At 49.8% G+C, this 71,515-nt stretch overlaps 1 protein-coding gene across 4 annotated transcripts; it reads right to left on the bottom strand.

Moving 5' to 3' along the window:
• Positions 1 to 18,293: 18,293 nt before the first annotated feature.
• LOC147103313 (uncharacterized) lies at positions 18,294 to 53,992 on the bottom strand. 4 transcript variants are annotated; one of them, XM_085962796.1, is made up of 6 exons: positions 53,920 to 53,992; positions 28,773 to 28,923; positions 26,118 to 26,181; positions 25,165 to 25,243; positions 23,808 to 24,251; positions 18,294 to 19,439 (listed from the first exon to the last, which is right to left on the bottom strand). In XM_085962796.1, exons 2-5 carry the CDS (start codon positions 28,901 to 28,903, stop codon positions 23,836 to 23,838), a joined length of 690 nt encoding a protein of 229 aa, XP_085818922.1. In that variant the 5' UTR covers positions 28,904 to 28,923; positions 53,920 to 53,992; the 3' UTR covers positions 18,294 to 19,439; positions 23,808 to 23,835. The 4 variants fall into 4 exon arrangements, with proteins under 4 accessions (XP_085818922.1, XP_085818923.1, XP_085818924.1 ...); XM_085962797.1 differs by lacking the exon at positions 53,920 to 53,992 and adding an exon at positions 53,732 to 53,912; XM_085962798.1 differs by lacking the exon at positions 53,920 to 53,992 and adding an exon at positions 30,388 to 31,140 and having other exon boundaries at positions 23,824 to 24,251.
• Between the last annotated feature and the right edge of the window lie 17,523 nt (positions 53,993 to 71,515).

Raw genomic sequence — 71,515 nt, 5'->3', positions numbered from 1 at the left:
AGTGCGCTGACCCTTCCGGACTGCGGCGGGCTCAAGCTTGATCGAGCGGCTCTACAAAACGGGCCGCGCAGCGTCGCCGGGAAAAGAAAACAAGAGAGAGAGGGTGGAGCGCACAGGGCACGGTCAGTGCTCAAGAACTGGGCAGCGGATAGAAAATAAACGGGGGGAAGGAAAGCGAGACGCGCCGAAGCCGCGGGTCGCCGCCATTACCCTGTAGAACGCTAGGAGCAGCGTGGCAGCAAGGGGAAGAAGGCAAAGCGCGGGAGGCGCCATTTTATCCCATTGGGGAAGAAGGAAAAGCGCGGGAGGCGCAATTTTATTCCATTGGGGAAGAAGAAAAAGCGCGGGAGGCGCCATTTTAAATCACCCAAGATGCCGAAAAGTGGCAGTATCACTGCTTTCGACAACGAGGTAGAAGACTGGACCACGTATGTGGAAAGAATTGAAGTGTACTGCGAGGCAAATGAGGTGGCCGATGGAAAGAGGGCATCGGTATTATTGAATTTGATGGGCGCGAGTACGTACGGCCTATTGCGGAATTTAATTACCCCAGCTAAACCAATGGAGAAAAGTTTTGAGGAGATTGTTAATATCTTACAGGAACACCTAAACCCTACACCACTGCTGATAGCAGAAAGATTCAAGTTCCATAAAAGAAACCAGCACAAAGATGAGAGCAATGCTGACTATCTTACGGAACTACGCAAGTTATCGAAGCACTGCCAGTTCAGAGCAGGACTGGCAGACACCTTATGGGATAAGTTTGTCTGCGGGCTCCCGAATGAAGGAACCCAGAAACGACTACTTTCGAAAAAGGACCTGACGCTAGAACAGGCTTTCAGCGTGGCAGTATCCTACGAAGCAGCAGCATGGGGAGCTGCGGAAATACAACAGAAACCACAAGAATACAGCACTAACGAAATGGCGTATGGAGCAGAAAAGTGCTATCGCTGCGGCAGAACAACCCATGAGCAGAAGGACTGCTGGTTTAAGGACAAAGTATGCAGGCAATGCGGAAAAATGGGACATATAGTAAGAGCCTGCAGGTCGGGGAAGAAAACCAACACGACAAGAACTACTAAGGAACAGTACAGGAAAGTAAAGAAACTGACAGACAGTACTTTGGAAGATCAGGAGAGTGATAAGGACTCCGGGAGCAAGAGACTAAGTTGTCTAAAGTTACACAACGTGATCGCAAAGGAGGATCACCGAACCATTTGGGTCACCCTCATGATAGCAGGGTCCCCAGTAAAGATGGAATTGGACACAGGATCAGCCCTAACTGTCATGAATCGACGAGACTATGAGCAGCTATTCTCACACATACCCTTAAAGGACACGTCCATTGTATTGAAGACATACACGGGGCAAAAGGTCTACCCCAGAGGAAAAATAAGGGTGCCAGTTGAATATAACGGCAAGGAAACACAGAAACTATATATGTATATACTACGAGATGGAGGACCACCATTATTGGGACGTGAATGGATCCGAAAAATACAATTGGATTGGCATTCCATTCAGGGGCTAACTGTGACTGACGAAAAGGATGATGACGTCGCACCTGGACGTCTGTCACAAATTCTATCTGACGCGGAAGAGGTGTTCCAACAAGGACTTGGGACTCTAAAAGGAGTAAAGGTAACCATAAAGATTGAAGATAACGCAAACCCAAAAATTTTTAAGGCCAGACCGGTGCCATACGCGATCCGCCCAGCCGTTGAAGCTGAACTGGAGAGTCTAGAGCGTTCGGGTGTGCTGTCCAAAGTGGACTGGAGTGAGTGGGCCACACCCATCGTTCCTGTAATGAAGAAAGCATTGAGCAGCTCGCCTGGGGAGCCGAAGAAGGTTCGCATCTGTGGGGACTTCAAGGTGACTGTGAACCCAGTCCTGCACACAGTACAGTATCCACTTCCGCGGATAGAAGATATTTTCGCCTCACTATCTGGAGGGAAACGTTTTACAAAGATTGATCTGGCTCAAGCGTATCTACAAATGGAGGTGGAAGAAGCATCTAGAAAATACCTCACGATAAATACTCACAAAGGCCTTTACCAGTACAATCGACTGGTATTCGGGGTAGCATCAGCCCCGGCTATTTGGCAGAGGGCGATGGAACAAGTCCTGCAAGGGATCCCGGGGACCCAGTGTTATTTGGACGACATCCTGGTTATGGCGAAAATGACAGTGAACACCTTGCCAACCTGGAGCAGGTGCTCACGAGATTACAGGAATATGGGCTATGAGCCAACCACCCCAAATGCGAGTTCTTCAGGAGACAAATCTCGTATTGTGGCCACATGATTGATGAAGAAGGGCTGCATAAGTCGCCGGACAAGATTGAGGCTGTAGTCAAGGCTCCAGCACCAGAAAATGTGTCGCAACTGAGGTCGTTCCTCGGGTTGGTGAACTACTACCATAAGTTCTTGCCGAATTTATCTACAATTCTGCACCCACTGAATGCCCTGCTGCAAACTGGAGTAACATGGAAATGGAGTGATGAGTGTAAGCGTGCCTTTCAGGAATGTAAATGCCTAATCACTTCAAAAGAAGTATTGGCCCACTACAACCCAACACTACCGATTCAGTTGGCATGTGATGCGTCACCCTACGGCATCGGAGCGGTGCTGTCACACAAATTCCTTGACGGTTCAGAGAGGCCAATAGCCTTTGCGTCGCGCTCGCTAACTTCAGCCGAGCGTAACGACGCCCAGATTGACAGGGAGGCCCTCAGCCTGGTGTGGGGGGTGAAGAAGTTCAATCACTATCTGCACGGGCAGAAATTCACCCTACTGACTGATCATCAGCCCCTGGTCTCCATTTTTAACCCAAAGAAGGGCGTTCCGGTGATGACGGCGCAACGGCTGCAAAGGTGGTCACTTTTTCTAGGGGCACATCAGTACGACATAGAGTACAAGGGTACGAAACAGCATGGAAATGCTGATGGGCTGTCGCGCCTACCGTTGCCTACGGTAGAAGAAGCACCTGCAGTGGACCCTGTTGAGATATTCCATGCGACCATTGTCGAATGTTTGCCTGTTACAAACTCAAGTATAGAGAAGGAAACCCGAAATGACCCGACACTCTCTCGGGTCTATGATTTGACGGTGAAGGGATGGCCAGCATATGGCGACTCACTGTTGCCAGCATTCTCGCCAAGGAGAGAACAGCTGTCAGTGAGCCGGGGAACCTTGATGTGTGGATCCCGAGTGGTAATTCCACCTAAGTTGAGAGATAGAGTGCTCAATGAGCTTCATGAGGGTCATCTGGGAGGGGTAAAAATGAAGAGCCTAGCCAGGGCGTTTGTGTGGTGGTCGGGAATAGATAAAGAAATCGAGGATATGACCAAGAGATGCACAGGATGCCAGAAGGTCCAAAACGCTCCACCACAGGCCCCGCTACATCCATGGGAGTGGCCCTCATCTCCCAATAGTGGTTAGCACTGTTGCCTCACAACGCCAGAGACCCGGGTTCGAATCCGGCCTCGGGCGACTGTCTGTGTGGAGTTTGTACATTCTCCCCGTGTTTGCGTGGGTTTTCTCCGGGTGCTCCGGTTTCCTCCCACAGTCCAAAGATGTGCGGGTTAGGTTGATTGGCTATGATAAATTGACCCTTAGTGTTAGGGGGATTAAATACATGGGGTTACAGGGATAGGGTGGGATATGTGTTGGTGTAGGGGTTACGGGGATTGGGTGGGATATGTGTCGGTGCAGGCTCGATGGGCCGAAATGGCCTCTATCTGCACTGTGGGGTTTCTGTGATTTCTGTGATCTGTGATCTCCATGGCAACGGGTACACATTGATTTTGCTGGTCCATTTATGGACTCAATGGCCTAGAAATTCACTATGGCCCCGCCAGCTGGCTAGCGCCCAAAAGTTAGCGCTGGGCACGGAGCCAGTTGCGACCGTCAGATATTCAGTTTTTGCGCCCCAAGTCGGAACCAGGCACTATTCCAGGGTGTGCCCGCCCCCGCTTGGGGCGCTGAAACTGAATTTCAGCGCTCTAGGCGCCGCTGCGCCACCCGCTGCGGAGCGGCAGGCTGCGGTACTGCAGGCCTCCTCCTTCTCTTAAGGGGGAGGTGCCTGCCACGGGGAGATCGCCGCTGGATTGTGCCGGCAAATGAGCCCGGCACCACAGAGAAGCGCCGGGTTTGCGGAAAGCAGCCGGCAATGCCGCGGCGGGGGGGGGGGTGGAGGAGGCCGGGGAAGGAGGTGCGGGCAGGCGGCCGCCGAAAAAGCGGCCAGCCACACCTCCACCTTAAAGCGCCCCACTAAGGCTACAGTGCGGCCCCGTTTTCTGGTCACTGTTTGCGGCCGCTGCAGAAGAGGCGGCCGCAACTAAATATGGGGATCGGGCCAGTATCAGGGCGGAACCGGGGCACTGCGCACACCGATGACGTCATCGGTGCCGGCGCAGTGCTAACGGCTACCGCCGCCATTGCCGCTGCGCTGAATATCAGCGCAAACTCCTGTATTGGTGCAGAAGCCCTCTTTAGGCGGTAACTGGCCGCAAAGCTGCCGGCGCCTTCATGAATTTCTAGGCCAATGTTTCTAATCGCTGTGGACGCCCATTCGAAATGACCAGAGGTCATCAAAATGTCCTCCACCACCACGGAGAAAACTATTGCAGTCCTAAGGACCATCTTCACCAGGAATGGGTTGCCAGAACAGATTTGCTCCGACAATGGGCCACAGTTTGTGTCTGAGGATTTCCGGAGGTTTCTGAGGAATAATGGGGTGAAACATTACACATCTGCCCCATATCATCCAGCCACAAATGGATTGGCTGAGAGGTTTGTTCAGACCTTTAAAAAGGCCATAAAGGCAATGTATAATGACGACATACCACTACAACACAAGGTGGATAATTTCTTGTTTGCTTACCGGAATGCAACACATGCAGTCACCAACCAAGCTCCAGCCGTACTGTTCTTCAACCGAAGGCTAAGATGTCGCCTGGATTTTCTCAAACCAAACATAAGACGAGATGTTGAGGATAAGCAATTCCAGCACATAAATGAGAAGCCAACCAGGAGCTTCAAGATAGGGCAACCAGTCTTGGCCCGCGACTACCAAACAGAAAAATGGCAGCCAGGAACGATATGCACACAGCAGGGACCACTAATGTACACAGTGGACGTTGGAGAGAGCATCGTGAGGCGCCATGCTGACCAGATTCTAGAGTCACAGGAACAAGCCAAATCCATACCACGAGAAGGTGCACCTGGTAATCAACCCGAAGTACAGATTGCGTCTACCTCAGAAGCAGTGGTATTGGAAGCTGACGACCAACCAATGACAATGAACCAGAATCAACTCAACCGCAAGAACAGGATACTCGAGAAAGGCGCTATCCAGTCAGGATCAGGAAGCCTCCTCAAAGACTGAACTTATAAATGATTATTTCAGTTGATGTATATAGTATCCAGAAAATTGTAATTAGTTATTATTTAGTTGTTAAATGAATGTTATGTACTGTTTATCTAAAAGGGGAGGAATTGTTGTGTATGTACCTTTAAGGGAAGAACTGGTTTTAGACTGCAGTACCGGCAGTGACCACCCCTGTATAAAAGGCCCTAGCAGGCTTCTGTATTTCAGTCTGACGTTGCCCTCCTGTTCGAGCTGCCTCAGTCAGCAGGAGGAGAAGGAGCAGCCAAACCAGGAGAGTGGAAAGTGGTGGTCTCCTGACCAGGGAGAGGAGGAGAAGGAGAAACCACAGACCACCACTACCACAACAACAACTACAACAACAACTACTGAGGTGCCTGGGGAGAGAGGACAGAGGAGAGGAGAGGGAAAAAGGAGGCCAACACTGACCAGAGGAGAGGCCTTTCCACCACTGCCTCCCCAAATTGGCCTCCATTCCAGGAGAGGGAGAGAGGGGAGAGAAGCAACAACCAACACCCACCATCAACTGCTTGGAAGGAGGGAAGGATAACATCTTCACTGAACATCCGCAGGTGGGTGTTATTTGGTACACTCTCCAAAAGACTTTGTACTGTAGGTGAGGGGAGGAAAGAAGACCGGAACACCAAGGGGTGTCTGTGTGTGTGTGTGGCTCTTATAGAACACTAGGCCACACACTCCACTATCAAACACCCACTTCTATTGCCTGGCCTGGGACAGCTGGAGCTGCCTAGGTGAAGTGGTTAATTTCCATTAAACATCGTTAAGACCTGGTGCAGGACTGAGTCTGGGCAGCTCCAGCTTTCCCAGGCGAAGACATCTTCTCCCCCTGCCAGAAGACTCTTATGTTCATTAATAAATAGACATTCTTATTATGAACACAGCTAGCTTTTGCTAGTTACTTTATTGAGCACATGTGGACTAGGTACCGTATCTGTAGAGGCTTCCATCTTGACTGCTGCCTTCTGGGTAGCCTAGTGCCTCATGGGTAATGTAGTCTTAATATATATACAGCTGGGTAGTGTAGTCTTATACATACAGCTATATACAGCTCTACGGCTCCACCTAGTGTCCACTATAGAATGACATGTTATTGATCATTACATCCCCCTTTCTTTGAGGTTTAACAAAATCAATATCAATCAACTTTCAAGAAAACAATAAAGATAATATCAGTAACACGTTTGTTAGTGCTCTATAAACATAAACATTTTCAAAGCAGTCAACACATTTTCAAAGCTTTACATTGTACTCAAAGATTAAGTCTATCAGGCTCTTTTACTTCATGTGTGGATCTTCTCAACACGGGTAAGTCTGATGTGTCTTCATGAGATTGTTCTGGCGGTGAATGATAAGATGCAGTTGCGGCATTGTCATCAATCTGGTCTTGAATAGTCTCTTGTGTTTTTAGGAGGGAACGGCGGTTCCTCCTGAGAATCTGTCCTTCCTCAGTTCTAACAGTGTATGACCTTGGTCCTACTTCCTCAAGAACTGTAGCTTTCCTGTTCCATGCATCTGGATCCTCAATCCTGACAACATCATCCCTTGTCAATGGTTTTAGAGTTTTGGATGACTTGTCATAGTATGATTTCTGTTTCAGCTTTAACAGTTGAAGTCTCTGTCTCAGTTCCTCACTTTGCTGTTCTTTTGCACAGCAGGGTAGCGTGGTGCACAACTTGCGACCCATTAGTAGTTCAGCAGGTGAAGAACCACAGTCTAAAGGTGAGGCTCGGTAGCTCAGCAGGGCGAGATAAGGATCAGACTTGCTTTCTGTCGCTTTCTTCAGTAGCTGCTTGAGAACTTGAACACCTTTCTCTGCCTTACCATTTGACTGAGCATACAAAGGACTGGATGTGATGTGCTGAAAGTCATAATGTGCTGCAAACTGTTGCCACTCCTTACAGTTGAAGCACGGGCCATTGTCGCTAACGGCAATCCTGGGAATTCCATGTCTGGTGAAGATGGATTTCACATGCATTATGACACTGCTTGCTGTGGTGCTTGAGAGCAGCGCCATCTCAGGATAGTTAGAATAGTAGTCAATCACTATTAGATAGCCTTTACCATTTAAATGAAAAAGGTCCATACCAACTTTTTGCCATGCTGCTGTTGGTATGTCAGCTACTATCATTGGTTCCTTTGCTTGTTTGTTTTGGTGTTTCTGACATGTCTCACATTTGCCTATCATGTTCTCAATGTCCTTATTTATGCCAGGCCAATAAACAGTGTCTCTTGCTCTCCTTTTGCATTTTTCAATCCCGAGGTGTCCCTCATGAATCCTTTTGAGCATGTCTTGACGTAGAGCCTGTGGAATGACTATTCTGTTCTGTTTTAGTAATAGTCCACTTGCGACACTCAATTCTGACCTTATGTGAAAATATTTTGGACAGGAACCTTTTGGCCAACCATGATGAATGTTCTCTATTACTGTTTGTAATACTGTATCTTTTACTGTTTCTTCTGCTATTTGCTTTGATTTTGTGTCTGACACGGGCAGCGCAGCAGTGACCATACTCACATGAACATCCACGTCTTCTTCAGTAGAGCTCACATGACTCATTGTGGGTGCTCGGGATAGTGCATCTGCTAACACTATGTATTTGCCTGGTGTGTAGATCAGTTCAAAGTCATATCTTTGCAGCTTCATCATGAGTCGTTGAATCCTTGGAGACATCTCATTCAGGTTTTTTTTTATGATGGCAACCAGAGGGCTGTGGTCTGTCTCAACTGTGAAGGTGGGAAGTCCATATATGTAGCCATGAAACTTTTCTAGTCCAACTACCAAGCCTAGACATTCCTTTTCAATCTGGGCGTATCGACACTCAGTATCAGTCATAGACCTGGAGGCATAGGCAACAGGCTTCCAATCTTCACCCTCTGCTTGTAGCAAGACCGCACCTAGGCCATCTTTTGATGCATCCGTTGACACTTTGATTCTTTTTGTTGGGTCAAAGAAGGTGAGTACAGGTGTGGTTGTCAGCACTGTTTTGAGGTTTATCCACTCTTGTTCATGTCTTTCTGTCCATGCGAACTCATTTGTTTTATGTAGCAGGTCTCGCAGACAGGCTGTCTTGGCTGACAAGTTAGGAAAGAACTTTCCAATGAAGTTTATTATCCCCATGATGCGTAGCACTCCTTTTTTGTCAGTGGGTCGGGGCATTTTGAGTATGGCGTTTACTTTTTCCATATCTGGCTCTATTCCTTTACCAGATAGATTATCTCCTAGGAAAGTGACTTCCTGGACGCCAAACTGACACTTGGCTTTGTTGAGCTTCAGTCCATTCCGGCGTATGCTCTGTAGCACTTTAGTCAGTCTCTCATTGTGTTCTTTCAGTGTGGAGCCCCAGATGATGATGTCATCAACATAGACCCGAACTCCTTCCAGACCTTCAATTATGTGTTCCATCGCTTTATGAAAGATTTCAGATGCAGATATTATCCCGAAAGGCATTCTGAGGAAACAATACCTGCCAAATGGTGTGTTGAAGGTACAGTATTTGGTGCTCTCTTCATCCAGTTTTAGTTGCCAAAATCCTTGTGAGGCATCGAGCTTTGTAAAGTATCTGGCACCTGACATTTCGCTGGTGATTTCTTCTCGCTTGGGAATCTGGTAGTGTTCACGTTTTATGTTTGCATTTAAGTCCTTTGGATCCATGCATATTCTTAGATCATTGTTCTTTTTCTTTACACATACCATGGAGTTAACCCAGTCTGTTGGCTCTTCAACTTTCCTGATGACTCCTAGTGTGGTCATTCTGTCCAGTTCATTCTTGAGCCGGTCATGCAGGGGTGCTGGAACTCTTCGTGGAGCATGTACCACTGGCTGAGCATCCTCCTTTAGCTGGATCTTGTAAGTGAATGGTAGAACTCCAAATCCTTTGAACACATCCTGGAAATTATTCACTACAGAATCCACCGAGTCACCTGGTCTGCTTATGGCACAGTTTATACGGTAGACTCTCTTGACCAGTTCTAAGTCCTCACAAGCTTTGTCACCCAGTAGTGAATCAAGCCTTTCAGCCACAACAGCAAACATGAGATGATGCACTTTGTCTTTGACTGTCACTTTAAGTCTGCATACACCTAAGCTATCTATTTTCTGTCCATTATAGTCCTTCAGTAGTACTGACTTTTTCTGTATTTTGGGCTTTTCTTTCATATTGTTAATGTCACTCATACTGATTAAGTTTGCTTTTGCCCCAGTGTCTAGTTTCAAGGTAACTAATGCTCCATTTACCTGCAGTGGGATCATCCATTTGTCCTCTTTTACTGCATTAACTTTATGTTCAGCACTGTCCATTTCTGAGGGCTGCACATTTTCTGTATCCTTTTTGATATTGTCACATGACACCATTCCTACAAAAAATGTCTCACTTAAATCAGTATCCTCAATTACATTAACTCGTTGCCCTTTCTTAGTTTGTACTTTTGAAAAGCATTGTTTGGCAAAGTGATTCTTTCCATTACACTTTGTGCACATTTTTCCAAACGCTGGGCATTGTCTTAACTGGTGTTTGTAACCACAGCGTTTACAATTAAAATTTTTATCCTCCGATTGCTTTTAATTTCTGTTCTGCCCATGTTTCTTCCCCTTATAGGACACAGTACCGACAGCAGCATTATCACTCATTACAATCGCATCATTATTGATCTCACTGAAAGTCTTCGCGTGCTTTCGAGCTAGCTCGCTGGCTTGGCATATTTTCACCGCATTTTCCAAATTTAGTTCGGTTTCTCTCAACAGACGTTCCCTGACTTTTTTATCATGAATACCAAACACAATCTGGTCACGAATCATGGGGTGTTATTTGGTGCACTCTCCAAAAGACTTTGTACTGTAGGTGGGGGGAGGAAAGAAGACCGGAACACCAAGGGGTGCCTGTGTGTGTGTGTGGCTCTTGTAGAACACTAGGCCACACACTCCACTATCAAACACCCCCTTCTATTGCCTGGCCTGGGACAGCTGGAGCTGCCTAGGTGAAGTGGTTAATTTCCATTAAACATCGTTAAGACCTGGTGCAGGACTGAGTCTGGGCATCTCCAGCTTTCCCAGGCGAAGACATCTCCTCCCCCTGCCAGAAGACCACCAACAGAGACTTCGTTTATTCCATCGGAGAGTGCACCCCTGCCGACACCCACCCACCCACCATCCTGAGTGGCAACCCTGCCCTTGCGGCCTCCCTCCTTCCCACCCCCCTCTCTCTCTCTCTTTGACTCTCTCTGCTCTCTCTCTCAAGAGGCACCTCTATTAATCTTTTTGTTGATTGCCACTTGAGCAGAGGGGAGAAGGCCCCTCTCCCAATTCCAATCAATAAGGGGGAGAGGTGTGCCTTCAATTTAACAGCTCCCTCTGCTCAAGGGAGGACTTTAAAATAACCCGAGGCCATTAACACCTTCAGGCCTGTGACTTGGGGTGAGTGTAGCTCTTTTTTAAAAAACCACCCCATAATGGCGTCTGCTTCATCGCTGGTGGCGGGGCCAGCTAGGTCTTATGCGGCGGTGGCAGCCACAGCCACGGCTGCTCCTGCTGCTTCTGCCGCCCTGTCACCTTTCTCACTAATAACCAAAAAGCTTGGGGTGAAGAGCTACACCCACCCCACAATGACAATTGAGGCATGTGTAAAGGCTATGGCTGGGGTTGTCGGCCCTTCAGCCATCCTCGTCACCTCAAAAATGTACGGGAAGGCTGTGTTCTTCCTGGGGTCGGAGCAGGCGGTGTCCCTGGCCATCGCCAAGGGGCTCACCGTGGGCGGGACCTTCCTGCCAGTGGACCCCCTTGAGGCCACCGCGCAGAGGGTGGTTATTTCTAACGTCCCGCCCTTTGTTCCTGGTGAGCTCCTCCTCCCCCACTTACGCCAACTCGGGGAGGTGAGGTCGGGGATCACACCCATCCCGCTCGGCTTCCGGGAAGCCAGCCTTTGCCACATCTTCTCCTTCCGGCGCCAGCTCTTTATTCAGCTGGCGCGGGAGGAGAACACTGACGGGGCTTTCATCGTCCTCCACGAGGGGACCGCCTATCGCGTCTTCTGGACGTCGGACGGTGTGCGGTGCCACGCCTGCAAGGAGGTGGGGCACATCAGAAAAAACTGCCCCGCCTCCAAGGCCGCCAGGTCATCTAGTGCAGCCGAGGCTGGCGCCGCCACCGCTCCTCCCCCCGGGTCTGTTGGCGCATCCCGAGCAACCGATGCGCGGTCGGAGGCCGATGCCACCAAGGCCTCCGGCGGGGGGGAGGGAGTGCGTCCGGGCGGAAGGAAGGCGCGGCGAAAATCGAAACACCTCAGGGCGGGTCCCCCCGTGGAGGGCTGGCCCTTAAACTTAGAGCCCCTGACACCCGCGCTCCTCGCGGAGTTGATCGGGGCAGACGTGAGTGGGAGGGGCCTCGTGCCCGAGCCTGTGGCCGCAACTGCCGTAGCAGTAACGCCAATACCTGCGGCCGGGCTCGGGCCCGAGGAACCCGACAAACCTGCTCCGCCGGAGGGAGCAGAGGAGGAGGCCTCTGCAGACATGGAGGTCTCCCTCCCTCCCTCTGTGCTAAAAAGAAGGCGCGACCCCCTGGAAGAGGAGGAGGACCAGGAGGAGGAAGGTCCCTCCGAGCAGGGGGAGTCATCGCCCGCCGCGGGTACTGCGCCCACCCACCCTCCCCCGGCTGTCATCATCACCAGCGATCGGCAGGGGTCGCCTGTCCCTCGGGAGGCTGAGGCAGATGTGTCTGTCCGGCACGTGACTCCCGGGGATGGGGATGAGACCCTGCCCGTGGGGGGGGTCGCGGATCAACCCGCGGAAATTGACATTTTATCTGTACCGTTACCCCTCGCCGGGTCGGGCGGCCTGGGGTCTGGGTCGGGCGAGTTTGAAGAAAATGAGCTCGCCCAATGCGACCCGGACATCTCCCAGGGGCTGCTCGACCTGGCCAAGGTTTTAATTCAAGACACCCCACCCGCTGGGTCGGAGGTTGGTGGCTGGGAGGAGGATGGCCCCCTGGCTGCGTCTCTGGTGCCGGACGTACTGGAGGAGCTGGGAATTGTTCTCTCCCCGGTTTCTCCGGTCATTCCGGCGTCTGGGGCAGAGGGGAGCTCTGAACCGTCGCCGTCTTCTGGCCCGGCGCCCCTCGAGGAGCCCAGGGAGGAATCCTCTGCTGCCGATCCTGGGGGTGGGATCCGGGCGGAGGCGGGGCCGGCTGGTGCGGCCGAGCCGTTTGCTGCGCACTGCGCGACGGACAGGTTGGCCGCTGGTGACGACCCCCTGGAGGAGGATGGGGACTCGGTGATGGGCACGGGGGACGATTTGGACTCCACCATCGACGAGGCGCTGGATGAACTCGTGCCCCTCGCCGAGTCTCTCCTCATTCCCGTAAGGGAATTCCGGGACTTTATGGCCACGTGCCAGGGTCGGCACAATAAGATCCGGCTGGCCCTCGACAGGTGGTCGGAGCTGGCGCTGCTCATTGTGCCCGTCCGCGCCGCCGTTAAAATCATGGGCGCGGATGAGGGCGTGGACCCGCTCGAGCTGCGTCGGCTCAGAACGTTTCTCACTGGGCTGCTGAGGAAGTGGCGGCTGACCAGCGGCTGCGCTCCCTCCCCCTGTTAGGTGTAGGTAAAGGTTGCACTATGCTTCTGACATGAAGATAACCATAGCCAGCCTCAACATCAACGGCAGCAGGGAGGCGCGCCGCAGATTCAATAACTTCTCGGTCCTTCGGGACGGGAAGTATGCGGTGTGCTTCCTGCAAGAAACCCACACCATTCCAGGAGACGAAGCCACGTGGCTCCTGGAGTGGCAAGGAGGGGTCAGCATGAGTCACCTCTCCAACAATTCCAGCGGGGTGGCTATCTTGCTGGCCCTGCATTTTCAGCTGGAGATCTTGGGGGTCAAGGAGCACGTGCCGGGCCGCTTGCTCCAGGTCACTGTTCGCCTGGGGGGCGTGCCGCTCCACCTAGTGAACGTGTACGCCCCTCAGACCGGTGCGCAGCAAGTGCGCTTCTTCGAAGAAGTGTCCGCTCTTTTGGGCTCCGTCGACGCGGGCGAGTGCGTCATCCTCAGGGGGGATTTTAACTGCACCTTTGAGGCGAGGGACCGTTCGGGTCCCCCGCGAAGCCCGGCGGCGATGGAGAAGTTGAGGGACCTGGTCGGGTCCTTCGACTTGGTGGACGTCTGGCGAAATCTCCACCCCGACTCCAGCGCCTTCACTAGCGTGAGGTCTGGGGGAGGAAGGACCAGAATCGACCGCCTCTACATTTCCCGGGCGTACGTCTCCTGCATTCCGCCGGCTTCCATGCGGCCGGTGCCGTGTATGGACCACCACCTGGTGTGGGTGGAGCTCCGCTGCGCGCACGGGGGGGGGTCCGCGTACTGGCATTTTAACAACCTGCTGCTGGAGGACGCGTGGTTCCGGGATTCGTTTCGTCGGTTCTGGGCCGACTGGAGAAGGAAGCGGGGGGGCTTCCCCTCCTTGACGCTATGGTGGGACGTGGACAAGGCTCACGTCCGTCTCTTCTGTCAGGAGTATGCGAAGGGGTCGACCAAGAGGCGGGAAGCCCGGGTCGGGCGGTTGGAGAAGGAGGTGCTCGACCTGGAGTCCCGTCTCGGTCAGGTCGTCGAGGACCCGGCCCTGCGGAACGTGTACGAAGAGAAGAAGGGCGCGCTGAAGGACCTGCAGCTCGTCGGGTCCCGAGGCGCGTACGTGAGGTCGCGGATCCAGCTCCTGCGGGACCTGGACCGCGGCTCCCCCTTCTTCTACTCGCTGGAAAAAAGATGGGGGGTCCGTAAGCAGCTCTTGGGGCTGCTGGCCGACGATGGATCTCTGGTCTCAGATCCGGAGGGAATCAGCGCGGAGACCCGTGCCTATTACGGGGCTCTGTTCTCTCCGGATCCGTCCAGCGAGGATGCGCGCAGAGTTTTGTGGGAGGACCTGCCGAAGGTCAGCCCGGAGGGCGCTGAAAAATTGGACGCTCCGCTAAGCCTGGCGGAGCTGACCGGCGCCCTCCGCCAGCTCTCTAGGGGAAAGTCCCCGGGGCTGGACGGGCTGACCGTGGAGTTCCACAGGGCGTTCTGGGATGTCTTGGGGGGCAACTACGCACGGGTCCTGGGGGAAAGTTTGGCGACCGGGGAGATGCCCCTCTCTTGGCGCAGGGCGGTCATTGTCCTGCTGCCTAAGAAGGGCGATCTCCGCCTCCTTAAGAACTGGCGCCCGGTCTCCCTCCTCAGCACGGACTATAAAATCTTTGCCAGGGCCATGTCTGCTCGCCTTGGCACCGTGCTGGCCCACATAATCCACCCCGACCAGTCCTACACGGTCCCGGGCCGGACCATCCACGATAACATCCATCTGGTCCGGGACCTGGTCCACCACTCCCAGAGGGCGGGTCTGTCGGTCGCCTTCCTTTCCCTGGATCAGGAGAAGGCGTTCGACAGGGTGGATCACGAGTATCTCTTCGGGACTCTGCGCGCATTCGGGTTCGGGACGCATTTCGTCGCCCGGATCCGACTTCTGTACGCCGCCGCGGAGTGTCTGATTAAAGTTAACGGGTCCTTGACGGCGCCCCTTCGCTTCAGGAGGGGGGTGCGTCAGGGATGCCTCATGTCCGGTCAGTTATACGCCGTTTGCGTGGAGCCTTTCCTGCGCCTCTTGCAGAAGAGGTTGACGGGACTGGCTCTGCAAGGGCCGGGCATGGAGGTTGTCCTCTCGGCTTACGCCGATGACGTGCTCCTCACGGTCACGGATCCCGCTGACTTGCGGAGGATGCGGGAATGCCAGCAGATTTACTCGGACGCATCCTCCGCCAAGATCAAATGGGAGAAATGTTCCGGACTCCTGGTGGGTCAGTGGCGGGTGGACTCCCTGCCGGAGGAGTTCAGGCCTTTCGCCTGGAGCACCACGCACCTCCTCTATTTGGGAGTCTACCTTAGCCCTGCCGAGGACGCCTGGCCGGCGAACTGGCAAGAGCTGGAGGCCAAAGTCACCGCTCGCCTAGGACGCTGGACAGGACTGCTCCGAGTGTTGTCCTACAGGGGTCGAGCGCTGGTCATAAACCAGCTGGTGGCCGCCATGTTGTGGTACCAGTTGGTCACTTTGATCCCTCCCCCTGCGTTTGTCGCCAAGATGCAGAAGAAGCTCATCGACTTCTTCTGGGACAAAAGGAAGCACTGGGTCTCTGCCGTGGTTCTGAGTCTCCCGCTTAGGGAGGGCGGTCAGGCGCTGGTGTGCCTTTGCACCCAGGCTGCGACTTTCCGTCTTCAGACGCTGCAGAGATACCTGTACGTCGAGAATCCTCCGAGATGGTGTGCGCTGGCGATGTATTTCTTCCGCCAGCTGCACGGCCTCAATTACGACACGCAGCTCCTGTTTGTGAAAGTGGGCTGCAGGCGTGCCGGCCTGCGGGAGCTGCCTGTCTTCTACCAGGAACTGCTATGGGTTTGGAACTACGTCGCTTCCAGGCAGAGCTCTCCCCCATCAGGAGCGGCGGCTCTCCTTCGGGAGCTGCTGCTCAGGAATCCCCACCTCCACGACCGCGGGTTCGGGCGGCTGGCGGAGGGCAGGGCTGTGCCTGGCAAGGTGACCAGAGTCGGGGACCTGCTCGATGGCGGAGGAGCGGGCTGGATGGCGCCAGAGGAGCTGGCGTGGCGCCTGTCCTGGGCTAACGTCCGGCTCGCGGTCGAAGCCATCGAGTCGGTGAAAGTGGCACTGGGCCCCGACTCCACTGGTGTATCGAGGCGGCTCAAGCACGTGGGGCGATCCCGTCCGAGCTTACCCCCGTTTGGACGGAATTCCTCATCGGCGCCCGGCCCCGAAACTCCCCTCGGGAACCGGCGCCTCACAACTTGAGCTGTCTCGAGGAAATACCCTCCGTGCCTTTTCATTCCGCGCGGAGGGGTTTCCTGTACGGGCTGCTCCTGCACACTCTCCACTTTGCCATCTTCGTCTGTCGTCCGGACACGCCTTGGCGTGGCGTCTTGCCGGCCGGCGGAGGTCCCCAATGGAGGGCTCTCTACGCGGGAGTCCTCCCTTGTTCCATCGGGGACTTGGCCTGGAGGGTGTTGCACGGAGCGGTCCCGTGCAATATGGTTTTAAGTAGGTTCATGGACTCCCAGGCCGCCTGCATTTTTTGCGGCCTGGAGGAATCCGTGTTTCACGTTTATGTCGAGTGTGAGAGGTTGCAGCCCCTCTTTCACTACTTGAAGGGGCTGCTCCTCGATTTTTGGTTGCACTTCAGTCCCACGCTCTTGATCTACGGTCACCCGGTGCGGAGGGGAGAGGGCAGGTTGGAGGACCTCCTTGTAGGCCTGCTCCTGGGCCTGGCTAAAAGAGCCATCAATTGGTCCAGGCAGCGGGCGGTCGAGGGGGTCGTCCGGCCGGATTGCCTGCCTCTCTTCCACGGCCATGTTCGCGCCCGGGTGGCCCTGGAGATGGAGCACGCGGTGTCCGCCGGCACGCTTGAGTATTTCTGCGACCGGTGGGCGCCGCGGGGACTGGAGTGCATCATCAACCTGGAAAACCAAATTTTAATTTGATTTGTTAAGTTTTAGTTGAACTTTTGTTTATTTACAGTCCAATTTGTTTTGGGTTTTTTTTTTGTTGGGTCCAAACAAAAGAGTGCCCTCCTGTTCAGTAAAGTACCTGGTAAACTGTTCTCCCGAAGTCCGTGTATTATTGAGGCGCGGACTTTACAGGCTGGATCACCCATTACATGCAGTGCTCCTGAGATCAATGGCAATTAAGCTCATGAACAAAGAACTCATCGCAGGTTCGCAAGATGTGTCCTCTGGCTGCTCATGCTAGCCCTATGCAAGACTAGGTAGAGGTCTAAAGGTGTGTGGTACTTTTATAAGGTTAATCATGCAAGGTAAGCATGAGATTAGTACATAACAGCAACGCACTTAAGTATGGTTAGTGTATATAAATATGTAGGAGTAATACACAAGCAAGTCATTAAGTCATGTAGAGCACCTCCATTTATCACAGAGGCTTACTATTGTAACTAGCTGTTTATTGTTCTCCGGACATTAATCACACATGAACAACTACAAATATCCTTCGATGTGGTCTCCTCTACATTGGGGAGACCAAACGCAGATTGGGTGACCGCTTTGCGGAACACCTCTGTTCAGTCCGTAAGGGGGACCCCGAGCTTCCGGGTGCCCGTCACTTTAATTCTCCGCTCCACTCCCACTCAGACCTCACCGTCCTCGGCCTCTTGCATTGTTCCACGGAAGCTCAGCGTAAGCTCGAGGAACAGCACCTCATCTTTCGATTAGGCACTTTACAGCCTTCCGGACTCAACATAGAGTTCAACAATTTCAGACCATAACCTCGGCCCCTAATATATAAATAATATATTTTTTTATCCACACTTTTTGTTTGTGCCTCCTGTTCTTCTCTCCCACTTGGCAGCTGTCTTTCATTCTGCCAGCGCAATTTACACTTCATCTAGAGCCATCCTTTGTTTCTTAACCTGTCCCATTACCATCTCCTTTTGCCTTGAATATCTCTTAATGTCTCTTAATCGCTCCCACCTTCCAGCCTATCACAGACCTTCCCTTTTGTTCTTTCATCCCCTCCCCCCTTTCCCAGCCCCTGCCCTTGCTTAAAAATCTGTTCCATTTCCTGCTTTTTTTCCAGTTCTGACAAAAGGTCATCGACCTGAAACATTAGCTCTGTTTCTCTCTTCACAGATGCTGCCTGACCTGCTGAGTATCTCCAGCATTTTCTGTTTTTATTACAAATATCCTTCACTTCTTCATCTCCTTTAGATATTTATTAGGGAGACTTATTCTCCTTTCACACTCTCCACCTATTCCCAATCACTTGTCCAGCAACTTTCACTGACCGTGAACGGAGTAAAATATATTACAAGAAGTTTGTATAGAAGCAGACACTGGAATATCTCCTCCAAATTTACAAAAGGCTTTATTAATATGTTGCATAATCCTGTTACAGTACAAGCTGAAACAGAGCATATAACAAGATTTATATACAGGACAATATTCACATGGGTTCAACCGCACCATCCAACAAAACACTCCCCGCTCCCCCCTGTCTCTCTTCTGGACGCTCTGACTCCGGCTGGGGTACATTTCCATGGGTATTACCCAAGTGGTCATGTTCCCAAGCCTCAGCCTGTGCAATGAGCGTCGGTAGGCAATTCAACTGTGAAGGGCATTACATCTGATCCTGTCCGCACCCAATGTCCACTCACTGATGATCAGGAGCAAGAGCTCTGTACACTCACACTCACACTCACACTCACACTCACACTCACACTCACACTCACACTCACACTCACACTCACACTCACACTCACACTCACACTCACACTCACACACACATATATATATATATACACATACACACTGCAAACAAAAATATAAAGTCTTCTCATTTATATAGCACATTATCACAAACATTTTATATACAAGAATTACATTGAAATGCACTCAGTGACTTGTTGTATGTAAGCAAATACAGCAACTATTTTGCATACAGCAAGATCCCATAAACAACATCAAGGTGAAAAACAAGTCACTGTGTTCTTGGTCGTATTAGTTGAGGGAGGGACGTTGACACCAGGAGAACTCCCAGTTCCTCTTTGAATCCGGACGCATGACCTTTAACATCCAGGCAGATGTGGCCTGAGATTTAGTGGTTCACAATCCAAAGGAAGGCACCTCTAACCATGCAGCTCTCCCTGGAGTGCCAGCCCGGGTTAGAACGTCAAGTCCTGGAGTGGGTCTTCTGACTCAGGGGCGAGTGCGCTACAAACTGAGCCAAGCTGCGACAAGGAGTATACAACAAGACTGAAGACTATTGGACAGGTTTAGACAACAGGACTACACAGGGACTCAATAGTACCAGCCTGCAAAACAGTACTCAACATAGTGTTTATAGTGAAATTTTTAGAACGGAGGTTACTGTGATTATCTCCAGTAGTTAAATATATTATTCAGTGCCATAGTATTTTCACCATGAAGGTGTAGTGTCCACAACTGAAAAGGTCACTACAAGCAGCTGGATCCATTCTTCAGTTGGGAGCACGACCCTGAAAGAACAGAAGACACACTTAGTTTCACAAGGCCTATATGGAAGGACGTGGTACCAACACCTCACGGGATCCCTCCCCCCCATCCCCAGCTTTGATACCAAGGGCGCATCGAGATTAGGCTTGCCAACTCTCCAGGGTTACTCTGGGGTCTCCAGGAATTGAAGATTAAACACCTGGACACTGCTGCAAGCAAGCCTAGAGAAACATCATTAGGGGCGGTAAAAGAAAGTGTTCCCCCATTTTCTTTGAACACTTTAGTTTAAGAGTTATAAAAATGGTGAGGAAGTGACAGCAGGACATTTAGAAAATCATAATATAGTCCCGCAGAGTCAGCATGGTTTTATGAAAGGGAAATCATGTTTGACAAATTTGCTGGAGTTCTTTGAGGATGTAACGAGCAGGGTGGATAAAGGGGAACCAGTAGATGTCATGTATTTGGATTTCCAGAAGGCATTCGATAAGGTGCCACATAAAAGGTTACTGCACAAGATAAGAGCTCACGGGGTTGGGGGTAAGATATTAGATTGGATAGAGAATTGGCTAAACAACAGAAAACAGAGAGTCAGGATAAACGGGTCATTTTCAGGTTGGCAAACTGTAACTAGTGGGGTGCCACAGGGATCAGTGGTGGGGCCTCAACTATTTACAATCTATATTAATGAATTGGATGAAGGGACTGAGTATAATGTAGCCAAATTTGCTGATGATACAAAGATAGGTGGGAAAGCAAATTGTGTGGAGGACGCAAAGAATCTCCAAAGGGATATAGATAGGCTAAGTGAGTGAGCAAAAATCTGGCAGAAGGAGTATAATGTGGGAAAATGCTAGGTTATCCACTTTGGTAGGAAAAATAAAAAAGCAAATTATTATTTAAATGGGGAGAGATTACAAAATGCTGAGGTACAGAGGGATCTGGGGTTCCTTGTATGCGAATCACAAAAAGTTAGCATGCAGGTACAGCAAGTAATTAGGAAAGCCAATGGAATGTTGGCCTTTATTGCAAAGGGAATGGAGTATAAAAGTAGGGAAGTCCTGTTACAACTGTACAGGGCGTTGGTGAGACCACACCTGGAGTACTGCGTACAGTTTTGGTCTCCTTATTTAAGGAAGGATATACTTGCATTGGAGTTCAGAGAAGGTTCACGAGGTTGATTCCAGAGATGAAGGGGTTGTCTTATCATAATCATAATCATAATCAACTTTATTGTCATTGTTAGTGCACAAGTGCAATACAACGAAATGTAAGCTTGCGGTTCCCGAGAGTGTACATTTAGATTAAGACATTTAAACATTCAACATACATTTGGCTTGTAATAAATTAACATAAACATAACCATAATAAAGTGTATTGGCAGATGTGCAGGCTTTAGAGTTTATTTGTGGAGTTCAGTAGGATGACAGCCCTGGGAAAGAAGCTGTTCCTAAATCTGGTCGTACGGGTGCGAATGCATCTGTAGCGTCTCCCAGATGGCAGGAGGGCGAACAGACTGTGGCTGGGGTGGGTAGGGTCTTTGATGATGGACCGTGACCTCCGTAAACAGCGTTTCTGGTATATGTGCTCTATGGTCGGTAGCCGGGTGCCGGTAATGCGTTGGGCAGCTTTGACTACCCGCTGCAGGGCTTTCCGGTCATAGTAGCTACAGCTTGAAAGGTTGAGCAGGTTGGGCTTATACTCATTGGAGTTTAGAAGAATGAGGGGATCTTATTGAAACATACAAGATTCTGAAGGGGTTTGACAAGGTAGATGCAGAAAGAATGTTTCCCCTCATGGGGGAATCTAGAACTAGGGGGCATACTTTCAGAATAAGGGGGCACCCATTTAAAACAGAAATGAGGAAGAATTTCTTCTCTCAGAGGGTCGTGAATCTTTGGAATTCTCTTCCCCAGAGAGCTGTGGAGGCTGGGTCATTAAATATATTTAAGGTGGAGCTAGACAGATTTTTGAATGGTAAGGGAGTCAAAGGTTATGGGGAGCGGGCAGGGAAGTGGAGTTGAGGCCAAGATCAGATCAGCCATGATCTTATTGAATGGCGGAGCAGGCTCGAGGGGCCAAATGACCGACTCCTGCTCCTACGTCTTATGTTCTTATGTTGGAGATGGGGTAAAAAAGCCGAGTCAAGTGTCATCCAATCAGTGTGGGAAGGCAAGACATCATGATGATGGATGCGTTGGGCGACCAATGGCGGGAGTGTGGGGGCAGGGCAGTTAGAGGCAGGAGATCATGTGATGAAATTTCCAGGACTACATCCAACCAGAGTTGGCATCCCTAAAGGACATGGTACCAACACATCATAGGATTCCTCCACCCGCCCCCCACCCCCATCCATCCATCTCCAGCTTCAATACCAAGGATGCATCGAGATCGCAGACTCGAGCCAAGGAGATGCTCAAAAATGACAAACTTTCTTAAACTGTTATGAAGTTAGTGCAAACTTCCAATGCAACACACAAGATCTCCTGCCTTAGACACTCCTCAACCCTCAGTCACGTATCATACCTTTCTTTACAAAGCTGCAGCAGCTAAAAGCAGAGAATATTCAACTGGTACTGCTACCTTTTCTCAAGTCCAAAAATCGGGCAGGTGGCAGAGGGCAGGGCAGGAAATCTACCGGGGCACAACTCAACCATGTGAATTTCTACACCCACCGCTTGTCGTGCTCCACTTATAAATTCCCGGAATGAAAGTTTCCGAGCAGATCATTACATACTGGACAAATGTAATGCATTGCAAAGTGGGGAAAAGAATTAGCTTAGTAGGTAACCAGTGAAAGGAACAGAAATTGCACAGGAAGCCTTGACCTGGTAGTGAGAGTCAACTTTATCAATTTCAATGTCAAGACAATGTGGAGAAGCAATTAAAGTAATTAGGATGTTGGATACAGTACCATAACTGTGAAGGACAAGTCTGCACACATTATGCTGCAGCTTTTTAATGCATTGGTCACACCTCACTTAGAATACTGCGTGCAATTCTGACCATCACATCTCAAGGTGGACATACATGCATTGGTGAGGATACAGCGAAGAACAATAAGAACACAGACTAGGGTTGTATTCCTTGGAATATAGAAGGTAAAGGGGTGATTTGATCAAAGTTTTCAAGATATTAAGGGGAATTGATAGGGTAGAGAGAAACTATTTTCGTTGGTTGGGGAGTCTTGGACTAGGGGACATTGCCTAAAAATTAGAGCCAGATCTTTCAGGAGTGAAGTTAGGAAACACTTCTACACACAAAGAGTGGCAGAAGTTTGGAACTTTCTTCCGCAAACGGCAATTGTTAATTTTATATCCGAGATTGATAGATTTTTGCCAGCCAAAGGCATTAAGGGATATGGAGAAAAAGCGGGTAGATGGAGTTGGTCACAGATCAGCCATGATCTCATTGAATGGCGGAACAGGCTCGAGGGACTAAATGGCCTACTCCTGATCCTATGAAACAAGAGGCAACAAATCAACCACCGTCCCATGACATTCAATGGCATCACCTTTGTCAAATCCTCCACCATCAACACCGAGGATCAGCATAGACCAGAAACACAACTGGACCAGCTACATAAATGCCATGGCTACTAGAGCAGATCAGATTTTTTTTTTTATACTTCATCTAGAGCCATCTTTTGTTCCTTAACTTATCCCATTAACATCTCCCTTTGCCTTGTACCATCTCTTAATCTCTCCTGCCTTCCATCCTATCACAGACCTTCCCTTTTGTTCTTTCCTCCCCTCCCCCCTTTCCCTGCCCCTACACTTGCTTAAAAACCTATTCGATCTCCAGCTTTTTCCAGTTCTGACGAAGGGCCATCGACCTGAAACGTTAACTCTGTTTCTCTCTCCACAGATGCTGCCTGACCTGCTGAGTATTTCCAGCATTTTCTGTTTTTATTAGAGCAGATCAGAGGCTGGGTATTCTGCAGCGAGTGACTCACCTCCTGACCTCTCCTCCATCTACAAGCACAAGTCAGGAGTGCGATGGAATACTCTCCCTTTGCCTGGATGAGTGCAGCTGCGACAACACTCAGAAGCTCAATACCAACCAGGACAAAGCAACCCGCTTGATTGGCAGCCCATCCACCATTTTAAACATCCACTCCCTCCACCACCGGCACAGCATGGCTGCAGTGTGTACTACTTACAGGATGCAGTGCAAAAACTCGCCAAGGCTTCTCGACAGCAACTCCAAAACCCATGACCACCACCAGCTAGAAGGGCAGCAAATACGTGGGAGACCCACGGCCACCTTCTAAAGGCCAATTAGGGGTGGGCAATAAATGCCAGCCTCGGAGGGGAATTTGGAACTGCTGATCTTCACATGCCCCTGCTACTCTTGGCCCACTGGGTGGTGGATACAACAGCTGATAAACTTACAGTGCAGTTTCTTTACCGGATACCTTCATCACTGTCCTGACTCTTCTTCACCCAAGTGCTTGTCTGGGACTGGTGGGGGCTCATCCACCTCAGCTTCATCTTTAGCTTCAGGCTTCTCTTGAATCTGTGACTGGCACTCTTTGTTTTTCTGTTTGACTACTTTTGCATAAATCGGTGGTTGTGTCTGTCCTGTTGTCTCCTTGTTCTCGTTGCTACATCCTGGATCTGCCAAGGGCACTTCCTTGTGTGGGGTCATGTACTCCAGGTTCTGTTGCCCTGGACTCACCTGCTCCGATGTCCATGCATTCACCTGGACATCTCTCACGACTTCATACAAATTATCGTCATTGCCGACTTCAATCTCTACGAGACTGGTCAACGGAGTACTTGGGGGGATACGTCGGGCAGCTTGGGATTCATCGCCCACCTTTCCCATCTGGCAGTCTGTGGGAGCAAAGGGTCAGTATTCAGTCAATAGCCATTCACAAGATCCAGAAGTGGACACGTACAAGTTTTGAGGATGGCCACTAAGGTTGGTTGTTTCTTTTGTGGCAGAAATTTCTTCGCTGACCTTTATTGTTCACCACACGCACAGCCAATGGGGGAGCCATTATGATCATCTTAGATGCCTTTTACTTCAGAAAGTGCCAGGAGAACATTTGTAACCAAGGCGCAACATCTTCAGGAATTTCTTACTAGGAAAAATCTAAAGTCTGAATCAAGCTGAAACCGCGTTTCTGGGCACTGTACCCCATTACCACCCCCTTTTGCCTTGCACCATCATCCCTTTGGTCATTTAATCTCTCCGGCCTTCTAGCCTATCACGAACCGTTCCTTTTGTTCTTTCTTCTCCTCCCATCCTTTCCCTGCCCCTGCACGTGCTTAAAACCTGTTACATCTCTAACTTTTTCCCAGTTCTGATGAAAGGTCATCGACCTGAAACATTAACTCTGTTTCTCTCTCCACAGATGCTGCCTGGCCTGCTGAGTATCTCCAGCATTTTCTGTTTCTATTTCAGATTTCCAGCATCTGCAGTATTTTGCTTTAAAAGTACTTCATTGGCTGTAAAGCGTCCTGGGACGTCCTGAGGTTGTGAAAGGCGCTATATAAATGCAAGTTCTTTCTTTCTTTATCCATTGAGCCAGCAGAGGGCGCTCTAACTAAAGCTTACAGCAAAAGCAGCTGCATGCAGTTTGTGTTCATTAAAGAGATTGAATTAATGTTCAAGTGAATGCCTAAAACACACCACTGGCTTTCCATTTGTCTGCTCCAGTTCAGTACCTTTATAAATATTTATCCAGTTACAAGTGGCTCTTAACTGGCATCAGCAAGAAATTTCAATTCTTTTAATACATACCAATTGTCTTTTCAATCACTCCATTTGCATTCGTAGTGTTTTGATCATCTTTGAGTTGAACAGGAACATTGTGTTTCTTCTATAGAGTAAACAGAACAACACACAGGATTTGAAAGTTATTTCAGGTTTTGTCCGTCAATGATTAACATCTCACCGTCTCCGACTCTAACCCATTCCTCCCTACCAGGTTAAAACTGTCAACTCCTGACTTCCCTCAGTTATTTTATCCTCCAACAATTCAATGATTTTTAAAAACCCCCAATCATTATTTCCTGATTTACCTCATTCTCACCAACCTAAATGGTCTTCTGCACTATGAGCCTAGGCCCCTTATCCACATTTCTCAATTTAAAAAAATCAAGTAACAAAGTTGCTCCAACTGTCGGAATTGGCCTTCAGATCTCGAGCCATGCACTCAGTACATTCCTTTTGAGAATTAACAGACGGAGTCAGCCATGGCTCAGTGGGCAGCACTCTCACCTGTGTCAGAAGGTCGTGGGTTCAAGTCCCACTCCAGAGACTCGAGCACAAAATCCAGGCCGACATTCCCAGTGCAGTACTGAGGGAGTGCTGCACTGTCGGAGGTGCCGTCTTTCGGATGAGACGTTAAACCGAGGCCCCGTCTGTCCTCTCAGGTGGATGTAAAAGATCCCGCGGCACTATTTCAAAAAAGAGCAGGGGGAGTTCTCCCCGGTGTCTTGGGCCAATATTTATCCCTCGACTACAGATGATGTGGTCATCATCACCTCGATGTCTGTGGGAGCTTGCTGTGCGCAAATTGGCTGCTGTGTTTCTTACATTACAAAAGTACTTCACTGGCTGTAAAGCGCTTTGGGGTATGCTGAGCTTGTAAAAGGCGCATATATAATTTCAAGCCCTTTCTTTCTAAACCCCAAGCTATCTCCTGAATCAAAAGGCTGAATGGAGCTTCGCGTGAAGTGTATCTTACTTACTATAGTCACCACTTTAAGTTGTCCTTCACGACCTCTTACTATTTTTCTTACTCTTCCAGAAAGTCTAGTAAGCAGAAAAGGGCATGGATGGAGTGTTAATACAAAGCAGCAGCAGCTCCATCATGCTACAATCTTCAGCAGCAGCTGACTGTAGCTGCGTGTGGATCCGCTCACTGTTGCTCACCAATGTTTTATCGAGAGCCACAAGCCCAACCGATCTCTCGCTTGAGGCCCCAATGAGTAGGGTTGTCAACCCTCCAGGATTGGCCTGGAGTCTCCAGGAATTGAAGGCTAATCTCCAGGACACTGCCGCCAGCAAAAACCCCAGGGAGAAAAACCATAGGGGCATGAAATAAAATTCCATTTTCTTTCCCTTTATTAATTTATAAAAAAGTATTGGAGATGGGATTAAAAAAAGGCCACTTGTCCAACAGTTGAGCATCATCTAGTCGGGTAAAGAGCCAGTTTGCTTTCCGATTGGCCGTGGGAAGGCAGAGCACCGTGAGGTTGGACAGGTCGGGCGACCAATAGCAGAGCTTGTGGGGGCGGGGTGGTTGGAGGCAGGAGGTCATGTGATAAAACCTCCAGGAATACGTCCAGAGTTGGCAACCCTATCCATGATGTGCTGCACTGGAGAATGATGGGACACGATTGGTCACTCAGCGAGCCCCTCTGTGGAGGCCAGACACTTCCACTCACCCTGATTCCCTTCCCTTCCACTTTCCCTTCTCCCCCCTCCTCTTTATACTCAAGTACCGCCCGTGCATAGCCCGTTGCCGTCCCTCTCCCCCTTCAACCTGAAGGGCTCGTAGCAGTTGAGGGAGGCCAGTCAGCGTGGGTGACTCAATCTGCAGGTCAAATCCCGCACACACAAGAATCTAGTGATATCTGGGAGCCCTGCGGTTTCTGACACAAGTATCAAAGCTACAGGTGTGACAGCTGTTGGTGTAAACTTAACAGTTCTGGTCTCCATATTATGAAAAAGACACTGGAGAAGGTGCAAAAACGATTTACTAGGATGATACCAGAACTGACAGGATATAACCATCAGGAAAGATTGAACAGACTGGGGCTCTTTTCTCTAGAAAAGAGAAGACTGAGGGGAGACCTGGTAGAGGTCTTTAAGATTATGAAAGGATTTGATAGGGTAGACGTAGAGAAATTGTTTCCACTTATGGGGATTCCAAAACTAGTGACCATAAATACAAGATAGTCACTAATAAATCCAATAGGGAATTCAGGAGAAACGTCTTTACCCAGAGAGTGGTTAGAATGTGGAACTCGCTAACACATGGAGTAGTTGAGGCAAATAGCATAGATGCATTTAAGGGGAAGCTCGATAAGCGCATGGGGGAGAAAGGAATAGAAGGATATGCTGATAGGGTGAGATGAAGTGGGGGTGTGGGTGGGGGCAGGGGGGGGGTGGTGGAGAGGAGGCTCGTGTGGAGCATAAACACCGGCATAGACCTGTTGTGCTGAATGGCCTGTTTCTGCGCTGTACATCCAATGTAATTGTGTGTAAACTCATAGGATCCTGGTCAGACACAATGGGACCAGCAACGCACTGTTTAGGTTGAAGTTAAGATGTTATGGTTGTGCCAAGGGGAACAATCGGGCATGGTGTGGTGTCAAAAGTCGCCTCTTGTTCTGCCTGCACAGCGAAGCTGCCGGAAGGACAAGGCCAGGAGCCGTTCTGCGGCAACATGTGGCACTGGAGCCAACGTCGGGGACTAACAGGACACCTGTTGTGCCAATTTGAGTGGGTCTCAGTCACACACCCAACAGGTCTAGAGATCTGAACATAGGAAGGTTTTCCAGCAGGGGCTGAGTTTTAGTACAGTAGGGGGTCAAATCTTTCTCCCAGTTCAGTTCCACAGCAACCTGCAGCCCCTCCAGTACATAGCCATGGCTCAGTGATAGCACCCTTGCCTCCGAGTCAGAAGGTTGTGGGTTCAAGTCCCACTCCAGAGCACAAAATCTAGGCTGAGTACTGAGGGAGTGCTGCACTGGAAGAGACGTTAAATAGAGGCCCTGTCTGCTCTCTCAGGTGGGTGTAAAAGATCCCATGGCACTGTCTCAAAGAGGAGCAGGGGAGTGCTCTCTGGTGTCCTGGGGCCAATATTTATCCCTCAACCAACATCACTAAAAAAAAAGATTATCTGGTCATTATCACATTGCTGTTTGTGGGGCCTTGCTGTGCGCAAATCGGCTGCTGTGTTCCCTACATTACAACAGAGTCTACTCTTCAAAAGTACTTCATTGGCTGTAAAGCGCTTTGGGACGTTCAGAGGATCTGAAAGGTGCTACATAAACAAATTTATCTTCCTTTCTTTTTCAATCACACAAGTGTTCATTTTTTTTTAATGAGTGAGCCTAAAATGTGAGCATGGGAAATTTCAGCTTTCATCATTTGCCAATTCTCACCGGCTATTTCTCTTGGGATTTTCAATCCGTTTATATGTTTTATAAGTCATTCACCTGACGGGTTACATACGGAAGGTTATTTCAATAGCCTTCAATATGGTGGCATCACAATGCCCAATCTGGCCCTCCCCTTCCTGAAGTGTATGCACCAAACACACACACACACAGATTTACAAAGATTTGCAAGACCTAGTCAGACGGACCGTCCCCAAATGAATTCCAAGGTCCTACCTTCTACAGAAAGCGCAGGCGATCACGAGCAGGATGAGTAGCAGCAGGAAAGCAATGGACACAGCCAGGAGCAATGGAGTAAAGTGCGACAGACCAGAGACAACCATCAAACTCTGAGAGGCTGGAGCCATGAAGAATCCAGGCTGCAGTGCTGTCCAATCATGCGAGACCCCATGGAAAATAAAAGCATCAACTCCATAAGTTTGGATCCATGTAAAAATAAAATGGCATTACCATCGCCGAATCCCCCACAATTAACAACCTGGGGGCTCACCACTGACTAGAAATTCAATTATACCAGCCACGTAAATACTGTGGCTACAAGAGGAGGTCAGAGGTTGGGTATTGTGCAGCAAGTAACTCACCTCCTGACTCTACAAAGCCTTTCCACCACCTACCATGCACAAGTCAGGAGTGTGATGGAATACGCTCCACTGGCCTGGATGAGTGCAGCTCCAACAACACTCAAGAAACTTCAACGCCATCCAGGACAAAGCAGCCCGCTTGATCAGCAGCCCATCCACCACCTTAAACATTCACTCCTTGCTGTGTATTAGTTGGCTGCCGATCAAGCAGAGTGCTTTACCTTACAGTAGTGTCTGCACTTCACAAGTATTTTATTGGCTGTGAAGTGATTTGGGACGTCCTAGTTTTGTGAAAGGCGCGATATAAGTGCAAGTTCCTTCTGAACAGTTCCACAGGGGACCTCCCCAAGTGCCCCATACTTCCTGTGTGAGCCTGCACAGCGAGCATTGATGGGCTGTTCAATTATGGTGGGCTTCACAGCTGAGTCCCTATGCTTTCCAGCAAGGGTCAATGGACAACAACCAGGAGCAGGAACCCTGACTCATTTTGTTTCCCCTCACTATCCTAATTCAGAGTGTAGGGTCATTCTGGATGAATGTCTCAAGATGGGCCAAATGACTTACCTCATCCGTAAGTATCTCGTACAAAGCATTAAAACCGGTTAAGCGCAACCCGAAGCCAGCTGCCATTTTATAAACAACAAACACAAGGTGGCCATTTTGGAATAAGAGGTGATTAAAATACAAACCTACAGCATCACAAAACCCCATTGGTTCTGCATTTTGGCCACTTCCCCCTCCCATTTCCAAGTCTGACACTGTTTCTCTGTAAATTACAGGGATCCCTATGAATATAAAACCATCAGAATACTGCTTCAAAACTTCAGCCTAAATCAGTATAAAAGATTATGTGGAGCATGTCCAACCTCACTAATATTTAACAGACTCCACATATTTTGGAGGGCATTGCACCCTTGCTGGAGCCCTACAATAGCAGGCAGACAGGATACAATGTTTTTGAACTTCAGCAGGAAGCACTTTTATTTTGCCCAGATTCTTCTCTTTCTGGAATAGACAGTCCAGTTTTCTAGAGGGCTCTGGAAATTTCTAGAATATAACCCAAAAACACCAAAAGTCATAGCAGAAGTAAATTCCCTCCACATCCACCACTTACGTCTGTGCCTAAAGACACAGAAATATAGTTGGAAAGAGTTCTTTAAAAATCAGGACTCAAACAATGATCCTAGTAAAATTGATAAATGTTCACCTATCAAAATAACCTTCAGTTATTCTATAGGAAACACACTTACCACATGTGGTAAGGACAGACAAGAGCTTTAATTAGAGTTCTAGTTGCTCTGAAATCATCATGAATCCTACTCCTCTCCCTTAGAACCAGCATAATCTGTATCAAACCTCTGTCTACTCCTATATTTGATTTTTTTAGCTCAGAGTCTCTTTTTTTCCTCTTCCCACTCTAAAGTTTCTGCTGATTGACTATTCTAGTCAACAGGGAAAGTTGCACCTGAGGTGGGAAGGAGTGAGTTGGACTGGTCAACCAGACACAATCAATCAATCCAATCAGCAGACAGACACAATTAATCAATTATCAACTCAGTCAATTGCATACCTGCGTCTAAACCCATGTTTATTCCTTGAAATGAAAGTGGGTTCAATCTTAGAGTCATAGAGGTAGATTTTGCCGAACCTGTCGGGAAGAAGGCGGGACTTCCCCTTTCGGGTTTTTGACCCGCCTACTTCGACGTCCAGCCAATCCGCGCGATTTTCCCTTGATTCACCTTGTTGAGCCCGCCCAGCGGGTTCAGCAGGCCAATTAAGGGCCACCCGGCAACAGGTGACATCACAGACTGCAATTTAATCTGTCAAGAGTTCTTGACAGATGAAATATCAGTGTTCCACAGCTGTTTGAAGCTGTCAAACACTGACAGTCTGAGTTCTAAGCTGAGTCATTCTGCACAGACTCAGTTAGAACTCTCACCGGCACTCAAAGCTGAAGGCTGTCATTTTTCACAGTTCGCAGCCATTCAGCTTTCAGTTCCGGCTGAGTGATGTGCTCCCGGCGGCTACAGGAAGAAAGGCTGTTAAGGTAAGTACAGGTAAGTAAAAGTTCTTTACACACTTTAGACACACCAAACACACTTACCTTTGCACTCATGCACCCATCACTCACCTGAGCGCTGACATCGCGACCCCTCCAACCCCTCCAACCCGACGGCCCGCCTGCTGTAACCTGGCGTGGTTTGGAGCCGTCGGGAAACCCACACGAAACCCCTCAAAATAGGGATTAGGCTAAAAACTGCCTGTTAACTACCCGTTAACAGGCAGTTAATTGGCACTAATCCCTTCCCGCCTGGTTTCGGCGGGTCCCAGTGCGGGGCGGGTACCCGCCGCCCCTGAAACTTACGTGGGGCGGGGTTTTGGGCGGGATCGTGTCGGGACCCCCAAATTCGGGATTTTCCCCCCCCACATGCCTGAAACCCCGCCTGACGGCACACTGAAAATCTAGCCCATAGAGTTATACAGCACAGAAAGAGGCTCTTCGGCCCATTGTGTCTGCACCGGCCATCAAGCCCTGTCTATTCTATTCCCACTTTCCAGCACTTGGTCCGTAGCTTTGTATGCTATGGCATTTCAAGTGCTCATCTAAATGCTTCTTGAATGTTGTGAGGTTCCTGCCTCTACCACCCTTTCAGGCAGTGAGTTCCAGATTCCAACCACCCTCTGGGTAAAAAAGTTTTTCCTCAAATCCCCTCACCTTGAAACTATGCCCCCTAGTTATTGACCCCTCTACTAAGGGGAAAAAATCCTTTCTATCTACCCTATCTATGCCCCTCATAATTTTGTACACCTCAATCAGGTCCCCCCTCAGCCTTCTCTGTTCTAAGGAAAACAACCCCAGCCTGTTCAGTCTCTCTTCATAGTTGAAGCGCTCCAGCCCAGGTAACATCCTGGTGAATCTCCTCTGCACCCTCTCCAATGCAATCACATCCTTCCTATAGTGTGCTGACCAGAACTGCACACAGTATTCCAGCTGTGGCCTAACTAGCGTTTTGTACAGCCCCATCATAACCTCCCTGCTCTTATATTCTATGCCTCGGTTAATGAAGGCAAGTATCCCATATGCCTTTTTAGCCACCTTATCTACCTGTCCTGCTGCCTTCAGGGATCTATGTACATGCACACCAAGGTCCCTCTGATTCTCTGTCCTTCCTAGGGGCCTACCATTCATTGTGTATTCCCTTGCCTTGTTAGTCCTCCCAAAATGCATCACCTCACACTTTTCAGGGTTAAATTCCATTTGCCACTGTTCTGCCCATCTGACCAACCCGTTTATATCGTCCTGTAGCCTGAGGCTTCCCTCCTCGCTATTTACCACTCCACCAATTTTCGTGTCATCTGCAAACTTACTGATCATACCTCCTACATTCATATCTAAATCATTAATGTACACTACAAACAGCAAGGGACCCAGCACTGATCCGTGTGGTATACCACTGGACACAGGCTTCCAGTCACAAAAACAACCTTCGACCATCACCCTCTGCCTCCTGCCACTAAGCCAATTTTGGATCCAATGTGCCAAATTGCCCTGGATCCCATGGGCTCTTACCTTCTTGGCCAGTCTCCCATACAGGACTTTGTCAAAAGCCTTACTGAAGTCCATGTAGACTACATCAACTGCACTACCCTCATCCACACACCTAGTCACCCCCTCGAAAAATGCAATCAAATTGGTCAGACATGATCTCCCCCTGACAAAGCCATGCTGACTATCCTTGATTAATCCTTGCCTCTCCAAGTGAGACTAATTTTGTCCCTCAGAATTTTTTCCAATAATTTCCCTACCACTGATGTTAGGCTCACTGGCCTATAATTCCCTGATTTATCCCTACTACCCTTCTTGAATAATGGTACTACATTAGCTGTCCTCCAGTCCTCTGGCACCTCCCCTGTGGCCAGAGAGGATCTGAAAATTTGTGTCAGAGCCCCTGCAATCTCCTCCCTTGCCTCAAACAGCAGCCTGGGATACATCTCGTCTGGGCCTGGGGATTTATCCACTTTTAAGCCCGCTAAAACCGCGAGTACCTCCTCCCTCTCAATGCTAATTTGTTCAAGTATATCACAATCCCCCTGCCTGATTTCTATGCCTACATCGTCCTTCTCCATAGTGAACACAGATGCAAAATATTCATTTAAAACCTCTACACACAGATTGCCACTTTGGTCCCTAATGGGCCCTACTCTTCCCCTGGTTATCCTCTTGCCCTTAATATACTTATAAAAGGATTTTCCTTTATTTTGCCCGCCACTGTTTTTTCATGCCCCCTCTTCGCTCTCCTAATTTCTTTTTTAAGTATTGCCCTGCACTTTCTATACTCCTCTAGGGCTTCCACTGTTTTTAGTCCTTTGTATCTGCCAAAAGCCTCCTTTTTTTCCTAATCCATTCTTGTATATCCCTTGACATCCAGGGTTCCCTAGGCTTGTTGGTCCTACCCTTGACCTTTACGGGAACATGTTGGCACTGTACTCTCTCTATTTCCTTTCTGAATGACTCCCACTGCTCTGATGTGGATTTTCCTACAAGTAGCTGATCCCAGTCCACTTTGGCCAGATCCTGCCATATCATATTAAAATTGGCCTTCCCCCAATTTAGAACCTTTATTTCCGGTCCATCTTTGTCCCTTTCCATGACTATCTTAAATCTCACCGAATTATAGTCACTGTCACCAAAATGCTCTCCTACTGACGCTTCTACCACTTGCCCAGCTACATTCCCTAGAATTAGGTCCAGTACCGCCCCCTCTCTTGCAGGACTTTCTACATGCTGACTCAAAAAGCTCTCCTGGATGCACTTTAAGAATTCCGCACCCTCTAAGCCTTTCACACTCTGACTATCCCAGTTAATATTGGGGAAGTTGAAATCCCCCACTATTATTACCCTATTATTTCTACACTTCTCTGAGATTTGCTTACATATTTGTCCCCCCATCTCCCCCTGACTATTTGGGGGCCTATAGTACACTCCCAGCAAAGTGCTTGCCCCCTTTTCGTTTTTAAGTTCTACCCATATGGCCTCACTAGAGGAATCTGCTAAGATATCATCCCTCCTTACTACAGTAATTGACTCATAGAAACATAGAAATATAGAAGATAGGAGCAGGAGTAGGCCATTCGGCCCCTCGAGCCTGCTCCGCCATTCAATGAGATCATGGCCGATCATCCAAATTCAGTACCCTGTCCCTGCTTTCTCCCCATATCCCTTGATCCTCTTAGCCTTAATAAATATATCTAACTCCTTCTTGAATATATTTAAAGAAATGGCCTCAACTGTCTTCTGTGGTAGAGAATTCCACAGGTTCACCACTCTCTGGGTGAAGAAATTCCTCCTCATCTCAGTCCTAAATGGCTTACCCCTTATCCTTAGTCTGTGACCCCTGGTTCTGGACTCCCCCGCCATCGGGAACATCCTTCCTGCATCTAGTCTGTCTAGTCCTGTTAGAATTTTATAAGTTTCAATGAGATCCCCTCTCATTCTTCTAAACGCTAGCGAATATAAGCCTAATCGACCCAATCTCTCTTCATACGTCATTCCTGCCATCCCAGGTATCAGTCTGGTGAATCTTCGCTGCACTCCCTCCATGGCAAGAACATCCTTCCTCAGATAAGGCGACCAAAACTGCACACAATACTCAAGATGTGGTCTCACCAAGGCTCTGTACAACTGCAGCAAGACATCCTTGTTCCTGTACTCGAACCCTCTCGCTATGAAGGCCAGCATACCATTTGCCTTCTTAACTGCCTGCTGCACCTGCATGCTTACCTTCAGCGACGGGTGCACAAGAACACCCAGGTCTCGTTGCACTTCCCCTTTTCCCAATCTATTGCCGTTCAGATAATAATTTGCCTCCCTGTTTTTGCCACCAAAGTGGATAACCTCGCATTTATCCACATTATACTGCATCTGCCATGCATCTGCCCAATCGCCCAACCTGTCCAAATCATATTGGAGTTTCTCTGCATCCTCCTCACAGCACACACGCCCACCCAGCTTTGTGTCGTCTGCAAACTTGGAGATATTACATCTAGTTCCCTCGTCTAGCACCGATCCCTGTGGTACCCCACTAGTCACTGCCTTCCACTCGTAAAAAGACTCGTTTATTCCAACTCTTTGCTTCCTGTCTGCCAACCAGTTTTCTATCCAAGTCAGTACCTTACCCCCAATCCCATGTGCTTTAACTTTGCACACTAGTCTCTTATGCGGGACCTTATCGAAAGCCTTCTGAAAGTCCAAATACACCACATCCACTGGTTCTCCCTTATCTATTCTACCAGTTACATCCTCAAAAGATTCCAGTAGATTAGTCAAGCATGATTTACCTTTTGTAAATCCATGTTGACTTTGATCCTGTCACTGTTTTCCAAGTACTCTGCTATTACATCTTTTATAATGGACTCTAACATTTTCCCCACTACCGATGTCAGGCTTACCAGTCTATAATTCCCCGTTTTTTCTCTAACACCTTTTTTGAATAGTGGGGTTACATTAGCTACTCTCCAATCCATGGGAACTGTTTCAGAATCTTTAGAATTTTGGAAGATGACCAGCAATGCATCTACTATTTGTAGGGCCACTTCCTTAAGTACCCTAGGATGTAGATTATCAGGCCCTGGGGATTTATCAGCCTTCAATCCCGTCAATTTCCCTAACACCATTTCCCTATAAATACTGATTTCATTCAGTTCCTCCCTCTCATTAGACCCTATGTTCCCCGACATCTCTGGAAGGATATTTGTGTCCTCCTTTGTGAAGACAGAACCAAAGTATGTATTTAATTGGTCTGCCATGTCTTTGTTCCCCATTATAAATTCCTCTGATTCTGACTGCAAGGGACCTACGCTTGACTTCACCAATCTTGTTTTCTTCACATATCTATAGAAGCTTTTACAGTCAGTTTTTATGTTCCCTGAAAGCTTACTCTCATACTCTATTTCCCCCCCTCTTAATTAATCCCTTTGTCCTCCTTTGCTGAATCCTAAACTGCTCCCAATCCTCAGGTTTGCTGCTTTTTCTGGCCAATTTATATGTCGTCTCCTTGGATCTTATGCTATCCCTAATTTCCCTTGTTAGCCACAGTTGAGTCACCTTTTTTGTTTTATTTTTATGCCAAACAGGGATGAACAAATTCTGTAGTTCATCCATGCGATCTTTAAATGTTTGCTATTGCCTATTCACCGTCAACCCTTTAAGTAACATTCCCCAATCCATCCTAGCCAACTCGCGCCTCATACCATCGTAGTTTCCTTTATTTAAATTCAGTACCCAAGTCTCTGAATCAACTACTTCACTCTCCATCTTAATGAAGAATTCTATTATATTATGATCGCTCCTCCCCAAGAGGCCTCACACAACAAGATTGCTAATTAATCCTTTCTCTTTACATAATACCCAGTCTATGATGGCCTGATCTCTAGTTGGTTCCTCGACATATTGGTCCATGAAACCATTCCGTATACACTCTAGGAATTCCTCTTCCACAGTATTGTTACTAATTTGGTTAGACCAATCTATATGTAGATTAAAGTCACCCATGATGACTGCTGTGCCCTTATTGCACGCTTCTCTAATTTCCCGTTTAATGCCATCCCCAACCTCAGCATTACTGTTTGGGGGTCTGGATACAACTTCCACGAACGTTTTCTGCCCCTTGGTATTTCTCAGCTCTACCCATACAGATTCCACATCATCAGAGCTAATATCCTTCCTTACTATTGTGTTAATCTTCTCTTTAACCAGCAATGCTACCCCACCACCTTTTCCTTTTTGCCTGTCCTTCCTGAATGTTGAATACCCCTGGATGTTGAATTCCCAGCCTTGGACACCCTGGAGCCATGTCTCCGTAATCCCAATTATATCATATCTGTTTACATCTATTTGCGCAGCGAATTCATCCACCTTATTACGAATGCTCCTCGCATTAAGACACAAAGCCTTCAGGCTTGTTTTTTTAACACTCTTAGACCTTTTAGAATTATTGTTTACTGTGGCCATGTTTGATTTACACCCTTGATTTCTCTGACTTCCACTTTTGCTTTTCTCCTTCCTGTCTTTTGCTTCTATCCTTGCTTCCCTTTCCTCTGTCTCCCTGCACAGGTTCCCAACCGCTTGCCATTTTAGTTTAAACCCTCCCCAACAGCAAACACTCCCCCTAGGACATCGGTCCCAGCCCTGCCCAGGTGCAAACTGTCCAGTTTGTACTGGTCCCACCGCCCCAAGAACCGGTTCCAATGTCCCAGGAATTTGAATCCCTCCCCCTTGCACCATTCTTCTAGCCACGTATTCATCTGAAATAGCCTTCTATTTCTACTCTGACTAGCACGTGGCACTGGCAGCAATCCTGAGATTACTACCTTTGAGGTCCTATTTTTTAATTTACCTCCTAACTCTCTATATTCAGCTTTTAGGACCTCATCCCATTTTTTACCTATATCTCCTTGATTAATATTGCGACACCCCCTCCTCTTTTACACCCCCCTCTGTCTTGCCTGAAGATTCTATACCTTGGAATATTGAGCTGCCAGTCCTGCCCCTCCCTCAACCATGTCTCTGTAATAGCAACAATATCATACTCCCATGTGTTCATCAACACCTTCAATTCATCTGCCTTACTCGCAAGACTCCTTGTATTAAAATAAATGCCATCCAGCCTTGCCATACGCCCTTGTGCCATTACATATTTGCTCTGCCTTCCAGACTGACTTGTTTTTTCCTCTATCTTTGGCTGTGCATCACCCCCTACTATAGCTCCACTCTGTATCCCATCCCCCTGCCAAGTTAGTTTAAACCCCAAGTGTTTGGTAAATCTTTCCTCAGTCACTCTCCTCTTCTCCTGAAGACACTGACTCTTGCTAGGTACCAAGCAATTATTCCTTGTGTGTGAACTTGGATTTTGTAGGGCAGTATTTCTAGGAATATCGGAACAGGAGGAGGCCATTCAGCCCCTCATGCCTGTCCTGCCTTTCAATTAGTTTATGGTTGATCCGTATCTTAACTCCATCTACCCGCTTTGGTTCCATAGCCCTTAATACCCTTGCCTAACAAAAATCTATCGTTCTCAGTTTTGACATTTTCAATTGACCCCCAGTCTCAACAGCTTTTTGAGTGAAAAGGTTCCAGATTTCCACTACCATTTGTGTGAAGAAGTGCTTCCTAATCACAGAATCACAGAAACCCCACAGTGCAGATAGAGGTCATTTCGGCCCATCGAGCCTGCACCGACACATAACCCACCCGATCCCCGTAACCCCTACACCAACACATATCCCACCCTATCCCCGTAACCCCACGTATTTAATCCCCCTAACACTAAGGGTCAATTTATCATAGCCAATCAACCTAATGTCGCTCCTGAACAACCTGGCTCTAATTTTAAGGTTATGCCCCCTTGTTCCGGACTCCCCCACCCGAGGAAATAGTTTCTCTCTATCTACCCTATCAACGCCTTTAATCATCTTAAACACCTCAATTATATCACCCCTTTATTCTTCTAAACTCAAGGGAATACAAACCTAGTCTGTGCAACCTGCCCTGATAAATTAACCCTTTTAGCCCAGGTATCATTCTGGTGAATCTGTGTGGCAGCCTCTCTCTCTTTCTTAGGCAGTCCCTCGGAACCGAGGATGACTTGCTTCCACACTAAAAATGAGTTCGTAGGTGACTGATGAGTCCAGTGTGGGACCTACAGTCTCTGTCACAGGTGGGGCAGAGGGTGGTTGAAGGGGCGGGTGGGTGGGGTGCTTGGGTTGACGTGCACTCCTTCCGCTGTTTGCGCTTGACTTCCGCTTGCTCCCGGCGAAGAGACTCGAGGAGCTCGGCGCCTTCCTGAATGCGTCTCCTCCACTTTGTGCGGTCTTGGGCCAGGGATTCCCAGGTGTCGGTGGGGCTGTTGCACTTTTTTCAAAGAGGCTTTGAGGGTGTCCTTGAAGCGCTTCCTCTGCCCACCTAGGGCTCTCTTGCCGTGTCGGAGCTCCGAGTAGAGCCTTCTGACTCACAAACAAGAGTGCCACCCACTGAGCCACAGCTCGCACAGCTCTGGGTGAGGTACCAGCGGGCAACCAGTGCCCTTGGAACTGCAGCTCAGCAAGAAGCAGTACCGTCAGGGGGGGTAGGGAGCAAACTGCAGGTGAAATTTAAAATGCACAGACAATCCGATGCTGCATTTCACTGGCTGATAGCTTCTCAGATCAGAGTATCTGAGAATCTGTAACCACCAACACCTCTTTAATTGAGTTACAACCCTGAGGCTGTGCGATCACACGTGGCAACTGAAAGCAGTTGACTGTAACACCTCCATTCTATGACCTTCCGGCACCAGTTTGTACTCATTTTAACAACATCAACAACAACAACTTTCATTTATACGGCGCCTTTAATGTAATAAAATGTCCCAAGGCGCTTCACAGGAGCGATTATCAAACAAAATTTGACACCGAGCCATATAAGGAGATATTAGGACAGGTGACCAAAAGCTTGGTTTTAAGGAGTGATCTAAAGGAGGTGAGAGAGGCTTAGCTTCCGCTTGCTCCCGGCGAAGGGACTTGAGGTGTTCGGTGCCTTCCCGGATGCTTCTCCTCCACTTTGAGTAGTCTTGGGCCAGGGATTCCCAGGGATTGGTGGGTAAGTTGCACTTTTTCAAGGAGGCTTTGAGGGTGTCCTTGAAGCATTTCCTCTGCCCACCTGGGGCTCTCTTGCCATGTCGGAGCTCCGAGTAGAGCGCTTGTTTTGGGAGTCTCGTATCAGGCATGCGGACGATGTGGCCCGTCCATCGGAGCTGATCGAGCGTGGTCAAAGCTTCGATGCTGGGGGTATTGGCCTGAGTGAGAACACTGACGTTAGTGCACCTATCCTGCCAATGGATTTGCAGGATCTTGCGGAGGCAACGTTGGTGGTACCTCTCCAGTGCTTTGAGGTGCCTGCTGTACATGGTCCATGTCTCTGAAGCATACAGGAGGGCAGGTATCACTACTGCTCTGTAGACCATGAGCTTGGTGCTGGGTTTGAGGTCCTGGTCTTCAAACACTCTCTTCCTCAGGCGACCGAAGGCTGCACTGGCACACTGAAGGCGGTGTTGGACTTCGTCATCGACGTCTGCCTTTGTTGGCAGTTGGCTCCCGAGGTATGGAAAGTGGTCCATGTTGTTCAAGGCCTTGTCATAGATTTTGATAATCGGGGAGCAGTACTGTGTGGCGGGGGCAGGTTGGTAGAGGACCTTTGTCTTACGGATGTTTAGTGTAAGGCTCATGCTCTCGTATGCTTCAGTGAAGGTGTTGATGATGGTTTGGAGTTCTGCCTCAGAGTGAGCGCAAACGCAAGCGTCGTCTGCATACTGTAATTCAACATCAGAGGATGCGATGACCTTGGTACTGGACTGGAGGCGACGGAGGTTGAACAGTTTCCCGTTTGTTCTGTAGATTAGTTCCACTCCAGTGGGGAGCTTACTGATGGTGAGATGGAGCATTGCAGCCAGGAAGATCAAGAAGAGCGTTGCTGCGATGACACAGCCTTGCTTGATCCCTGTCCGTACATGTATTGGGTGTGTGGTGGATCCGTTGGTCAGGATCACGGCTTGCATGTCGTCGTGAAGCAGGCGGAGGATGGTGACAAACTTTTGAGGGCAGCCAAATTTGAGGAGGACACTCCATAATCCCTCACGGTTGATGGTGTCGAAGGCCTTTGTGAGGTCAAAGAAGGCCATGTACAGGGGTTGGTGCTGTTCCCTGCATTTCTCTTGTAGTTGACGCGTGATGAAGATCATGTCCATTGTGCCCCTTCGTGGGCGGAATCCGCATTGCGACTCTGGGAGGAGCTCTTCAGCCACTGGGAGAATGCGATTGAGGAGGATTCTTGTGATGACTTTCCCTGTGGCAGACAGTAGGGAGACTCCTCTGTAATTACTGCAATCGGACTTGTCACCTTTCTTGATGGTCACGATTGCGGCGTCTCTGAGATCCCCTGGCATGCTCGCCTCCTTCCAAATAAGAGAAATGAGTTCATGTATTCGCGCCAATAGTGCATCTCCGCCATGTTTTAGCTCCTTGGCGGGGATTCCATCTGCTCCTGAGGCCTTGTTGTTCTTCAGTTGTCGGATGGCCTTTTCAACCTCATGCCAGGCTGGAGTTGTGCTGAGGTGGTGGCGGGTAGCATGCTGCGGGATGGAGTTGAGGACACTCGCGTTGAAAACAAAGTCTCGGTTAAGGAGATCTTTGAAGTGCTCCTTCCAGCGGGCACTGACTGCCTCTCTGTCCTTGGTGAGTACCTCTCTGTTCTTGGCCCGCAGTTGGGTAGGGCCTTGGGTGCTTGGGCCATAGGTGGTCTTGACTGTGCTTAAAGAATCCACGCACGTCGTGGTTGTCGGCTAGCTGCTGGATCTCCTGCGCTTTCTCCACCCACCATCTGTTCTTTAGGTCGCGCGTTTTTTGTTGGACCTCGGCCTTCAAGCATCTGTAGAGCTGCTTTCTTGCTCTCGAGTTCTGTTGTTGTTTCCAGATCAGGAATGCCTTGCGCTTGCGGCTTATTAGCACCTGGATCTCCTGGTCATTCTTGTCGAACCAGTCTTGGTTTCTCCTGGTCGAGTGACCGAGCGTCTCTTCACAGGTGCTGAGTATGGAGGCCTTGAGTGCAGGCCAGGCGCATGTGGCAGCCACTCCAATGCCAATATATCCTTCCTGAGGTGTGGTGCCTAGAACTGAACACAGTGCTCCAGATGGGGTCTAACCAGAGCTTTATATAACTTAAGCATAACTTCCACTCCTTTGTATTGCAGCCCTCTTGAGATCAAGGCCATTATGAGTCAGTGCTGCGAGGAGGGTGCCTTGCCCACCTGCAGTGCACGTTGGGAATCTGGGATAATTACATAGGATTACATCGGCTATACAGCACAGAAACAGGCCATTCGGCCCAACCAGTCCGTGCCGGTGTTTATGCTCCACTCGAGCCTCCTCCTGTCTTTCCTCATCTAACCCTATCAGCATAACCCTCGATTCCCTTCTCCCTCATAAGCTTATCTAATCAGCCCTTAAATGCATCTATACTATTCGCTTCAACCACTCCCTGTGGTAGCGAGTTCCACATTCTCACCACTCTCTGGGTAAAGAAGTTTCTTCTGAATTCCTCCCCTGACTCCGCATTCCCTGACCTTATTCATTAGTCTATTATGTGGTACCTTATCGAAAATCTAGATAAATTGCATCTACTACATTACCCTTGACTACTCTCTTCAAAAAATTCAATTAGGTTGGTCAAGCAAGACTTTCCCTTTTGAAATCCATGCTGACTATTTATTATTATATTTTTCATTTCTAGCTGTTATGCTATTTTCCCCTTTAGTAGAGATTCCATTATTTTTCCTACCACCGATGTTAAACTGACTGGCCTATAATTCCCTGGACATGTTCTATCTCCCTTCTTAAATATAGGTATTATGTTAGCTATCCGCCAGTCCTCTGGCACTACACCTTTTTCTAACGAATTACTAAATATGTGGAGTAATGCCTCTGCTATTTCTTCCCTAGATTCTTTTAAAATGCGCAGATGTAATCTGTCCAGACCAGGGGTTTTATCCTCTTTGAGTTTCATTAGTTTATTTAGTATATCTCCTGGTTTTATTTTAAATGCAGTTAACTCATTACTAATCTCATCATCCGATGTCATCGCCACCTGTTCTATCTCCCTGACAGCAGAATGTTTTCTGGTAACTGTTGCCAACAGCGCAGTCATGTAGAATTACCCCCATGTGGCCTTTTGCGTATCCTTCACTCCCTTCGCCCCACCATTGGCGGCCGTGCCGTCAGCTGCCTGGGCCCCAAGCTCTGGAAGTCCCTCCCTAAACCTCTCCGCCTCTCTCTCTTCCTTGAAGATGCTCTTTAAAACCTACTTCTTTGACCAAGCTTTTAGTCACATGTCCTAATATCTCCTTATGTGGCTCGGTGTCAACTTCGGTCTGTGAAGAGCTTTGAAAAGTTTTCCTCCGTTAAAGGCGCTATCCATATGAAAGTTGTTGCTGTTGTGTGTCAAGGGACTATTCAACTGTGATGGACAGCCCAGTTAAGGCTGATCCTATCACCCAGTGTCCACACCTATGCACCTCCCTTCAAGGTACAGTTGACAGCAGTCGGGACCCATGGCTTTGGGGCAGGTAGGGTAATTGCAGTGCCCACTCACCACCCTGACTGATATCAGCTTACCCTGCAGACACTGGGAAAGAAACCTGGCACCTTCCTGGCCTGTATGGTTCAGTATCTCACCAGGCAGTACATTTATCCACTAGGACGTTAGGAGAGGATCCAAGGACTTTAAAATAAATTGGCCTATGCCAGTGTTTATGTTCCACACGAGCTTCCTCTCACCCTACTTTTATCTAATCCTATCAGCATATCCTTCTACTCCTTTCTTGCTCATGTATTTATCTAGCTTCCCCTTAAATGCATCGATACTATTCACCTCAACCACTCCTTGTGGTAGCAAGTTCCACATTCTCACCACTCTCTGGGTAAAGAAGTTTCTCTTGAATTCCCTATTGGATTTATTAGTGAATATCTTGTATTTATGGCCCCTAATTTTGGACTCCCCCACAAGTGGAAACGTGTTTTACCCTATCAAACCCCTTCATAATTTTAAAGACCTCTATCAGGTCACCCCTCGGTCTTCTCTTTTCTAGAGAAAAGAGCCCCAGCCTGTTCAGTCTTTCCTGATAGATATAACCTCTCTTATTACATCTTTCGGAGATGTTTCAAAGCGTTACACACAAAACGAGCATCCGGAAATGACGGGTAGGAAAAAAGCGTTGGTCCATTAAGCCTGCCCCACACTCATGATGCCTGAAGCAACGCAACTAGACACTTCCTATCCCACCCCCACAGCCATATCATCTCCTGGGAGAGGCAGAAAAGCAGGGGGGGAAAAACAGAGCTAAAAAGGAAGAAAAAAAATACTCTGGAAAATTCCTCTTCGACCCCCTCAGGCAATCGAAACCCGTCCAGGAGATCACATTGACCTTGCTTATGTTAACTGGTGAATTGTTTATTTTTTTATAAAATGTGATCTCTGCCCCAGCCAAGAACGTGTCCAGCTCCCTCTTGAAGACGAGCGGAGAGTCAGCGCCCACCACACCAGCCCGCAATGCATTCCAGAGCCTCACTACTCTCTGGGAAAGGAAGAGCTAATATCTGCGTAACATCTAGCCTGTTCCTACTTTTGCATGGCTTAAATACATGACCCTGGTCCTCCCCAATTTGACAAACTGAAACAATCTAACAGTTAGGTATGTGATGAAATATATTCCATTCATCACTGCCTGTTTTCTGTGTCTTGTAACTGCCTGCTTTCTGTGTCTTTTCCCTTCCCCCAGTCCTCATGTATTATGTATTGGAATGTGCTGGAATTGGTTGTGTGCAGGGCTCCGCCCATACCTGGCTCCTTTGTAATCTAAGTCAGTCGGGCATCAGCCTCCTGAAGGAAGACATCTCTCTAGTTTACGTGTTATGTTCTAAGTTAATAAAAGCCTTACTTTTGTTCTGCTAACTTCGAGTCTCGGAATAATTGAGGCACATCAATTTTATTAACTTAAATTTTCAACACTATGGATCAACTCCTGAAACCCGAACGTTTGGATTTGGATCAACATGCTCCGGACGCATCAGCACGCTTCGGACACTGGTTTGACTGTATGGAATTCTTCCTGGACAATTCCGCAGCCGTCAAAGACGCTACGGACACTGCGAAGATGAGACTCGGAATGCTACGGAATTGGGTAAGCCACCGGGTTTACCCCCTCATCCAAGACGCCGATACGTACCTGGCCGCCTGCAACATCTTAAAGGCGCATTACCAGCAGCCTACGAATGAGGTGTATGCTAGGCATCTACTCGCTACTCGCGCACAGCGACCTGGGGAATCGGTGGAGGAGTTCCTAAGCATCCTGAAAAAGCTTGGCAAGGACTGTAAGTGCCGAGATGTAAAAGCCGCAGTGTACACCGACGAGCTTGTTCGCGATGCCTTTATCACAGGCCTCAGCTCCACTCACATCCGGCAAAGACTGCTGGAAAAAACGGAGTTGGACCTGAAACAGGCTGCGGACACCGCGCGGTCCCTGGAGATGGCCCAGAGAAACTCGGACGCCTACTCTTCAGCCCGCGCCGCCCACGCCGCCACGTGTGCGCCGAGGGCGCCGCCATCTTGGAAGGCATCTTCCCCGCCCGGCAGCCCGACACCGGTGGGGCCCAGCTCTCCCCCCAGAAGCCCTACAACAGCCGCGACGCGTCAAGGACCCAACTGCTACTTCTGCGGGCAGCCAAAGCACACCAGAAACCTGTGCCCGGCGAAAGGCACCACCTGCTTTAAGTGCGGTAAGAAGGGGCACTTCGGGAAGGTGTGCAGAGGGAACCCCGCCGGAAAACCAACCGCCGGAAAACCCGCCACCGCCGCGTGTGCGCCGTGGGAGCGGCCATCTTGGACGCCATCTTGCCCGACCTCGTGGGGTCCACCATCTTATGAGCAGACAGCGTGGACGCCATCTTGTCTCGATCAGGGCCCTACAGTGGCATCGGTCACAGTGGACCAGACCAGGCCGCATCCGCTATCCAAATCAATGGTGGACATCGAGGTAAACGGGTGCCGGGTTAAATGCTTAATTGACAGTGGAAGCACGGAGAGTTTTATCCACCCTGAACTGGCACAACAACTCTCCCTAAAGGTGGTCCCTGCTCAGGGTACCATCTCTATGGCCGATAAAACCCAGACATCGACCATTCTGGGTTACTGCACGGTACAATTGTGCGGTAACGGAACTGTGTATGATAATTTTAAAGTATTAATCATGAAGAATCTATGTGCGAGCGTGATCTTGGGTTTGGATTTCCAGTGCAACCACCAAAGCATCACGCTCAAGTACGGTGGGTCCCAGCCGCCCCTCACAGTGTGCGGTCTGGCTACCCTGAAGGTAAAGCCGCCTTCGCTATTCGTGAACCTTACCCCTAACTGCCGGCCAATAGCGACCAAAAGCAGGAGGTACAGCTGGGAGGACAGGCGGTTTATCGCGACCGAGGTAGACAGGCTCCTGAAAGAGCGCATTATTGAACACAGCAACAGCCCGTGGCGCGCCCAAGTGGTAGTGGTAAGGGGTAGCGAGAAGAAACGGATGGTGATCGACTATAGTCAAACGATCAACAGGTACACCCTACTAGACGCCTACCCGCTACCCCGCATATCAGAAATGGTGAACCAAATCGCCCAATACCGGGTGTTCTCCACCATCGACCTCAAGTCAGCGTACCACCAGCTCCCTATCAGACCAGAGGACCGCCCGTACACCGCCTTCGAGGCGAACGGACGCCTCTACCAATTCCTCAGAGTCCCCTTTGGGGTGACGAACGGGGTCTCGGTCTTTTAGAGGGAGATGGATCGCATGGTCGATGACCACCACTTGCAGGCAACCTTCCCCTACCTCGACAACGTCACCATCTGCGGTCACAACCAGCAGGATCACGACTCGAACCTCGAGAGGTTCCTGAAAACCGCACAAGAATTCAACCTCACCTATAACGAGGACAAGTGCGTTTTCAACACCACGCGCCTCTGCATACTGGGCAGCGTGGTGGAGAATGGGGAAATCGGACCAGACCCCGACCGATTGCGCCCCCTACGGGAGCTGCCCCTGCCCAACACTCCCAAAGCCCTGAAAAGGTGCCTGGGGTTATTTTCTTACTATTCCCAATGGGTCCCCAACTACTCCGACAAAGCCCGCCCCCTCTTGAAAGCATCCTCTTTTCCGCTCTCTGCTGAGGCCCACGCCGCCTTCAAAAGCATTAAGCAGGATATTGAGCGGGCCACGCTACAGGCAGTGGACGAGAACACTCCATTTCAAGTGGAAAGTGATGCGTCCGACTTTGCCTTGGCGGCCACCCTCAACCAGGCAGGGCGGCCCGTAGCTTTCTTCTCGAGGACCCTCCAAGGGCCCGAGATCAGACACTCCTCCGTGGAAAAGGAGGCCCAAGCCATCGTGGAGGCAGTGCGCCACTGGCGCCACTACCTAGCCGGCAAACGCTTCACCCTACTTACCGACCAGCGGTCGGTAGCGTTTATGTTCAACAATAAACAGAGGGGGAAGATTAAAAATGATAAGATTCTTAGATGGCGGATCGAGCTCTCCACTTTCGAGTACGACATCATTTACCGGCCAGGGGCCCTTAACGAATCCCCTGACGCCCTCTCACGAGGGATGTGTGCCAGCGCCACCGAGGATCGGCTACAGACCCTCCACAACGACCTCTGCCACCCAGGGGTCACGCGGCTGTTCCACTTCATAAAGTCCCGTAACTTACCCTACTCGATTGAGGAAGTTCGGTCTCTGACCAGGAACTGCCGCACTTGCGCTGAGTGCAAGCCTCGGTTCTACCGCCCAGATAGAGCCCACTTAATCAAAGCTACACGGCCCTTCGAGCGGCTCAGCTTAGATTTCAAGGGCCCCCTCCCGTCCGTCGACCGCAATGTTTACTTCCTGAACATTGTGGACGAATACTCCCGTTTCCCATTCGCCTTCCCCTGCCCAGACATGACCAGCGCCACGGTCATTAAATGCCTCAACAGCCTGTTCTGCCTGTTCGGTATGCCGAGCTATATCCACACAGATAGGGGGGCGTCCTTCATGAGTGAAGAGCTACGCCAGTACATGCTGTCCAAGGGGATCGCCACGAGCCGTACCACCAGCTACAACCCCCGGGGTAACGGCCAGGTGGAGCGAGAGAACGGGACAGTGTGGAAAGCAGTCACTCTAGCTCTAAGGACCAAGGGCCTCCCTATCTCCCGCTGGCAGGAAGTCCTCTCGGATGTGCTCCATTCGATACGGTCGCTATTGTGTACGGCCACTAATGCCACGCCTCATGAACGAATGTTTGTCTTTCCTCGGAAATCCACCTCAGGCGTATCCATGCCGTCATGGCTCTCCACCCCAGGTCCGGTACTCGTGCGAAGGCATGTGAGGGGCCACAAGACGGACCCTCTCGTGGAGCCAGTACACCTACTCCACGCCAACCCCCAATACGCATATGTCCGGCACGCCGACGGAAGGGAGGACACCGTGTCCATAAAAGACGTCGCCCCAGCCGGCATCGACAACAACCACGGCAATAGCAGCGACGACGATCACAGCAACCCTTACCCACCCACTACTCTTTCATCACCCCCGGAAGAACATCGACCAACGGCACCCCCACCAACTACCCCTTCAACAACCCCGGCGGCACCCCCGGCAGAGACCCAGGAGGCTACCGGGGACACCCAGCCGACACCCGCGGCACCACAACAGCCACGTCGGTCGCAGAGGACTATCAAACCCCCGAACAGACTAAATCTATAGAAGGGGTGAATGTGATGAAATATATTCCATTCATCAGTGCCTGTTTTCTGTGTCTTGTAACTGCCTGCTTTCTGTGTTTTTTCCCTTCCCCCAGTCCTCATGTATTATGTATTGGAATGTGCTGGAATTGGTTGTGTGCAGGGCTCCGCCCATACCTGGCTCCTTTGTAATCTAAGTCAGTCGGGCATCAGCCTCCTGAAGGAAGACATCTCTCTAGTTTACGTGTTATGTTCTAAGTTAATAAAAGCCTTACTTTTGTTCTGCTAACTTCGAGTCTCGGAATAATTGAGGCACATCAAGGTACACCAGCCAACCCTTTCAATATTTATATGCCTCTATCAGGTCACCTCTAAGTCTACGCTGCTGTAAAGTTAATGGACCCAGCTCTTTAAGGGATAGTGCAAGAACCGTTGTTTTGTGGGGAGCCATTTTACGCACAGTGAGATTCCACAAACAACAGTGAGATGAATGAGCTGTTAATCTTTTCTTTTGATGGTGTTGGTTGAGGGGGGAATGTTGGCTAAGACACCGGGAGAACGTTCTACTCTTTTGGATAATGCAAGGGTCCCACAACAGCGTTGGAAGATCAATCAGAGCTGTCGGATGCAATAGTGTTCCAAAGTTTCAATGTACACCAGATAAACGGCGTTGGTTCATGAATTTAAGTTCCACATGTCATTAAAGATGTACAATAACCATCTCGATCATTGTAATCTAGGAAGAGTTAGAATGTTAAAGCATCAGAGATTGGGACTGAGGAACTTATGAGGAGTTAATAAAGCATGCATTACGTTTTCAAAAGGTGTGTCTTGAGGTTTTGTTTAAGTCCCACATTCCAGCCTTGTTAAACATAAACAGGTTATTATGAGCGTTGTTAGACTCCAATAGCTCCAATACCCAGCACTCCTCTGCTTAGTTACCTGGAAAAGAGCCAATTTACACCAGCGCTATGTACGGTGTGAAACCTCTCAAAAAGAGCCTTCAAGTCTTCTCATTTTGCCCCTCTGTTCCTGAAAGTACTGACTCTTCCTGGGATACAATCCCATGGGGGGGCTGAACGCATTCCACGCCTTTCAGTACCTCACCCAAGTGACCGTGTGTTGACCTCGCCATCAGGCGTCAGGAGGTTAGAGCAACATTAGGAACAGGAGGAGGTCATTCAGCCCCTTGATCCTGTTCTGCCATTCTATTAAATCATGGCTGATCTGTACCTCAACCCCATTTGCCCACCTTTATTCCATATCTCTTGATGCCCTTACCTAACAAAAATTTACCGATCTCAGTCTTGGAAAGTTTTAATTAACCCCGTTTTCCCTACATTACTCATAAGTAACTACACCTTCAAAGTACTTCATTGGCTGTAAATCGCTTTCGGACATCCTGAGGTCATGAAAGACGACATACAAATCCAAGTTTTTCTTTTGTTTATACCCATTGGACTACACGGAGGGTAATTTTTAACCTACCCCGTCCTGCGGGTAGCTGACAGGATGGGATCGGGTTTAGATTTCCTAATGGCTGGTTTATCCTTTTTGAATTTTGTGAGTCTGGAAGTTGGTAAAGAGCTGTTCTTAGTGCTATTGCCTCGATGGTAGACAAATCGTAAATCAGCACAATAAAATCTTGTTATAGATGGGAAATAAAGGGAACAGGAATTGAAACTTTATATGTGACCTCTGAGGCGATAAGCTGCACACCTGTGTGATCGATAAAGATAAAAATGTTCTTATAAATTCCTTGTTATAAACAGACCATGAGCCTGGCCAAGCCAGTTCTGTTGGTAGCTCTCTCTCAAAATGTTAATCGTAGAATGATACAGCACAGAAGGAGGCCATTTGGCCCATCGTGCCTGTGCCGGCTCTTTGATAGAGCGATCCAATTAGTCCCGCTCCCCTGCTCTTTCCCCATAGCACTGTAATTGTTCCCCCATCAAGTATATATCCAATTCCCTTTTGAAAGTTACTATTGAATCTGCTTCCACCGCCCTTTCAGGCAGCGCATTCCAGATCATAGCAACTCGTTGAGTAAAAAAAAATTCTCCTCACCTCCCCTCTGGTGTTTTTGCCACTTACCTTAAATCTGTCTACTCTCCTTCGGATACTGGCAGGACTGCTAATATACAGGCTGCGTAATCTGGATAAAGCAGACTAACTGGACAACCAACCCAGTGCTGTTTGTGGGATGTCGCTGTGAGCAATTTGGCTGCAATGTTTATCTACAATTACCACACTCCAAAAAAATTAAGCCACTGAGATATGTAGAGATACATAAGTTGGATGACGTGGTGAGGTGTGCTATAAATGCAAGCATTTCATTTTTTCTATTTTTATTTCAGGGCGAGGAATCTTTTATTCTTCCTTTGCAGTGTATTTAAAGTTTCTTCTTGTGTCTATTCTGTCACTAGGGAGATCAGGAGAAGCTTAAGCAGCAGAGCTGACTCAGGTCGCTAACAGTACAATGCTTTTTCTTCACGATGAAATGCAGAGTGCGCGAGTGTTTTTTGATCATTGTGGCTGCTTTACTTCCTTGGTTACTGAATGGTGGTGGATGTTTATTAAGTAAATATACACTTGTGAAGTATATTGATCCGTAAGGATAAATACTTGAAGGGGAAATGTTGCAGGGCTATAGGGAAAGAGCAGGGGCGAGTGGGTCTAATTGGATCACTCTTTCAAGGCACGATGGGCCAAATGGCCTCCTTTTGTGCAATATCACTCTGATTCCAAGGCGTTTTCCACCAAAATCAGAGCACGCAGCTATTCATAGTGCTTCTATTCTGCATATTCCATTTCACTTATACTGTGTAACCTGCCTGAGGACCTGGACCTGAATGTTCTTAACACGTTTTAGGTATTTTTTATATAGTTTAAATATTTTTCTATCTTTCATGCGAGTGAATATTTTTGGGCTAAAACGTTGCCCCCGTGGCCCTACTTGGGGCGAGTCAGCAATGTCCATTGGACGACACTGTCCTGGCAGAATGATACTCGCACGCCTGGCAACTGGAACCAAACACTTCAGTGGGCCAGGTTAACCCAGACAGTCAGGTCATGGGCACAAAACATGAAGAAGCCTCACAATCAGCTAAAATAACAGGACATCTGTCTGTGTGGAGTTTGCACATTCTCCCCGTGTTTGCGTGGGTTTCCTCCGGGTGCTCCGGTTTCCTCCCACAGTCCAAAGATGTGCGGGTTAGGTTGATTGGCTATGATAAATTGACCCTTAGTGTTAGGGGGATTAAATACGTGGGGTTACGGGGATAGGGTGGGATATGTGTTGGTGTAGGGGTTACGGGGATCGGGTGGGATATGTGTCGGTGCAGGCTCGATGGGCCGAAATGGCCTCTATCTGCACTGTGGGGTTTCTGTGATTCTGTGATTCTGTGACATTAGCTCACCTCACACAGCCTGATGGAGAAATGCACTACCCAATGTAGCACAGAGCCATAGATACCAGAAAGAAAGAACTTGCATTTCGATAGCATCTTTCATAACCTCAGGATGTTAGTGAGATGAATGACCAGTTAATGAGGGTGTTGGTTGAGGGATGAATGTTGGCCAGGATACCGAGAGAGCTTCCCTATTCTTCTTTGAAAAAATGCCTCAGTTTAACGTCTCATCCAAATGATTGCTCCTCCAACAGTGCAGCACTCCCTCAGCACTGCCCCTCCAAAAGAGCAACACTCCCTCAGCACTGCCCCTCCAACAGTTCAGCGCTGCTTCGGTAGTGATCCTCTAACAGTGCAACGTTCCCTCAGTACTGACCCTGCGATAGTGCAGCACTGACCCTCTGACGGTACACCCCTCCCTTAATACTGCCCCTCTGACAATGCAGCGCTCCCTCAGTACTGGCCCTCCCAACGGTACAGTGCCCCCTCAGTACTGCCCCTCCAACAGTGCAGCACTCACTCAGTACTGCCCCTCTGACAGTGCAGCCCTCCCTCAGTACTGCCTCTCCAACAGTGCAGCGCTCCCTCAGTACTGACCCTCCGACAGTGCTGCACTCCCTCAGTACTGCCCCTCCGACAGTGCGGTGCTCCCGCAGTACTGCCCCTCTGACAATGCAGCCCTCCCTCAGTACTGCCCCTTTTGATAGTGCAGCCCACCCTCAGTACTGCCCCTCCGACAGTGTGGCGCTCCCTCAGTACTGCCCCTTTTGACAGTACAGCCCTCCCTCAGTACTGCCCCTTTTGACAGTGCAGCCCACCCTCAGTACTGCCCCTCTGACAGTGTGGCGCTCCCTCAGCACTGCCCCTCTGACAGTGCAGCGCTCCCTCAGTAATGCCCTTCTGACAGTGCAGCCCACCCTCAGTACTGCCCCTCCGACAGTGCAGCGCTCCCTCAGCACTGCCCCTCCGACAGTGCAGCCCTCCCTCAGCAGTGGCCCTCCGACAGTGCAGCCCACCCTCTGTACTGCCCCTCCGACAGTGTGGCGCTCACTCAGCACTGCCCCTCCGGCAGTGCAGCGCTCCCTCAGTACTGCCCCTCCGACAGTGCGGCGCTCCCTCAGTACTGCCCCTTTTGACAGTGCGGCGCTCCCTCAGTACTGTCCCTTTTGACAGTGCAGCCCACCCTCAGTACTGCCCCTCTGACAGTGTGACACTCCCTCAGTACTGCCCCTCCGACAGTGCAGCGCTCCCTCAGTACTGCCTCTCCGACAGTGCAGCCCTCCCTCAGTATTGCCCCTCCGACAGTGCAGCCCTCCCTCAGTACTGCCCCTCCGACAGTGCAGCCCACCCTCAGTATTGCCCCTCTGACAGTGTGACACTCCCTCAGTACTGCCCCTCCGACAGTGCAATCCACCCTCAGTACTGACCCTCCGACAGTGCCGCACTCCCTCAGTACTGCCCCTCCAACAGTGCAGCCCCCCCTCAGTACTGACCCTCCGACAGTGCCGCGCTCCCTCAGTACTGCCCCTCCAACAGTGCAGCCCCCCCTCAGTACTGACCCTCCGACAGTGCAGTCCACCCTCAGTACTGCCCCTCTGACAGTGCGTCTCTCCTTCAGCACTGTCCCTCCGACAGTGTGTCACTCCCTCAGTACTGACCCTCCGACAGTGTGTCGCTCCCTCAGTACTGCCCCTCCGACAGTGTGTCGCTCCCTCAGTACTGCACACTCTACTCACCCACACTCGACTCACTCAGTCTCTCCACTTACACACACACACCCCTCGCACACACCCTACTTACACTCGCAGCTATAAAGGGAGTAAAACCATGAAATACCTTCACAAGCTGCCCTGGTTGATCATGTGTGAAACTTTGAGCAAGAAGTGGTGTCTAAAAATCAGAGAAGTTGCTGAGGTTGAATGTTTCCCAATAGGCTCTAGTGGGTTGTCTGTACTGTGTCCAAGAGCGAACTCAGTGACTGCAGATTGCTTTTCATTCCGTGCACAGTAATAATTTACACTCACCTTGAGCTCCGCAAGCAATTGTCGCCTCGCTCTGTACAGTAACACCGTCGCTTTCCTCCTTTGCTGACTCCCAGCCACAGCCAAGCAACGGCCCAACACCAGAATCAGAGGGTGGATTTATTACAACTCTCGGAGGAAGTGTTGATCTGACACCAGTTAATCCACCTTTAATTAACAATTCACAGCAAGGAGAAGTTCATTTAGCAAGAATGGATGTTTTACTTCTCTTGTCTTTTCAAACTTGAAAGATGTAAACCACCAGCCCTTTAGGAGACAATAGGCAACAAGGAAGAGGAACATTGCATTGCTATTTATAGTGAGTGACTGTACTCAAAGGTATTACTGAGTGAAAAAAAGGGATGTTGGGTTTCACAGATACGTATGTGTGGGTGGGGCACTTAGTTACACACTGGCTATTTTGACACAAGGCTAGGTCAAACATTGACTACATGATGTGAGAAGTCACACAACACCAGGTTATAGTCCAACAGCTTTATTTGAGATCACAAGCTTTCGGAGCGCTGCTCCTTCGTCGGCTGCGTGGGAGATTCAGAATGCTGCACGGCCGCCTGGGTTCCGTAACCCTTAATACCCTTGCCTAACAAAAATCTAGCGATCTCAGTTTTGAAATTTTCAATTGACCCCCGGCCTCAACAGCTTTTTGGGGGAGAGGGTTCCAGATTTCCACTACCCTTTGTGTGAAGAAGTACTTCCTGGCACCACCCCTGAACGGCCTGGCTCTAATTTTAAGGTTCTACCCCCTTGTTCTGGACTCCCCCACCAGAGGAAATAGTTTCTCTCTGTCTACCCCATCAACTCCTTTAATCATCTTAAACACCTCAACTGGATCACCCTTTAATCTTATGTTATTTCAAACCTGTATAGGACCCTGGTCAGGCCGCACTTAGAGTACGGTGCACAGTTGTGGGGCTCGAATTTCATTGGGCCGTGGAGGCGGGATTGGAGGCGTGTGGGGGGTGAAAATTACAAAATCGGGGGGCACGAACCCATCCCGCCCCCAACCCGCCTCCATGCCAGTTTCAAAGGAGGCGGGTACCCGACCTGTGCTGGGACCCGCCTCCCCGAGGCGGGAAGGGAATTAGTGCCAATTAACTGCCTGTTAACAGGTAGTTAACAGGCAGTTTTTAGCCTAATTCCTATTTTTAGCCCTGAAGTGTGGGATTCCCGACGGCTCCAAACCACGCCAAGTTAGCGAGGCGGACCGTCGGGCTGAAGGGCTTGGAGGGGTCGAGATGTCCGGTGTTCAGGTGAGTGATGGGTGCATGAGTGCAGAGGTAAGTGTGTTTGGTGTGTGTAAAGTGTTTAAATAGGTTTTACTTACCTTTACAGCCTTCCTTCCTTCAGGTCTCGGGAGTCCCTCATCTCACCGGCACAGAAAGCAGAATGGCCGCGAGCTGTCAAAAGTTGCAGCATTCAGCTTTCTGTTCTGGAGAGATCTCTAAATCAGCCTGAGAGGAAGGAATTAACTTATAGTACAGATTGTCAGTGTTTGACAGCTTCAAAGAGCTGTCAAAAGCTGATATTTCATCTGTCAAAAGCTCTTGACAGATGAAATGTCAATCTGTGACGTCATCTGTTGCCGGGTGGCCCTTAATTGGCCTGCTGAGCCCGCTGGGCGGAGTCCCGCCTCCTACATGCCTCCATTGATAAAATCCAGCCCGGAGTCTCCATACTATAAAAAGGACATCGAAGCACAGGAGAAAGTGCGATTGTTTTTTACAAGCATGGTACCAGAATTGAGAGATTCTAGCTATCGGGAAAGATTGAACGGGTTGGAGCTCTCTTCTTTAGAAAAGAGAAGACTTAGAGGAGACCAGATAGAGGTTTTTAAATCATGAATGGATTGGACAGGGTAGATGTGGAGAAAATGTTTCCACTTGTGGGTGAATCCAAAACTAGGGGCCATAAATACAAGATAGTCACTAATAGATCGAATAGGCAAATAGGGAGAAATTTCTTTACTCAGAGAGTGGTTAGAATGTGGAACTCATAGGATTACATAGAATATACGGCACAGAAACAGGCCATTCGGCCCAACCAGTCCATGCCGGCCTTTATGCTCCTCTCGAGCCTCCTCCTGTCTTTCCTCATCTAACTCTATCAGCAGAACCCTCTATTCCCTTCTCCCTCATATGTTTATCTAATACAAAAGCAAAATACTGCGGATGCTGGAAATCTGAAATAAAAACAGAAAATGCTGGAAATACTCAGCAGGTCAGGCAGCATCTGTGGAGAGAGAAACAGGTCGATGACCCTTCGTCAGAACTGGCCCCTTAAATGCATCTATACTATTTGCCTCAACCACTCCCTGTGGTAGCGAGTTCCACATTCTCACCACACTCTGGGTAAAGAACTTTCTTCTGAATTCCCTATTGGATTTCTTGGTGACTATCTTATATTGATGGCCTCTAGTTATGCTCTTCCCCACAAGTGGAAACATTCTCTCTGTATCCACTCTATCAAAACCTTTCATAATTTTAAAGACTTCTATTCGGTCACCCCTCAGCCTTTTTTTTTCAAGAGAAAAGAAACCCAGCCTGTTCATCCTTTCCTGATATGTATACTCTCGCATTTCTGGTATCATCCTTGTAAATCTTCTCTGCACCCTCTCCAGTGCCTCTATATCCTTTTTATAATATAGCAACCAGAACTGCATGCAATACTCTAAGGCCTAGAAATTCACTAGCCTTAGCGCCGCTTTTGAGGCGCTAGAGGGACTAGCGCCAGAGTTATGGCCAGTTTAAAAATTCCCTGGGGCCCTAAATCGGCGTTGCACCGGTAGCGCTGCGCCGGCACCGATGACGTCATCGGTGTGCGCAGCGTCCCGGTTGCCGTGGTAACCCGCCCGAACTCCGAAATTGAGTTGCGGCCGCCTCGCCCGTGGCAGCCGCAAGCAACGTTCTAGCAGAGGTGCCTTACTCCAGTTTGTGCCGGCGCATTAAAGGCCCCGCGGCGGCCGGCCACTTTCCCGCCGGCCGCCTGCCCGCAGCTCCCTCCCCGGACTTCTCCCCCACCCCCCCCGGAACAGATGCAAGCCCGGCACTTGTCCGAGGTGCCGGGCTCATTTTTAAGCTGATTTGCGCGGGCCGCGGCCGGGTGCAGGCAGCTCCTCCTTAATGGGAGGAGGAGGCCTGCACGCCCCCAGCCTGCCGCACCGCATCGGGTGCCGCAGCGCCGGAATTGCGGCGCAAAACGGCAGTTAGCGCCGATGTACCGCCGCAAAGACCCTTCAGTAGCGCCGGCAGCCGTTTGGGCGCGGCGCCACTGAATTTTTGGCGCGCGCAGGGGACTTAGCGCCAGCACTAACTTCCGGCGCTAAAGCCCTGGCTAAGCCAAAACCCAATTTCTAGGCCTAAGTGTGGTCTAACCAAGGTTCGATACAGGTTTAGCATAACTTCAGTACTTCTCAATTCTGTACCTCTAGAAATAAACCCTAGTGCTTGGTTTGCTTTTTTTATGGCCTTGCTAACCTGTGTCGCAACTTTTAGTGATTTGTGTATTTGTACTCCGAGATCCCTTTGTTCCTCTACCCCACCCAGACTCGCACCCTCCAAGTGATAAGTGACCTCCCTATTCTTCCTACCAAAATGTAATACCTCACATTTATCTGTAATTAATATATCAAGTTAAGTTATTAAATTAATAAAACAATAGTTATAGTTCCCCAGCTCTTAGTTTAAATCAATGCATAGCTAGAGAAAAGAAACGCTGCAATACTCACCAACCAATCACCTACCTGCTGTCCTGTGATGTCACTCCTTGTTTTTTTTTGCTCTCTCTCCTCCGCTCTTTATTCCCCTGACTCCACTCTGTCCCCGACCAGGTCTGCTCTCGCCGCTGCTCTCGTGAGTTGAGCCTCTCTATCCTCCACTCTTTATTCCCCTGACTCCACTCTGTCCCCGACCAGGTCTGCTCTCGCCGCTGCTCTCGTGAGTTGAGCCTCTCTATCCTCCGCTCTTTATTCCCCTGACTCCACTCTGTCCCCGACCAGGTCTGCTCTCGCCGCTGCTCTCGGTGAGTTTGGGCCTCTCTATCCTCCGCTCTTTATTCCCCTGACTCCACTCTGTCCCCGACCAGGTCTGCTCTCGCCGCTGCTCTCAGTGAGTTTGAGCCTCTCTATCCTCCGCTCTTTATTCCCCTGACTCCACTCCATCCCCGACCAGGTCTGCTCTCGCCGCTGCTCTCAGTGAGTTTGAGCCTCTCTATCCTCCGCTCTTTATTCCCCTGACTCCGCTCTGTCCCTGACCAGGTCTGCTCTCGCCGCTGCTCTCAGTGAGTTTGAGCCTCTCTCTCCTCCGCTCTTTATTCCCCTGACTCCGCTCTGTCCCTGACCAGGTCTGCTCTCGCCGCTGCTCTCGGTGAGTTTGAGCCTCTCTCTCCTCCGCTCTTTATTCCCCTGACTCCACTCTGTCCCCGACCAGGTCTGCTCTCGCCGCTGCTCTCGGTGAGTTTGGGCCTCTCTATCCTCCGCTCTTTATTCCCCAGGCTCCGCTCTGTCCCCGACCAGGTCTGCTCTCGCCGCTGCTCTCGGTGAGTTTGAGACTCTCTATCCTCCGCTCTTTATTCCCCTGACTCCACTCTGTCCCCGACCAGGTCTGCTCTCGCCGCTGCTCTCAGTGAGTTTGAGCCTCTCTATCCTCCGCTCTTTATTCCCCTGACTCCGCTCTGTCCCCGACCAGGTCTGCTCTCGCCGCTGCTCTCGTGAGTTGAGCCTCTCTATCCTCCGCTCTTTATTCCCCTGACTCCACTCTGTCCCTGACCAGGTCTGCTCTCGCCGCTGCTCTCGTGAGTTGAGCCTCTCTATCCTCCGCTCTTTATTCCCCTGACTCCACTCTGTCCCCGACCAGGTCTGCTCTCGCCGCTGCTCTCAGTGAGTTTGAGCCTCTCTATCCTCCGCTCTTTATTCCCCTGACTCCACTCTGTCCCTGACCAGGTCTGCTCTCGCCGCTGCTCTCGGTGAGTTTGGGCCTCTCTATCCTCCGCTCTTTATTCCCCTGACTCCACTCTGTCCCCGACCAGGTCTGCTCTCGCCGCTGCTCTCAGTGAGTTTGAGCCTCTCTATCCTCCGCTCTTTATTCCCCTGACTCCACTCCATCCCCGACCAGGTCTGCTCTCGCCGCTGCTCTCAGTGAGTTTGAGCCTCTCTATCCTCCGCTCTTTATTCCCCTGACTCCGCTCTGTCCCTGACCAGGTCTGCTCTCGCCGCTGCTCTCAGTGAGTTTGAGCCTCTCTCTACTCCGCTCTTTATTCCCCTGACTCCGCTCTGTCCCTGACCAGGTCTGCTCTCGCCGCTGCTCTCGGTGAGTTTGAGCCTCTCTCTCCTCCGCTCTTTATTCCCCTGACTCCACTCTGTCCCCGACCAGGTCTGCTCTCGCCGCTGCTCTCGGTGAGTTTGAGCCTCTCTATCCTCCGCTCTTTATTCCCCAGGCTCCGCTCTGTCCCCGACCAGGTCTGCTCTCGCCGCTGCTCTCGGTGAGTTTGAGCCTCTCTATCCTCCGCTCTTTATTCCCCTGACTCCACTCTGTCCCCGACCAGGTCTGCTCTCGCCGCTGCTCTCAGTGAGTTTGAGCCTCTCTATCCTCCGCTCTTTATTCCCCTGACTCCGCTCTGTCCCCGACCAGGTCTGCACTCGCCGCTGCTCTCGTGAGTTGAGCCTCTCTATCCTCCGCTCTTTATTCCCCTGACTCCACTCTGTCCCTGACCAGGTCTGCTCTCGCCGCTGCTCTCGTGAGTTGAGCCTCTCTATCCTCCGCTCTTTATTCCCCTGACTCCGCTCTGTCCCCGACCAGGTCTGCTCTCGCCGCTGCTCTCAGTGAGTTTGAGCCTCTCTATCCTCCGCTCTTTATTCCCCTGACTCCACTCTGTCCCCGACCAGGTCTGCTCTCGCCGCTGCTCTCGTGAGTTGAGCCTCTCTATCCTCCGCTCTTTATTCCCCTGACTCCACTCTGTCACCGACCAGGTCTGCTCTCGCCGCTGCTCTCGGTGAGTTTGGGCCTCTCTATCCTCCGCTCTTTATTCCCCTGACTCCACTCTGTCCCCGACCAGGTCTGCTCTCGCCGCTGCTCTCAGTGAGTTTGAGCCTCTCTATCCTCCGCTCTTTATTCCCCTGACTCCACTCCATCCCCGACCAGGTCTGCTCTCGCCGCTGCTCTCAGTGAGTTTGAGCCTCTCTATCCTCCGCTCTTTATTCCCCTGACTCCGCTCTGTCCCTGACCAGGTCTGCTCTCGCCGCTGCTCTCAGTGAGTTTGAGCCTCTCTCTACTCCGCTCTTTATTCCCCTGACTCCGCTCTGTCCCTGACCAGGTCTGCTCTCGCCACTGCTCTCGGTGAGTTTGAGCCTCTCTCTCCTCCGCTCTTTATTCCCCTGACTCCACTCTGTCCCCGACCAGGTCTGCTCTCGCCGCTGCTCTCGGTGAGTTTGAGCCTCTCTATCCTCCGCTCTTTATTCCCCTGACTCCACTCTGTCCCCGACCAGGTCTGCTCTCGCCGCTGCTCTCAGTGAGTTTGAGCCTCTCTATCCTCCGCTCTTTATTCCCCTGACTCCGCTCTGTCCCCGACCAGGTCTGCTCTTGCCGCTGCTCTCGTGAGTTGAGCCTCTCTATCCTCCGCTCTTTATTCCCCTGACTCCACTCTGTCCCTGACCAGGTCTGCTCTCGCCGCTGCTCTCGTGAGTTGAGCCTCTCTATCCTCCGCTCTTTATTCCCCTGACTCCACTCTGTCCCCGACCAGGTCTGCTCTCGCCGCTGCTCTCGTGAGTTGAGCCTCTCTATCCTCCGCTCTTTATTCCCCTGACTCTGCTCTGTCCCCGACCAGGTCTGCTCTCGCCGCTGCTCTCAGTGAGTTTGGGCCTCTCTATCCTCCGCTCTTTATTCCCCAGGCTCCGCTCTGTCCCTGACCAGGTCTGCTCTCGCCGCTGCTCTCGGTGAGTTTGAGCCTCTCTATCCTCCGCTCTTTATTCCCCTGACTCCACTCTGTCCCCGACCAGGTCTGCTCTCGCCGCTGCTCTCGGTGAGTTGAGCCTTTCTATCCTCCGCTCTTTATTCCCCTGACTCCGCTCTGTCCCCGACCAGGTCTGCTCTCACCGCTGCTCTCAGTGAGTTTGAGCCTCTCTATCCCCCGCTCTTTATTCCCCTGACTCCGCTCTGTCCCCGACCAGGTCTGCTCTCGCCGCTGCTCTCGGTGAGTTTGGGCCTCTCTATCCTCCGCTCTTTATTCCCCTGACTCCGCTCTGTCCCCGACCAGGTCTGCTCTCGCCGCTGCTCTCAGTGAGTTTGAGCCTCTCTATCCCCCGCTCTTTATTCCCCTGACTCCGCTCTGTCCCCGACCAGGTCTGCTCTCGCCGCTGCTCTCGGTGAGTTTGGGCCTCTCTATCCTCCGCTCTTTATTCCCCAGGCTCCGCTCTGTCCCCGACCAGGTCTGCTCTCGCCGCTGCTCTCGGTGAGTTTGAGCCTCTCTCTATCCTCCGCTCTTTATTCCCCTGACTCCGCTCTGTCCCCGACCAGGTCTGCTCTCGCCGCTGCTCTCAGTGAGTTTGGGCCTCTCTATCCCCCGCTCTTTATTCCCCTGACTCCGCTCTGTCCTCGACCAGGTCTGCTCTCGCCGCTGCTCTCAGTGAGTTTGAGCCTCTCTATCCTCCGCTCTTTATTCCCCTGACTCCGCTCTGTCCCCGACCAGGTCTGCTCTCGCCGCTGCTCTCGTGAGTTGAGCCTCTCTATCCTCCGCTCTTTATTCCCCTGACTCCGCTCTGTCCCTGACCCAGTCTGCTCTCGCCACTGCTCTCGTTGAGAGCGGACCTGGCTGGGGACGGAGCGGAGACCGGGAAATAAACTCACTACCACAGGAAGTGGGTGAGGCAAGTAGCTTTCAAAAGGAAACTAGATGAGTACATGAGAGAAAAAAGGAATAGAAAGATAGACTGAGAGGCCGACATGCGGAGACTCGTGTGGAGTACAAACACCAGCACAGACTAGTTGAGCTGACTGGCCTATTCCTGTGCTGTGTAATACTATGTCATCTTTCAGAGAAAGGGAAAGAGTTCCATTCTTTAGTACTAATGAACAGAGATTTTCTTTAAATTAGGAGGAGCTGTTTTGGAAGCAAACCAACCATTTCCCCCATAACTGGTGACACCAGTGTGAGGGTAGCCAACCAAACCCGTATCAATGTATTCTTTTTTGCTTTGAATAGTGATCTCCTCGACGTACCTTTTAAATAATGCTAAAAGGAACTCCACCAGTCTGACAATCCCTCACCTGAGACCCTAAAAGGAGATACTGGCAGAATGTCCACCCACCCCCCACCCCACTCCCCCTGAAAGTCTTTGGGGAGTTTGTATCTGTGAGATAACAGCTCAGATTCCATTCATTTGTTTTTAAGATTGTCAGCCGTGACTCAGTGGGTAGCACTCTCACCTCTGGGTCAGAAGGTTGTGGGTTTGAGCCCCGTTCCAGGACATAATTTCGGCCGACACTCGGTACTGAGGGAGCGCTGCACTGTCGGAGGTGCCGTCTTTCAGATAAGGCATTGAACCAAGACCTATTCTGCTCTCTCGGGTGGACGTAAAGGATCCCGCAGCCACACTTTGAACAGGATGAGTTCTCCTGGTGTCGTGACCAACATTTATCCTTCAACCAACATCACCAAAAGAAAAACCGTTTTAACTGGTCATTTGTGTGTCAGGTCAGGTGGTGAAACCTGCAGCTGTAATGGTCAGTAGAGGGTGCTACTGGTGACTGGTCAACTCCGGACGGTGGGTAATTAACCTGCGCGCCTCCAGAAAAGGGGTGGGCGATCCCCTGGAGGAGGGGAGTGGGACCCTGGATGGAGGAACCGCCATTGAAAGGCAGATGAGCTAATCCTTGAATTTGCCAACAGCATCCACAATCTGCAAGGGTGAAGGAGCTGCACAGAACGTGTCAACGCTGGAGTAAAACTCCGACAATAGATGACCGATGGTGAAATGATCATTTCATAGAATCCTACAGCACAGAATGAGGCCATTCGGCCCACTGTGTCTGTTCTGGCTCTTTGTAAGAGCTCTCCAATTAGTCTCACTCTTAGTCCAATTAGTATCTGCTCTTTCCCCACAGCCCTGCAAATCTTTCTTTTTTAAGTATTTATCCAATTCCCTTTTGAAAGTTATTATTGAATCTGCTTCCACCGCCCTTTCGGGCAGCGCATTCCAGATCGCAACAACTCGCTGCGTAAAAAAAATTCCCCTCATCTCCTACGTTCCCTGCTATTTTTTTTGGCCCTGTGTGGCCCTTTTAAGGGCCATTCAAAATACCACGCATGCACGGTTTTTACCTTGAAATGTCGGCAAGCCGGCAGCGCGGGTGCCTTGGAGCAGTGCGCGGCCACACGGCCTGCACCTTACAGGGAACGCTGCTCATCTCCCCCCCGTGCTTTCCGCCAATCACCGTGAATTTGTGTCCTCTGGTCACCGACCCTCCTACCAGTTGAAATAAATTATCTGGTCATTATCTCATTGCTGTGCATAAAATGGCTGCTGCATTTGCCTGCATTCCAGCTGTGACTACACTTCCAAAGTAATTCATTGGCTTTACAGCAATTTGGGACGTCCAGAGGTTGTGAAAGGCGCTATACAAATGCAAGTTCTTTCTTAATGGTGGCCCAGAAATTCGGGTCGGAGGCTTCCCGCGGGTGCAAGCCTCTGACCTGCACTTACCTAGCGCGCCGGCCGTTGTGCTGTGGGCCCGCGTGGGAGTCTGATCCTGGGCCTGCTCCAGCTGCTGGCGAGCATTGCTTGTGTATCCCAGGGGCGCAGTTAGTTCAAAACATCCCCTGGGGTCACGTGGGCCATGGAGAGCCAATCGTAGCAGGGAATCTGTATTCATAGATTTGACAGGAAGAGCTGTCAAATTTATCAACAGAGCTCAGCCCCAAAACATAACTAAAACATCAAATAATTTTTTTTTAAAACATCACATTTTAAAAATAACTATAAATTACATAAAATAACTATTTTAAACAATAATTTAAATTTTTGAAAAAATTAATTACAGTTTCTAACGGGGCTAAAAATAAACTTACCTTTCTTTAAAGTATTTAAAAATAATAAACCTGTGGAAATTTTTTTTAAATTTTACTTAATTCACCACTTACCTTGTTAAAAGCAGGCCTTACTGTAGTGTATGTACCCGTCTATCTTTAAGGGAACTATTGAATGTAACCGTTCACCTTTAAGGGAACTACTTTAGGTGTGGCACTATTTGTTTGGCTTCTGTATACTGTAATACCGATAGTGACCACACCAGTATATAAGTGTTGTAGCAGGATTGTTGGGGCAGATTCGCCCGGACCTTCGAATAGTAAAGACCTGTTTGTTTGTTACTTCTGAAGTCTGTGTATTTATTAACTGCACAACCCACAGACTTTACAGTGGTGACGAGTCCGATCGTACCCTGCGGCAAGACTACCAAAAGCAACGAAGAGCGTCGAAGAGAGACAACCGCCCTCGTCGTGCTACCAAAAGAAAACACGAGGCTGCAACAACAGAAAGCAGGAAGACTAACAACAAAAGCTGTATCAGCAACAGGCACTGACTACCCTTCTGCCACGGTGCGGAGTGAGCCGACCAGCAAGAAACAAGGCGGCCGAAGAGACTGTGAGTAGGGGAAGGTGTAGAAGTATCCGGAGGATAAGGGCAGAGCACTCGACCTCGGTCGAGGGGGAGCTGTGCCGGCCAAAAGTCGGGTCCAACGGCATCGGGTGACAGCCGGACCGCGATCGGCGGGAAAAATCCGGGCAGCGACCGCAGCCACGAAGCGCTGAGCCTGCGAGTAGGCGCGGGAAGAGAAACCCAGCCGCAGCCGGGGAGGGAAACACCGGTCTGCGAGAGGGCTGGGGAGGCGAACGGGAACCGTGCGGGTGAGAGCCGGGTGCGGAGAGAGAGACTGCGAGGAGCCAGTCCAGCGGCTGAGCTGTTCTCCACCAACGGGGTACTCAGAGCCGGCAAAACCGAACGTGCGGGAGTGGGTGAGAGACACAGCCGAAAACGGGGTGAGAGACTGCGCGAGAGCCAGTCCAGCGGCTGAGCTGTCCTCCACCAGCGGGGTACCCAGAGCCGGTAGAACCGAACGTGCGGGAGAGGGAGAGACAGAGCCGAGCAAGGGGAGAGAGACTGTGCGAGAGCCAGTCCAGCGGCTGAACTGTTCTCCACCAACGGGGTACCCAGGGCCGGTAGCACCGAACATGCGGCTGAGAGAGCGACAGAGCCGGGTACGGAGAGACTGCGCGAGAGCCAGTCCAGCGGCTGAACTGTCCTCCGTTAACGGGGTGTACCCAGCGCCAGTAGAGCCGTGCGGGCGGGAGGAAAAGACATAGCCGAGTAAGGGGAGCTGTGCGGAAGCCAGCCAGCGGCTGAACCTGTCCGCTGTGGGGGAAGCGTACCCCTTCCACCGGGAAGAAACGCGGGAAGCCGCCATTAGGCGGAGAAGACGCCAGAAGCGGGAAACCGCCATTGAAGTGGGCGGGGCGAGAAAGGAAGAGCGGGAAACCGCCATTTTCGCGGGAAAACCGCCATCTTGATTGACATACCGCCATTGAAGTGGGCGGGGAGAGAAGGAAAGAGCGGGAAACCGCCGATTTCGTGGGAAAACCGCCATCTTAGAAACAAACAAATAAATAAGAATACTTAAAGAAATACTGGTGCTGCTCCCAAGGGAAGAAAGATGCCTAAGCGAGGGAATATTAACGACTTTAATTCTGAAATAGAAGACTGGGCCACGTACGTGGAACGCATAGAGATCTATTGCGAAGCCAACAAAATAGAGGAAGACGACAAGGCGATAACATTGCTAAACTCGATGGGGGCAAAAACATACGGGCTCTTGAAGCATCTAATAGCACCAAATAAACCAGCAGATCAGACCTTCGAAGAGATTGTGGCTGTGCTGAAGGACCACTTGAACCCCACACCGCTGATGCTGGCTGAACGATTCAAATTCTACGCAAGAACGCAGAAGAAAGACGAAAGCAATGCGGAATACTTGGTCGAACTGCGTAGGCTAGCGAAATACTGCCAGTTCGGAGGGAATCTGACAGAAGCGCTGCGGGACAAGTTCGTATGCGGATTGTCCAAAGAAGGGACGCAGAAGCGACTACTGGAAGAGAACGACCTCACACTGGACAGGGCTGTCCTTATAGCTGCATCGCACGAAGCCGCAGCGAAAGGAACGGCGGAAATGCAACTAAAGGCGGCGGCACTCGGGGTGGACCAAATTACTTCAAGCACAACAAAATGCTACCGTTGTGGGAAGACAACGCATGACCAGAATCAATGCTGGTTTAAGAACCAAGAGTGTAGGAAATGTGGCAAACTGGGTCACATCGCGAAGGTATGCCGGTCCAGGAAAAAGACCAATAATCAAAGGAAGCCACCACAAGAAAAGTACAACAAGGTACACAAGGTGGCTGAGAAGAGTTCAGACGAACAGAATTCAGACTCAGACCCAAACAACCAGGAGCTGGGTAGCCTGAGAATCCACAATGTGGGTAAAGAAACAGATCTACAGGCCATCTGGGTCATACTAAAAATAGCTGGAGTCCAAGTAAGAATGGAGCTGGACACTGGATCAGCTCTATCAGTCATCAACCGAAGGGACTACCACCGGCTATTCTCTCACATACCTTTAAGAAATACCAAGTTCATATTACAGACATACACGGGGCATAACGTATACCCCGTGGGGAAAATAAGAGTCAAGGTGAGAGATAGGGGTAAAGAACACCCAAGAATGAACTTGTACGTATTACCTGAGGGAGGACCACCACTTCTAGGATGGGAGTGGATTAAGAAAATAGACATGGAATGGCATTACCTAAAAGCCATAATGAGGGAGGACTCGGTGCAAGCTATTAGCTCAGATTCTGAAATGGATGATGATAAGACCAAGTCGAATATGGAAGACAAGGCTAAAAGGGACTTGCCGACAATGGGAAAGAAAACGAAGACATGCAGAAGGACTTATGGTACCAAGAAGAATAAAGCTGCAGAGCAGAACTCCAGGTTGACAGAGAATTCTGAGCCTGTTCAAGCAAAGGATTCATCCATGACGGAAGAACACCGAGCTCGGACGCAAACTTATGTCAAAGTACGACAACAATTAGAACAGTTGAGTGACCGTCTCGTACAAGAGATGAAAAATATGGAAAGGTTCTGGGACACCGAATGGGAGAACCTGGAAAGACTACAGAGACAGCTAGCTCAAGCAGAGAGCGACCATAGAGCCATCGTGGTCAAATACCAATCACATTCCCCTGATGCTGTTCAGGAACTAGAATATTTACAGAATGAACCAAAGGAAGAGGAATCTTCAGGGAGCCAGGATTTTATTCCAGTTCTTCTCTACGACTCCTTACAAGCAGAGTGTGAGAAGTTGAAAGAACAGTATGAACAGGCCCAGGCTACAATTCTGGAGGGGGTTAACTCGGCAGCCTCCGAAAAGCTAGTTTCAGTCGAAGCATATGAACAACTAAAGGTTGAACATGAGCAAGAAGTCCAAAGGCTGCAGGAGATTCTTGATGAGCTCAAGGCCAAGACAGACTCATCGGTAGAAGCTCCATCCATAGATGAGAAATTAGAGGTGAAAATCATGGCAGAGCATGAAAGACAGGATGTACAAGAACTTATAAAAACATTGAAGGACACCCAAGACAAATATGAGGCGGCAATGACCGAGGTTCAACAACTTGAAGAACAGATTCAACTGGGAATCCTTTCAGTGGAAGAACAGGACACTGTAAGAGTGGTCCCTGAACATGAACTAGAGAGCATCAGGGCGCAACTTTTCCGAGCGCTGAAAGCCAAAGTTCAAGAGGAACGTAAGGTGGAGGTATTGGAGAAAGAGGTGGATGAAATGGAGAAGACTCTGATCCACCGTTTTCCCAGGGAAGAGTTAACGGTCAGCCAACTCCTTCATATGCTGAAGGACAAGACTCTGCAAGGGAAACAATCTGAACACGAGCTTCAATCTTCAGGGGGAACGAGTTCGGAGCTCTCAAAAGTCACGGAGATAGCTGAGGTGGCAACACAAATTTTACAAGGATGCCAAAAGTACATTGAATCACGTCAAGGTGAACAGAAGAATGTGGAAACCGTTACTTCAGTAGAAGGGTTAAATAGCCTGATAACGCAATTACCGATGGAAAGGAAGGTATTGAACTCACAAATGAGGTCCGTCGTGAAGGAATGGCAGATAACCCAGGAAGAGCGGGATGAATATGAATGCATGAAGAAGGCTTTTCAAGAAAGATGTTTAGGGAAGGAACCACCGTCAGCTAACGTCCAGACGGGTGAGGAGGAAGAAGAAGTCTCTCTCGCTGGCCTAACTCAGGATGAACCCGAATATTACCATGACCTGTTGAGTGACACTGAATATTACGAGGATGTGGTCTGCCCAGCTTGTGATGAAAACTCTCAAAGTGCTGAAATCCGGATGAAGCACTTAAGGTCTAAGGAACATAGAGAGTTGGTGGCGCTACAGCTGGCAGCCGAGAAAGGAGCTCCGAGAGTTTCAAAAAGGCAGAAAAGAAAAAGAAGAAGCAGAAGATAATAACTGTCTAAAATATTAGCACTTCTACCATTCCAGGCGGGACATTACGAAAGGAGCTAAATTAGTTGAAAAACTGGAAAATGTCAAGACAGCCAGTTGGTTGTAAAAGTCCGCACTGCTGGTTCAACAGGACGAAAGTTCAAGCTGTTACGTCAAGAAAAAGGCTATTGAGGAGTCACGCTAGCCAGGTGAACCGGCTACACCAAAGAAATGTTGTTCGGAACGAGTCAAGATCAGAGACTGAATCTATGAACTGTTTCCGCAGAGACTGAACCTGTAAACTGTTTCCACCGAGATTATATTTGTAAATTGTTTTATATGACATTGACTCCACCGAGATTATATCTGTAATTTGTTTTATAGGAAGTTGAAGATATGTATGTTTAACGGGGACTCTGTAAGTAATAAGCTAAAAAGGGAGGATTGTAGTGTATGTACCCGTCTATCTTTAAGGGAACTATTGAATGTAACCGTTCACCTTTAAGGGAACTACTTTAGGTGTGGCACTATTTGTTTGGCTTCTGTATACTGTAATACCGATAGTGACCACACCAGTATATAAGTGTTGTAGCAGGATTGCTGGGGCAGATTCGCCCGGACCTTCGAATAGTAAAGACCTGTTTGTTTGTTACTTCTGAAGCCTGTGTATTTATTAACTGCACAACCCACAGACTTTACACTTACGACTGCTTTTTAAAAGCATAGCTCCTGGAGACTTACCCTCCCGGAGAAACCTGCAAAAAAAACGGAAGTTCCAGGCGTACACGCTGCCTCTCCCACGCACGCGTTTGACCTGTGAACCCCTTCCTTTAAGGGAACGGAAGTTCCGGTTTCCCGCGCATGCGCAGTGCATGCACGAAACCGGCACTTTCGTTGGGCCTATGCGTGAGTACCCCGTGCGTACTCACCCGTGGGGACCCCAATTTCTGGCCCATGTTTAAAAATATGAACCGTAGCTCCTCCCGGTGGCTTAATTGGTAACTGCAATGCCCATTGTGCAACTGAACTGCACAAACCACTCGCGGTCGGTGCCAAGTTAGCTAATCCCGTCCACATTGGCAGCAGGGAAGCTACAATCGGCCTCTGCATCCCTGGGCTAGTGGGGGGGGGGGGGGAAGTGTTGAAAATCAACTAGGTTCCTGTTGTTGATTCCTATCCAGTGACCCTCGTCGGAGAGTACGTGTTTGGATTTTCAGGTAAGTCTTTGTCCGTGATGCCTCACACTGTCAAACAGCCTGCCAATGCTTGCTGTTTTGGGTTCATGTGAAGAATGGTCACTGAAAGGCAGATGGTACCTGTAATGTATGTACCTTTAAGGGGGAGAACTACTTTTTACAGCTCCTGTATCCTGTAGTACCGGAAGTGACCACACCTGTATATAAACCCTGAGTAGTGATCTGTACAGTCAGTTGCAGTTTGAACCCTCATTCAGTAAACACCTGTTGAATCGTTCCCTGCAGTCTGTTGTCTGATTATTGAAGGACACAACATTAAGATACACGGATATAACATTGGCGACGACGCAGATTCGAACCTACCTGCAACTCTGCATCACCTCCCAGGGATTCGCTCCTGGAGAACAGTGGAAGAAGGTCGAGTCCAGAAGCACGGGTGTCGACCACGGGCAACCGCCCAGTCATCCAGCGGAGATTTGAGCATCGCAGGGGAGGCTGTCGAGAGCCAGGCTTGGCTTTCCAGTCACGGTGGTCCAGCGAAACGGGCTGGCAACAGGTACTGCGCAGACCCTTCCCGGACAGCGGCGGCTAGAGCCGACCGAGCGGCACAGAAAAAGGCCGAGCAGCATTGACGGGGGAGAGAGAGAGTGCAGAGCGCACAGGCCGCAGCCGGCGTTCAGGACCGAGCAGCATCAACGGGGAGAGAGACGAGAGAGAGCAGAGCGCAGCCGGTGTTCAAGGGCCGAGCAGCGTCAACAGGGGAGAGAGGCATGCAGGAAAACGCGCAGAGCGCAGCCAGTGTTCAAGGGCCGAGCAGCGTCAATGGGGGAGAGAGGTGCGCAGGAAAACGCGAGGCGCTGCCATTGCCACGAGGACCGCAGAGAGCGGCATTGGCAGCAGCGCAGGAGCAGCGCACGAAAACCACAGGGCGTCGCCATTTGCCACGAGGACTGCCGAGAGCGGCGTTGGCAGCAGCGCGGGAGACGCCATTTTAAGCTGCAGCGGGGAAGAAACGAAAGCGCGGGAGACGCCATTTTAAGCCGCAGCGGGGAAGAAAGGAAAGCGCGGGAGACACCATTTTAAGCCAGTCTAACCACACCCAAAAATGCCGAAGAGTGGCAGTATCACAGCGTTCGACAATGAAGTCGAAGATTGGACGACATATGTCGAACGCATAGAAGTATACTGCAAGGTGAATGAAGTGCCAGATGACAAGAAAGCGCTGGTATTGTTGAATTCAATGGGTGCAAAAACGTATGGCTTACTATGAAACCTAGTAACCCCAGAGAAGCCAGTAGAAAAGGATTTTGAAAACATAGTGTCAATCCTACAGGACCACTTAAACCCCACACCGCTGCTGATAGCAGAAAGATTTAAGTTTCACAAAAGGAACCAGCATAAAGATGAAAGTAATGCTGAGTATTTAACGGAACTGCGCAAGCTATCGAAACACTGCCAGTTTGGAACGGGACTAGCAGATACTTTAAGGGACACGTTTGTGTGTGGGCTTCAAAGTGAAGGAACCCAGAAACGGCTTCTATCAGAAAAGGATCTTACGCTGGACAAGGCTTTCAGCATTGCAGTATCACACGAAGCAGCAGCACGGGGCGCTGCAGAGATACAACGGAGACCGCAAGAATATGGCACAAATGAAATGTCATACGGAACAGTGAAGTGCTATCGCTGCGGCAGAACAACACACGACCATAATGATTGCTGGTTCAAGGACAAAGTGTGCAGACAGTGTGGAAAAGTAGGACACATAGCAAGAGTCTGCAGGTCGGGAAAGAAAACCAGCAGCAAGAAATCTCCACAGGAGAAGTA

This window comes from Somniosus microcephalus, chromosome 20, assembly GCF_052327205.1.
Source record: "Somniosus microcephalus isolate GS21.2 chromosome 20, FLI_Smic_1.0, whole genome shotgun sequence".
Classification (NCBI taxonomy): domain Eukaryota; kingdom Metazoa; phylum Chordata; class Chondrichthyes; order Squaliformes; family Somniosidae; genus Somniosus; species Somniosus microcephalus.
Note: the sequence above shows the minus strand (reverse complement) of the source record. Positions and strands in the feature narration are given on the sequence as shown.

Bases quoted from the DNA above. Each gene is read 5' to 3' on its own strand.
- LOC147103313 (XM_085962796.1), bottom strand. From the start codon at position 28,903: ATGGCTCCAGCCTCTCAGAGTTTGATGGTTGTCTCTGGTCTGTCGCAC. The intron at 26,182-28,772 runs GTAGGACCTTGG...TCTGCTTACTAG, and splicing joins GCCTGCGCTTTCTGTAGAAG to ACTTTCTGGAAGAGTAAGAA. The intron at 25,244-26,117 runs GTAAGTAAGATA...TTTACTCTATAG, and splicing joins AACTTAAAGTGGTGACTATA to AAGAAACACAATGTTCCTGT.